The 60,948-nt window shown below is 42.6% G+C and overlaps 3 protein-coding genes across 3 annotated transcripts; all 3 read left to right on the forward strand.

Annotated features, from left to right (window-relative positions):
- The first annotated feature begins 34,136 nt into the window (after nt 1-34,136).
- LOC116408614 (olfactory receptor 51L1-like) lies at nt 34,137-44,727 on the forward strand. Its single transcript, XM_031896251.1, has 2 exons — nt 34,137-34,827; nt 44,624-44,727. The coding sequence occupies exons 1-2, from the start codon at nt 34,137-34,139 to the stop codon at nt 44,725-44,727; spliced, it is 795 nt and encodes a 264-aa protein (XP_031752111.1).
- Nucleotides 44,728-44,809: 82 nt separating this feature from the next.
- Nucleotides 44,810-50,408, forward strand: LOC101735195 (olfactory receptor 6N1). The gene is made up of 2 exons (XM_031896252.1): nt 44,810-45,500; nt 50,305-50,408. The coding sequence occupies exons 1-2, from the start codon at nt 44,810-44,812 to the stop codon at nt 50,406-50,408; spliced, it is 795 nt and encodes a 264-aa protein (XP_031752112.1).
- An 82-nt stretch (nt 50,409-50,490) lies between these two features.
- On the forward strand, nt 50,491-56,036 carry LOC116408615 (olfactory receptor 6N1-like). Its single transcript, XM_031896253.1, has 2 exons — nt 50,491-51,181; nt 55,933-56,036. Exons 1-2 carry the CDS (start codon nt 50,491-50,493, stop codon nt 56,034-56,036), a joined length of 795 nt encoding a protein of 264 aa, XP_031752113.1.
- The last annotated feature ends 4,912 nt before the right edge of the window (nt 56,037-60,948 follow it).

Raw genomic sequence — 60,948 nt, forward strand, 5'->3', positions numbered from 1 at the left:
CTTGCTGTTTAGCTGCACCATCATCTCTGTGGTGCTGTTGGATGAAAGCCTTCATGAGCCCATGTACACTCTCATAGCCAGCCTTCTGCTCAACGGGATATTTGGGAGCTCATGTTTCTTCCCAAAACTCATCACTGACTTGTTATTATCATCCAAAGAGATTTCACGTGTCGGTTGTTTGGCCCAGACTTTCAGCGTGACGCTATTTGCTCACTTTCAGATCTCCACCTTCACCATCATGGCGCATGATACCTACTTAGCAGTTGGCCACCCATTGAGATACCCAACTCTAATGACCAATTCAGTGGCTTTGAAATTAATCCTGGGGTCTCTGATCTTCAATTTCCTCTTAATTTTATCCTCTTTATTACTTTCTGCCAGACTCCCACTTTGTGGGTCTCGCATTAGCAACATATTCTGTGACAACATGTCTATCCTTGTTCTCTCCTGTGTAGATACTTCTTTCAACAAGTTGTATGGAACAATTACTTTTGTATGTTATTTCAGTTTCATGGCGCTGCTCATATCCCATTCCTACCTCCGGATATTGCTGATCTGCCTCAAGATTTCCAAAGACGCCTGTAGGAAAGCCATTCACACCCTGGTGACCCACCTACTCAATTTTTCCATTTTCATGATAGGAGTTCTGTTTGTATTTGTGCGCTACAGACTGGGGGCCACTAATCTCCTTCTTACCTACCATATAATTCTCTCTATCTTGGGCTTTGTGTTTCCTCCCCTTCTCACCCCTTTTATATATGGAATGAGGACGCAAACACTAAAAGTTAAAATCATTCATGACCTCCAGAACCTAAAGCAGAGAGTATGTACAAGCTAAATATCTTCTCATCCTATTTTACCCGGCAAATGTTTACTAAGCAACATTTTCATGCCCTACTGTTCTGTTTGTTTCCAACGTTTCCTTTTCCATAACCTTTCCTTTACTCATTCCTTACCCCCTCTTCCTACATATCTTTATTCCAATGTCTTAATATTATTTCCTCCTGCCATTGCTCCTCTGTCCCTCCACTGCATTTTAATTTCTCCAAGTCAACTTTATTACCTATGATTTCAGTTTAGTGAGGTATCAAAGTCCTTGGTCCTTTGCTTTTAAACTTGTTTATTAATGACCTAGAGGTGGGCATAGAAAGTTCTGTTTCTATTTTGCTTAACAAAGGGCATTGACTCAAGGGATGAGAACATAATTTTGCCTCTTTATAGGTCCCTGGTAAGGCCTCACCTTGAGTATGGGGGCAGTTTTGGGCTCCAGTACAAGAAGGAGCTGGAGAGAGTGCAGAGATTGCAACTAAACTGGTAAAGGGAATGAAAGATTTAAACTATGAGGTTTAAGGTTGGGGTTGTTTCCTCTGGAAAAAAAAAGTGCTTGTGAGGGGACAGATTAATGAACCAGAGGCCACCCCTTCAGAGGAATAGAACTTTCATTTGAAGCAGCGTAGGTGGTTCCTCACAGTGAGGGCAGTGAGGAGGTTGGGGAATGCCCTCCTGGGGGATGTTGGGTAGGGGGTTCCTCACGGTGAGGGCATTGGGGGGGTTGGGGAATGCCCTGCCGAGGGATGTTGGGTAGGGGGTTCCTCACGGTGAGGGCAGTGAGGGGGTTGGGGAATGCCCTGCCGGGGGATGTTGGGTAGGGGGTTCCTCACGGTGAGGGCAGTGAGGGGGTTGGGGAATGCCCTGCCGGGGGATGTTGGGTAGGGGGTTCCTCACGGTGAGGGCAGTGAGGGGGTTGGGGAATGCCCTGCCAGGGGATGTTGGGTAGGGGGTTCCTCATGGTGAGGGCAGTGAGGGGGTTGGGGAATGCCCTGCCGGGGGATGTTGGGTAGGGGGTTCCTCACGGTGAGGGCAGTGAGGGGTTGGGGAATGCCCTGCCGGGGGATGTTGGGTAGGGGGTTCCTCATGGTGAGGACAGTGAGGGGGTTGGGGAATGCCCTGCCGGGGGATGTTGGGTAGGGGGTTCCTCACGGTGAGGGCAGTGAGGGGGTTGGGGAATGCCCTGCCGGGGGATGTTGGGTAGGGGGTTCCTCACGGTGAGGGCAGTGAGGGGGTTGGGGAATGCCCTGCCGGGGGATGTTGGGTAGGGGGTTCCTCACGGTGAGGACAGTGAGGGGGTTGGGGAATGCCCTGCCGGGGGATGTTGGGTAGGGGGTTCCTCATGGTGAGGGCAGTGAGGAGGTTGGGGAATGCCCTGCCGGGGGATGTTGGGTAGGGGGTTCCTCACAGTGAGGGCAGTGAGGGGGTTGGGGAATGCCCTGCCAGGGGATGTTGGGTAGGGGGTTCCTTACGGTGAGGGCAGTGAGGAGGTTGGGGAATGCCCTGCCGGGGGATGTTGGGTAGGGGGTTCCTCACGGTGAGGGCAGTGAGGAGGTTGGGGAATGCCCTGCCGGGGGATGTTGGGTAGGGGGTTCCTCACGGTGAGGGCAGTGATGTTGGGGAATGCCCTGCCGGGGGATGTTGGGTAGGGGGTTCCTCAAGGTGAGGGTAGTGAGGTTGGGGAATGCCCTGTTGGGGGATGTTGGCTTCCACCTGAAGCCAAAGATGGCTGTTTTAGGCAGAAATGTGAGCTGTGACTGGGCCCTTGGTAATTGTTCTAGGTTTGGGGTTACTGATCGTGATACTTTGAAATTAATCATGGGATCTCTGATCTTCTATATTATCTTAATGTTGCCTTTGTTATTATTTTCTGCCAGACTCCCACTTTGTGAGTCTCACATTAGCAATGTATTCTGTAATAACATGTTCATCCTTATCCATTCTTGTGTAGATACTTCTGTCAACAAGTTGTATGGAAATGTTAGTTTTGTGAGTTTTTATGGCGCTGCTCATATCCCATTCCTACCTCCGGATATTGCTGATCTGCCTCAAGGTTTCCAAAGACGCCTGTAGGAAAGCCATTCACACCCTGGTGACCCACCTACTCAATTTCTCCATTTTCATGATAGGAGGTCTCTTTCCATTTGTTTGCTACAGACTGGGGGCACTACCATATAATACTGTCTATAATGGGCTTAGTGTTTATTCCTTTTTTACCCCATTTATATATCAGGATGCAAACACTAAATATTAGAATAATCTAACCCCTTTAGAACCTAAAGCAGAGAGTATGTACCAGCTAAATATCTCCCCACCGTATCCCACCCAGCACATATTCATTCCCTACTGTTCTGCTTGTTTCCAGCTTTTTCTTTTAGATCTCTCCCCTTCTGTGTATTTCTTCTACTCCCGTCTTTCTCTTTTTTGTATAATTTCCTTTTTCTCATTATCAACTCCTCTTTCTCTTACCCAACTCCCCTCCATTTGTTCATTAGCTTTTCCCTCTTCTATCTCGATTCTCTTACTTTCCCTCACCTTCTTCTTCACCTTCCTTTGGCTGATCGTTCCTCCCCACTCCCTTGTCTCTCCCTGTTACCCCTTACATCTCCTCCCCCTTACCCCCCATTCCCTTGTCTCTCCCTGTTACCCCTTACATCTCCTCCCCCTTACCCCCCACTCCCTTGTCTCTCCCTGTTACCCCTTACATCTACTCCCCCTTACCCCCCATTCCCTTGTCTCTCCCTGTTACCCCTTACATCTACTCCCCCTTACCCCCCACTCCCTTGTCTCTCCCTGTTACCCCTTACATCTACTCCCCCTTACCCCCCACTCCTTGTCTCTCCCTGTTACCCCTTACATCTCCTCCCCCTTACCCCCCATTCCCTTGTCTCTCCCTGTTACCCCTTACATCTCCTCCCCCTTACCCCCCACTCCCTTGTCTCTCCCTGTTACCCCTTACATCTACTCCCCCTTACCCCCCACTCCCTTGTCTCTCCCTGTTACCCCTTACATCTCCTCCCCCTTACCCCCCACTCCCTTGTCTTTCCCTGTTACCCCTTACATCTCCTCCCCTTACCCCCCACTCCCTTGTCTCTCCCTGTTACCCCTTACATCTCCTCCCCTTACTCCCCACTCCCTTGTCTCTCCCTGTTACCCCTTACATCTACTCCCCCTTACCCCCCATTCCATTGTCTCTCCCTGTTACCCCTTACATCTCCTCCCCCTTACCCCCCACTCCCTTGTCTCTCCCTGTTACCCCTTACATCTCCTCCCCCTTACCCCCCACTCCCTTGTCTCTCCCTGTTACCCCTTACATCTCCTCCCTGTTACCCCTTACATCTCCTCCCCCTTACCCCCCACTCCCTTGTCTCTCCCTGTTACCCCTTACATCTCCTCCCTGTTACCCCTTACATCTCCTCCCCCTTACCCCCCACTCCCTTTCTCTCCCAGCCATAATTGTTTCTTTACTCATTCTTCCAATTTCTCATTATTAACATTTTTGCCATTGCTCCCACCACTGCATTTTTGTTTCTCCTAAGCCAGGGGTCTCAAACTCGCGGCCCGCGGGCCATTTGCGGCCCTCGGTACAATATTTTGTGGCCCGCACCAACGCCTTCTCAAAAGCAATGAATGGATTGCGATTTTTATTGCGATTCAAGGGATAATGCAAGGCACGGCGGGCGGGAGCTGCTGATTGCGGAAATGACGTTATGCCATCATAACAGTTATTATGGGAAGATTAGCTGCTAAGGAGCTAATTGTGCACACAGAACGTCTTCCCATAATAACTGTTATGATGGTATAACGTCATTTCCGCAATCAGCAGCTCCCGCCCGCCGTGCCTTGCATTATCCCTTGAAAGCCAATTTTTTGTGAAATCCCTTATGCGGCCCAGCCTCATCCTGACTTTGCCTCCTACGGCCCCCAGGTAAATTGAGTTTGAGCCCCCTGTCCTAAGCCATTATTATTATTTGTGCTTTGTGTTTCCTCCCCTTCTCACCCCTTTTATATATGGAATCAGGATGCAAACACTAAATATTAAAATCATCCAACAAGTCCAAAACCTAAAGCAGAGAGTATGTACCAGCTAAATATCTCCTTACCGTATCCCACCCAGCACATGTTTAATAAACATCTTCATTCCCTACTGTTCTGTTTGTTTCCAGCTCTTCCTTTTAGATCTTTCTATTCTACCTGTGTTATTTCTCCTCCTGTCTTCCTCTCTTTTCTCTATAATTTTCTATTTCTCATTATCAACCCTTCTTTCTCTTATCCTTATCTCCTCTATTTGTTCATTAATTTATTTGTTCATTAACTTTTTCCCTCTTCTATTGTGATATTCTTACTTTCCCTCACCTTCTTCTTCGCCTTCCTTTGGCTGATTGTTCCTCCCCACTCTCTTGTCTCTCCCTGTTACCCCTTACATCTCCTCCCCCTTACCCCCCACTCTCTTGTCTCTCCCTGTTACCCCTTACATCTCCTCCCCCTTACCCCCCATTCCCTTGTCTCTCCCTGTTACCCCTTACATCTCCTCCTCCTTACCCCCCATTCCCTTGTCTCTCCCTGTTACCCCTTACATCTCCTCCCCCTTACCCCCCACTCCCTTGTCTCTCCCTGTTACCCCTTACATCTACTCCCCCTTACCCCCCACTCCCTTGTCTCTCCCTGTTACCCCTTACATCTCCTCCCCCTTACTCCCCACTCCCTTGTCTCTCCCTGTTACCCCTTACATCTCCTCCTCCTTACCCCCCATTCCCTTGTCTCTCCCTGTTACCCCTTACATCTCCTCCTCCTTACTCCCCACTCCCTTGTCTCTCCCTGTTACCCCTTACATCTCCTCCCCCTTACTCCCCACTCCCTTGTCTCTCCCTGTTACCCCTTACATCTCCTCCTCCTTACCCCCCATTCCCTTGTCTCTCCCTGTTACCCCTTACATCTCCTCCCCCTTACCCCCCACTCCCTTGTCTCTCCCTGTTACCCCTTACATCTCCTCCTCCTTACCCCCCATTCCCTTGTTTCTCCCTGTTACCCCTTACATCTCCTCCTCCTTACTCCCCACTCCCTTGTCTCTCCCTGTTACCCCTTACATCTCCTCCCCCTTACCCCCCACTCCCTTGTCTCTCCCTGTTACCCCTTACATCTACTCCTCCTTACCCCCCATTCCCTTGTTTCTCCCTGTTACCCCTTACATCTCCTCCTCCTTACTCCCCACTCCCTTGTCTCTCCCTGTTACCCCTTACATCTCCTCCCCCTTACCCCCACTCCCTTGTCTCTCCCTGTTACCCCTTACATCTACTCCCCCTTACCCCCCACTCCCTTGTCTCTCCCTGTTACCCCTTACATCTCCTCCCCCTTACCCCCCACTCCCTTGTCTCTCCCTGTTACCCCTTACATCTACTCCCCCTTACCCCCCACTCCCTTGTCTCTCCCTGTTACCCCTTACATCTCCTCCCCCTTACCCCCCACTCCCTTGTCTCTCCCTGTTACCCCTTACATCTCCTCCTCCTTACTCCCCACTTCACCCTTTCTCTCCCAACCATAACCTTTTCTTTACTTATTCCTTTACTTCTTCCAATTTCTTAATATTATTTCCTCCTGCCATTGCCCCTCTGTCCCACCACTACATTTTTGTTTCTCCTAAGCCATTATTATTCCCCAGCTTTGCAGCTTGTGCCCCCCTATCCTTCATTTTTATTTCACCCCCTTATCCTCTTTTCTCACACCAAATTCTCACCATTCTTATGCCAAACCTCCCCCTTGTCCTCCTCATTACGAGCACAAACACTCACATTATTTCAGGACATTTACTAGTGGGATTAGACAATTTGCTCCAACTACACACACATGATAAGGTGGACTAGAACTTGGCCCCCTGACTGTCATACAATACAATAGTATGAAGCAGAAGCAATAGAAAGACCTACTCTTAGGGCTACATTGGCACATTGCATGGAATGGGGCAGGGGGGAGCTGGACTGACCATTGTTATTGTCTACAACAGTAAAACTGCTATCAAATTATTTAATACATTCTATGCATTGTGAGATATTGCACTTTTAAGCTTTTTAGTTTTTTATTCCAACTGCTATATGACAATGGTAAGTTTCCCTTTATGAAAGGAAGTGGCAAAGCCAAGTTTCTTATTCCACTTTCTTAATGTTACACCAGAGCTCCCAGTTAATGTTATGTTGTGCCTCCAATCCCACCCATCTGTAGGGATGGAATTAACTTGGTTTTTGAAGACATCAGCATGGGAGTGTATAGTGACTAAAGAAAACAGCATCCATTTTTGTATTTGTTATTGTAGTTGTCTTGACCTTTGTCAGGGTCCAAGGCTTCAGAGGGACGTCTCATAGGGGTGATTTATTCCCTATTACCCCTGTCATGTTATGAACCACACATCACAACTCAAGTCCTGCCAACTGGAAGTTCCTCAGGTTCCTCCAACTAATCTGGGCCTACTTTCAGTTTCTGTATCTGACTAAACATTAACAGGGTCACTACCCCACTAACCTTCTTGTAACTTAACAGCTACGCATGGTAACTAGCATGGCCATCTCTCACCTTACACATCAAACCTTTCACTAACTATTCCTATCTACAACCAAACTGTACCTTGGCAGGGGAAACCTGCTTATGGTCTTCTGAGATGTCCACCTTTGATGTTGAAGGACAAGGTTTTTCTGCACCTCTTATATATGTAAAAACAAATATAGAGCACCAAGAGGGGGTGGAAGTGATCGCTTAAGAGTACATTGAATCCTTGGTATTATTTAAGGCGGGGCACCCTCAGACATCCCTTAACCCATTGGCCTTTCCCAAATTACTCTTCATACTTTCTGAAGAAAGCACAGTCATGATAAATAGCCCTATCCACAACAAAACTTTACCCAATCAGGTCTTGGCAGGGGAAACACCTGCTTATGGTCTTTTGAGATGTCCACCTTTGATGTTGAAGGACCAGGTTTTTCTACGCCTCTTACCCCAGGGCACACGTCCCACTGCTCTAGCGTTACCCCTTATAGCATGAGCAAAATATTTTATATATGTAAAAACAAACATAGGGCACCAAGAGGGGTTGGATGTGGTTGCTTAAGAGTACATTGAATCCTTGGTATTATTTAAGGTGGGGCACCTTCAGACATCCCCTAATCCATTGGCCTTTCCCAAATTACTCTTCATACTTTCTGAGAAAGCACAGTCATGATACCTAGCCCTATCCAGAACCAAACTGTACCCAATAAGGTCTTGGCAGGGGAAACATCTGCTTATGGTCTTCTGACAAGTCCACCTTTGATGTTGAACTAAAATAGGTTTTTCTACACCTCTTACCCCAGGGCACATGTCCCACTGCTGTTGCATTACCCCTTATAGCATGAGCAAAATACATTGAATCCTTGGTATTAATTAAGGTGGGGCACCTTCAGACATCTCCTAACCCATTGGCCTTTCCCAATTACTCTCCATACTTTCTGAAGCAAGCACAGTCATGATAGGGCAATGGATACTAATGGATACAGGGAAACGGCTGTTATTTCTGACGCTTCACAGTAAGATATAGTGTTGACATGGGCGTCCACAGAAGGGGGCAAGAGGGGGCACTTGCCCCCCCCTGGAAAAGTAGCAAAAAAAACAAAAACCTTACTCCATTTCTGCACTTTCCCCTCAAGCCCGTTTTTGCTGTGCTCCGATTGGATCTTTCTTCTTGTGGATTCACCAATCAGAGCACAGCTTCCTTGACAGACAGTAAAATTGACCAATCAGAGCACACATGCACACAGGGATCGGGAGATTTTGCAAACTGGAAACAGAAAAAAAGACTGAAAAGATGAATCTGCAGCTGTAACTTTATCTGAGAACCAACTCTCAACTTTTGCTGCAGTTTTCATCCCACAGGTACTATACACAGGCACTATACAGTTCTAAAGAATCACTAGCTGACATTAAATTGTTTAATTTATAATCTATCCCCTACCCTAACACATGGAGGGTAAGTTAACTCTTTCCCTCTGAAAAAGCTCATTGTGTGTTTATATATGTGTTGTTGTTTTTTGCACTTACTATTTTTTTTTTTTTTTGTCATTGTTTTGTTCATTTATAGTAAGTTACAGTGGGGCCAATGTTGTGTATCCGTGCCAGTGTTATAGTGCCAGGGCCTGAATATCTGCCCTCAGTACCCACTGCTCCTCACTGTATATAATGTGCTGGGTTTGTAAATACGGACTGCGTCTCACTGTATATAATGGGGAGTCAGTACCCACTGCCTTTCTTGCTATAAAACTAACATTAACACATCTAAAGGGGTGGTTCACTTTTAAGTTAACCTTTAGTATGTTATAAAATGGCCTATTCCTAGCAACTTTGCAATTGGTCTTCCTAATTAATTTTTTTGAATAATTTGCCTTTCTCTTCTGCCTCTATACAGATTTCAAATGGGGGCCAAAAAATATTGCTCTGCGAGGCTACAATTTTATTATTATTATAATTTTGTATTACTTATTTTTCCAAGTAGGCCCCTTAACTATTCATATTCCCATCTCTTGTTTAAATCACTACCTGGTTGCTAGGGTAAATAAGACCCTAGCAACCAGATAGCTGCTGAAATACCAAATGGAGAGCTGCTGAACAAAAAGCTAAATAACTGAAAAACCATTAAAAATAAAAGTGAATTCGAATGCGAACTACCCCTTTAAGCTAACTGATCCCAAACACAAATGTTTGCAGATCCCCTAACAGAAGTGCGCGTATGAATACTTTTACTACTAATACTAAACATTTTAGGGTAAAAAAAAAAAGCACCCCCACCCACACTTTTGTACAGTATCCCTGGGAGTCAGTGGGAACGGCAAGAGGTAGTTGGGAGGTTAACTTTTTACGTCAGCAGCGAATCCACTAAGTGTCACATTAGCTGTAGGTCAGTCTGTGTATGGGCCATATTTAGCCTCCCCTAGTATCATCCTGCAAAAAAAAAAAAAAAAAAATATATATTTATCTGTTGCAGGATGATGCTAGCTTACTTGCCCCCCCTTGGAAAATTTTCTGCGGACGCCCATGACTGTTGAGACAATGCATAACCTTAATCTAAATTCAATAAGGTGTGATCCTTGCCATTTATTCAGTCCATCTGGATTGGCTTGGTCAGTCTGGTTCTGAACTCCTTTTTAAATATGATCCTTGACCTGATGCCCCAGCGGGATTCATTATATTCTTTCCCAGATGATTGTAAGTCATTTAGTACCTTGTCATATGTCATTTGTTCTGCTCCAGCTCCCGTGTCCTGCAGGGAATACTGTGTATCTGCTTCTCCTTTGGGATATTAATTACTGGATGGATCAGACCTGGCAGTTGGTAACAAAGTAATATATATATACTGTATAGAGAGAGAGAGACGGCATCCCGTGCTGGAGGCCACTGACTAGGTGACATTATGGCTGACTGTATGGGGGTGTAACAATGTGTCTTCATCTTACTTTATATCCTAATGAAAGTTATTCTACTGAATCCATTCAACAATGGAAAATGAGTTAAATACCAGCAAGAACTTTGTGCTCCTCGGCATTGAGGAGATGGAAAGGTTTAAATATCTTTACTGCTCACTTTTACTCCTAATTTACTTCTTCATCTTGCTGTTTAGCTGCACCATCATCTCTGTGGTGCTGTTGGATGAAAGCCTTCATGAGCCCATGTACACGCTCATAGCCAGCCTTCTGCTGAGTGGGATATTTGGGAGCTCCTGTGTCTTCCCAAAACTCATCACTGACTTGTTATTATCATCCAAAGAGATTTCACGCGTTGCCTGTTTCACCCAGACTTTCAGTGTGACGCTATTTGGCTACTTTGAAGTCTCCACCTTCACCATCATGGCCCATGACACCTATATAGCAGTCGGCAACCCATTGAGATACCCAACTCTAATGACTAATTCAGTGGTTTTTAAGTTAATGATGGGATCTCTGATCTTCACTGTCATCTTAACCTTGCCTGTTCCACTGCTTTCTGCTAGACTCCCAATTTGTGGGTCTCACATTAGAAATGTATTTTGTGACAACCCATCCATCCTTATTCTCTCCTGTGTAGATACTTCTATGAATAAGTTGTATGGAAATGTTAGTTTTGTGAGTTACGTAATGGTGATGACTCTACTTATAGCCTATGCCTACCTACGAATATACCTGATCTGCCTCAAGATTTCCAAAGACGCCAGTAAGAAAGCCATTCACACCCTGGTGACCCACCTACTCAATTTTTCCATTTTCATGGCAGGAGGTCTCTTTCTATTTGTGCGCTACAGACTGGGGAACACTAATCTCCCACTTACCTACTTCACAATACTGTCTATAATGGGCTTTATATTTACCCCACTTTTCTCACCTTTAATATATGGAATAAGGATGCAAACACTAAAAGTTAGAATCATCCATCACCTCCGGCAGAGTGTATTTGCAAGATAAACTTCTCCTGTTCAGAGCTCACCTTTCTCATATATTTAGGAAGAGCATGTGATAACTAAGCAATGATTTTATTCTATGACTTCTTTTCTTATCCCCATATTCTCTATTATTTCCCAGCAAGCCCTTCTTTTATCCATCTGTCCTCTCCCACCTCTTTTCATACTCTCTCTCTTTCATTTGTATTTACTTTCTTTGCTCTACTGGTGTTTCTTATTTCTCATTGTTCTTGCCCTTACTATAACTGCCCCTTTTTACATCTCATCCTCTGTATTCAATACTTCTCCTTAATTCTACTCCAGCCTTTTATGTTCTGTATTATTTCCCTTTACTGCCTATTCCTACAGCCTATTATTCTTATTTCTTTCAATGTTTTCTTCCTGCCAATGTTTTGCTTGTGCCAACTTCTCTCTTGTCCACCTTACTTTGAGGATTAACACCTCTGTTATTTGCTAATTGGATTAGAAAACCTGGTCCAACTGCACAAACATGATAATAAAATACAATCAGAGTGATATTTTTACCAAGAATAAGCTGAAGACTGGAAAATGGGCCACCTCGCTTCAGAAGAAACTGTCCAATCTGGCCATGAACCTTCTAGCTCTACAGCAGCATGAACCAAAACAGGACTGGCTTTGGGGTGTAAGAGATGTCTTTATGGAAGGGGGTGAAGGACTAAGCATTGTTCTTCTGTACAGAACATTTGCAGGTAACTGTACATTATTACATACATTCTGGTCACTGTAATAAAGACATTTTATTTCACAATTGGTCTGTTCCTGCTTAATCGCCATTAGTACAGGAGAATAACTATGATGGCCTCATTCTGTGGTGAGACAAGCGATGTGCCCCTATATATCTATGGGAGGTTAACAATATATTAATGGCAATACTAGGCAAGTCATCTATCCCATCTGGTGCCTTAGGTGTAAAATGCAATATGTTGGCCAAACTCCACTTAGAGGATTCGTGAACATTTATCTGATATTAATACCTGTCTGGAACTCTGGGGTGAACCATGTGTATCGTTTATGCTTATATTTAATGTGAATAAACAATAGATTTATATAATACAGTTTTAGGTATACCCTCACTAATTGTTTGTACCCTTCCATGGGTTTTCTATAAAGGGTTGGTTTGCCTTTGTTTTTAATATTATTTTTGTATATATTGTATATTATGTAACAGGGACTGACACTGTTTCTTTAAGAGTTTGTCCTATGTGTTATTTCTGAGTGGTTGAATTTTCTATAAATCTATTTCCTGTGGCTCATATTTAGCCCATAATTAATTGCCCCTAGGGCATGAAATGCGTAAGGTCTATGGAGATGTTTTAATGTAACTTGGAATAAAGGCTTCATACTTGTAAACTTGGTGGAGACCCCATAGAGACCCCCATAGAGACCCCCGTGGAGACCCCCATGGAGACCTTAAGTCATGTGGTTGTCACTTTCTACACCCTATGCGGAGGGTCTGTGATTGGTGCACCTGGACCGCCACTTCTACTCGGTGAGTGTTTTGTTTACTCTTGGTCATTTTGTGTCTTTATTTTTGGTTTTGCCTTTTCCTAATTCTGTGGTATCTCTCAGAACAAGGTACGTATAAAAAAACAGAGAGTAGGAAGGGAAATAATGTAGGAAAATGGAGGTCTCTTTTAATAAAAAATCCCAAAAATGACTTGAGTGAAAGGGTTTACTCTTCATTTAAAACAACTTTACCTTGTGAAATGCCTGTATTAGAGGGGTTTTATGGGTTTTATGGGTTTATGGGTTTAATGGGTTTTATGGGTTTATGGGTTTTATGGGTTTTATGGGTTTAATGGGTTTTATGGGTTTATGGGTTTTATGGGTTTTATGAGTTTTATGAGTTTTATGGGTTTTATGGGTTTATGGGTTTTATGGGTTTTATGAGTTTTATGGGTTTTATGGGTTTATGGGTTTTATATGTTTATGGGTTTATGGGATTTATGGGTTTTATGGGTTTATGGGATTTATGGGTTTATGGGTTTTATGAGTTTTATGGGTTTTATGGGTTTATGGGTTTTATGGGTTTTATATGTTTATGGGTTTATGGGATTTATGGGTTTTATGGGTTTATGCAGGGGCGTTTAGGCCCCTCTTGCCGCCTGAGGCGGCTCCTGGATGCCGCTCCCCCCCCCTTACCTCTCCAGCACAGGAGCGGGTCTGGGGGCGGTCTGATCGCTAGTGCAGAGAGCGCAATTGCGCTCTCTGCACTAGAAGAGCCGAATTTCCGGTTTAAAAACCGGAAATTCGGCTCTTAAAGTTACCAGGAGCGGCTTTTTGCCGCCCCTTGTAACTGGGGCGCTTCTGCCGCCTGAGGCGAGTTTCTCAACTCGCCTCATGGCAGAAGCGCCCCTGGGTTTATGAGTTTTATGGGTTAAGGTGTTTTTTGAGTTAAGAGGGCTGATTCACTAAAGTGCGATAAATTTTATCGCATGTTTTGTTTGCTTTAAATTAGATGCGAAAATTAGCGCACGATTCACTACAGCATTACCACGTGCATTTAGTTGCGTATCGCATGCGTTATTTTTCGCACAACCACATGCGTTAGTTTTAACGCATGCGTTAAATAGCGCACTGAAAAGAATACAATCGCATGATTCACAATCACTTAGGCGCGCTAAATATCGCATTAATCTGTGCGAAAAATAACCCCTACTTGGGGCAGGCAGTAATTATAGAAAAGTACAGTTAATGAGCTTTTTGCAATAAAATAAGGACTTACAGTGTTATTTATTCAGTCTGTGTTTCCCCCAGAGTGACGCAGCCGCCAGTTTGCAGGGAAATGGGCATTTTGAATACAGTAATTTTCCGCAAGGATTGGCGTGTATGGCTAACATGGCTTGCGTTTATTCGCGCGACTATTTATATGCGACTACAATTGATAAAATGTTTCGCCAGGCATGGATTCGCTGCGAATTTTGGGACATGCGGCGAATTTTTCCACGGCAAATTTTTTCATGCATTTCGCAAAACAATCCGCCAATGGCAAAATGCATGGAAAAATTTGCCGCACGTCCAAAAATTTGACGCGAATCCATGCCTGGCGAAACACTTTAGCAATTGTAGCCGCATATAAATAGTCGCGGGCAACGTGACATTGCGCGACATTTTTATATATATTTATAAGCAGCTACTAATTATATGCTACTATTTATATGTGGCAACAATTCATATGCGGCTACTATCTATTTGCGGCGACTATACGCGGGCGTTAATTAGCGCATGTATCGTCAAATACCGCACGAAAATAGTCTTCGCGAGTTAAATAACGCATGCAATATCGCTCGTAAATGAGCGCAAGTATGCTTATAGTGAATTGTGCGATAAGTCACGAAAATTTAGACGCAATAAAATTTTTACCGCACGCTATAAATAGCACACGTTATATCGCACTTTAGTGAATCAGCCCTAAGGTGTTTTATGGGTTTCAACCCCTGTGAGAAGGGTCAGTTCTTTAAATGTAAAGCTATTTTGATAAGGACCGCTTGTAGAGCACCTTGATTGGCCCGCTAGACCACATGTTCTCCATAGTCCCCATTATTGCCTATAGTACAGTGTGCCTTTATAGTTTCTTGGCTCTCCCAGAATTGAGTTTGCAGATAAGAGGAGCATTGAAAGTGGCCCTGGAAGGTGATGATGAGGAGTCGGGGGGAGGTCTATTCTGGAATAAGTTTGGTGGACATCTGAGCAGAATTTGTAGTATTCTATGTAACGGTTACATATTCTCCATATTTTGAATACATTGTGACCATGCAAGACTTTCTTTATGGCTGTGAGATGACTACGAGGAATCCATGACTTCTGGGTAGAGCAGTCTATTAGAGGCTTCAATGTTACAAGGCTTGCAGTACCCAAAAGGAAAATTGATACGAAGATCTATTTGGTCTCATTGATTTGTCCCTTTATTGCCGTTAGGTGGCCATGAAAGTCAGTGGGTATTGGCCTAGGGAAGGGCCAACATGGCAGCAGTTCCCCTGACTTTAACAGGCGGTGGTTTTATTAAGAAAACATTGTTACAGATTTTTATTGTTATGGTGAGAGTGACCCCCAACTCAACATGAGTTTATTGCACCATAACTATATATGTATTTTGTGTTTAGCTCCCATTTTAGGTTGTTATGTTTAGTTTCTAAACTAATACCACCACAGGCCAGTGCCTTTACTGCCTCACCTTTCTATGGCAGGATATTTTCTGGTGTTTTGTAGATACAGGTATCGGATCCCTTATCCGGAAACCCATTATCCAGAAAGTTCCGAATTACAGAAAGGCCATCTCCAATACACTCCATTTTAATCAAATAATTCACATTTTTAAAAATGGTTTCCTTTTTCTCTGTAATAATAAAACAGTACCTGTACTTGATCCCAACTAAGATATAATTACCCCTTATTGGGGCAGAACAGCCCTATTGGGTTTATTTCATGGTTAAATGATTCCCTTTTCTCTGTAATAATAAAACAGTACCTGTACTTGATCCCAACTAAGATATAATTGCCCCTTATTGGGGCAGAACAGCCCTATTGGGTTTAATTAATGGTTAAATGATTCCCTTTTCTCTGTAATAATAAAACAGTACCTGTACTTGATCCCAACTAAGATATAATTACCCCTTATTGGGGCAGAACAGCCCTATTGGGTTTATTTAATGGTTAAATGATTCCCTTTTCTCTGTAATAATAAAACAGTACCTGTACTTGATCCCAACTAAGATATAATTACCCCTTATTGGGGGCAGAACAGCCCTATTGGGTTTATTTAATGGTTAAATGATTCCCTTTTCTCTGTAATAATAAAACAGTACCTGTACTTGATCCCAACTAAGATATAATTGCCCCTTATTGGGGGCAGAACAGCCCTATTGGGTTTATTTAATGGTTAAATGATTCCCTTTTCTCTGTAATAATAAAACAGTACCTGTACTTGATCCCAACTAAGATATAATTACCCCTTATTGGGGCAGAACAGCCCTATTGGGTTTATTTCATGGTTAAATGATTCCCTTTTCTCTGTAATAATAAAACAGTACCTGTACTTGATCCCAACTAAGATATAATTACCCCTTATTGGGGCAGAACAGCCCTATTGGGTTTATTTAATGGTTAAATGATTCCCTTTTCTCTGTAATAATAAAACAGTACCTGTACTTGATCCCAACTAAGATATAATTACCCCTTATTGGAGCCAAAACAATCATATTGGATTAAATTACTGTTTAAATAATTTTATTAGTAGACCTGTACGACAAGTGGCTGCTACTGAGTAGCTCTGTATTTCTTTGCCCTTAGTGTTACCAGGGCAGGGTGGCAGCACATTTAGCACTGGCCCTGTTGTAGTTAAAAGAATGAGTAGTTTTACCTGTTGTCCTTAATGTTTCTGTACAGTGGGAATAGAAAGGTGCCCATTAGTATTTTTAATCTTACACCCATTGTCACGGATACAGACCATGCAGACTGTCACCCAAGCAGCACCCAGTCCCAGACCCCCCAGGCACCTACAGCTGCTTCTGTTCCTTTCCTGTATCAATGTCGAAGGAAGAAAACGTCAGCTACAAATAATGTTGTAGGGAAGAAAATGATCGATAATGGCTGATCCCTCAAAAAGAAAATCAAGTCTGGTCATTATCATGGATGAAAATGAGAAAACAACCAATATGTTGCATGGAAAGACTATAAAATCCATAAGCTCTGACATTGACAGAACCATCCAATCATCTCCATGAAAGTGTTCCTGTTCCCTGTTCCTTCCAATCAGATCCATGTGGAACAAGCTTTTCCCAAGGAGAAATGTTACTGTTCCAGCCCAAGAAACGATGATAAGGTTGGAAATAATGCGCATCGGCAGAGCTATAAGTTCATTGGAAACTATTAACAGCAATGGGTTTTATGGTTCGGCCCAAGGATTGGTGCCCGTGGGGGGCCAATGTGAGATCGCCGCTGCCTGATCCAACTACTGGTTCCCACAATACAAACAAAGAAGGCTGGTCCTTAATATCACAACTGGAACAAAACATTGTCAACATGGTCGTTGAGTGTCATCAATGTTGCCAAGGTCTATTATTGTTGTGCCTGCACCCAGAGCCATTGCGTCGGCAAATGAGAATCTGCCACCAGTGTCGGACTGGGACCCAAGGGGCCCACCGGAATACCTTAGACCCTAGGCCAATGTTCCAAACTATTTTTCCTCCCTTCCTCACCAACCTCTTTATTCTCCTAGTCTCTTTTATTTACATGCTAGCATCTATTCTTCCATCTATTTCCCCTCTCTCTTCCCATTCAGAAATAGGGAATGACCACGAAACAGGCCAAATGGTCAGGAGCAGGAGGGCCCACCGGGAGTTTTCCTGGTATCCTGGTGGGCCAGTCCAAAACTGCCCATGTGGTAGGAGCCTTACTCTACCCTACCCTACTCCTTACCTTACAACCTCATGTCCAAAAGACAATGAAGGCATCTATTGATACAGGATCCTACCCTTTGCCTATCAATAGCAGTGAAAGACTGTGGGACAGGCAGGTAAGGCCGGCAAACCAAGGCCAAGCTAAGAAAGCCCAGCCAGAAATTTGCGAGAAGAACATTAGTTTCTTTTGAAGGGGTTGTTCACCTTTAGATTAACTTTTAGTATGATGTAAAGAGATATTCTGCAATTTTAGTTGGTCTTCATTTATTATTATAGGTTATTTTTGAAATCTGAATTTTTTGAGCCACTTTCCAGTGTTGAATTTCACCATCTATCTTGTTGCTAGGTTCCAAATAACCGTACCAACCAGGCAGAGGCTTGAATGAGAGACTGGAAGGTCAATGGGAAAGATAGAATAATTATAAAACACACTCTTTTTTGGTTATCGGGGGCAGTGACACCCCCCCCCCCCCCCCCCATTTGAAAGAGCCAATTGAAAAAGAATTGCCCATTCTATAACCTACTCAAAGTTACCTTCAAGGTGAACTACGTCTTTAAGAATTTATGACACTAATGAATAATAAGGAATAAAAAGGAAGAAAATTGTAACATAACGTTGTCTTGTTTTTGTGAGTCAAGGTGTGTCAGGTGAGGGACCCCCTTTCCCCCAGGACCCCCGACAACTGCGTGGTCTGCTTCCTCTATGGTTACACCCCTGCCTGGAGATTTCTTAATATGGAATCTTTCCATAATTTGGATTCAAAAATCATTTTAACATTAAAGGGGATATAAACCCAGCCATGATGCTGCCCCACGGCGCCCCCTAGTTTTGCTATAGAAGTTGCCAAAAACCATCATTATAGATGCAAGGAAATTCCCCAATGAGAATTCTACTGATAAATAAGTTCATTATTGATGTCTTTGTGTTACCCCTATAGCTTAAACAATTATTATTATTATAAATACAAAAAAAAAAAACAAATATAAAGGAGCAGAAGGGGTTGGCATTGATTGCTTAGCACAGGGATCCATCCAGTGGCTCGGGGGCACCATGTTGCTCACAATCCCCTTTGATGTTGCTCCCAGTGGGCCCAAAGTAGGCGCCATTTTTACATTTCTGGCTTGGGGCAAGTTTTGGAGACACAGTTTTACTCCAAGCAGAGCCTCCTGCAGGCCAGTAGTCCCCATGGGGCTACCAAATAGCCAATCACAGCCCTTATTTGGCACCCCGAAAGAGCGTTTTTCATGGTTTTGTGGCTTATCAACAGGTTTGACATCTGAGTGTGGCTCATGATTAAAAAAGGTTGGGGATTCCTGGCTCACGAGTACATTGTGCCCTTGCCGTTATTCAAGGTGGGGCACCTTCAGACCCACCTAAGCCCATGACCTTTCCCAAATTACTTTGTAACAGGCAAGGTCATAATAGGGCAATGGATACTGGGAATTCTGGGAAATACCTGTCCTTGACAATACTGTAAGGCAGTGCTGTCCAACTGGCGGCCCGCGGGCCGCATGTGGCCCTCGACCCCCTTCTGTGTGGCCCCCACCTGTCTGGCTGCTGTGACTGCTTACCTTTGTGTAAGCTTTAAATGGTATCAGTACTGAGATTAACTGCCCCCCTGCATGGTTCTCACCTCAGATTCAGGCTGTAATCCCCCTGTATTGTTTAAACATGTAATCCCCTGTGTTGTTCACACCTTTTAATCTCTGCATTGTTCAACCCCTGCAGTGTTCACACCTCAGGCTCAGGCTCTAATCACCCACATTGTTCACCTCTTCACATCTCAGACATTGTATGTACTGCCTGGCTTATGATGCCTGTGTATAGGCAGCATAGGGTAGGCAGAGTATGGCACACAGGCAGCATAGGGCAGGCAGAGTATGGCACACACAGGCAGCATAGGGCAGGGAGGGTATGGCACACACAGGTAGCATAAGGCAGGGAGGGTATGGCACATAGGCAGCATAGGGCAGGGAGGGTATGGCACACACAGGCAGCATAGGGCAGAGAGGGTATGGCATCCACAGGCAGCATAGGGAAGGCAGAGTATGGCACACACAGGCAGGGTAGGACAGGCAGAGTATGGCACACACAGGCAGGGTAGGACAGGCAGAGTATGGCACGCACAGGCAGCATAGGACAGGTAGAGTGCTGCCTGTGTGTGCCATACTCTGCCTACCCTATGCTGCCTGTGGGAGGTGAACCTGGCAGGGGTTTGTTGTGGGAGTTTGTTAGCAGTTGGAAATAGCCATTAAATGGTCCCTAAGGTGTGTAATTATATGCTGGGGGTTGCTGTGCTACCCACAGGAGAGGAGGAGGCATATGGATTTAAGGGTGTGTCTTAATATGACATAATATAATTCTTTAACATATGAATGATGGGTGATATCCCTGCAGCGACCATTGTGATAAAGTGGGTGTGGTTTGAAGTGGGTGTGGTTTGAAATGGGGGAGTCTTCCATTAGCGGCCCTCCACCATGTATGCGAGAGAAATTCCGGCCCTCGGCACCGTAGAAGTTGGACAGCACTGCTGTAAGGTTTACTCTTGAGGCAACAACATATTTCCCAAATGCATATTGAAGACACTAGATAAGGTGACCAGGGTGGTTGTTGCCATTACCAGGGTGGTCCTTGCCATTTACCCAGTCTGTTTAGGGTTGGTAAGTCTCAGCTATAAACTCCTTTTTTAAATATGATGAGCTGATGCCCCAGCAGGATCAATTATAATTGTGTATGTAATTCACTACTTGTTAATTGTTCTGCTTCGGCTCCCGTGTCCTACAGAGAATACCGCGTATCTGCTTCTCCTTTGGGATAGTAATTACTGGATGGAGAAGACATTGCAACTTGTAACTTAGTTATGTATATATATATATAGGTGCCACATCCCGTACAGGAGGCCACTGACTAGGTGACATTATGACTGACTGTAACAATGAGTCTTCATCTAACTCTGTATGTTCATCTATTTAAACAAACCAAACATGGAAATTGAGTTCAATACCAGCAAGAACTTTGTGCTCCTCGGCATTGAGGAGATGGAAAGGTTTAAATACCTTTACTGCTCACTTTTACTCCTAATTTACTTTTTCATCTTGCTGTTTAGCTGCACTATCATCTCTGTGGTGCTGTTGGATGAAAGCCTTCATGGTCCCATGTACACGCTCATAGCCAGCCTTCTGCTCAACGGGATATTTGGGAGCTCATGTGTCTTCCCAAAACTCATCACTGACTTGTTATTATCATCCAAAGAGATTTCACGCGTCGGCTGTTTCACCCAGGCATCCACCATGATACTTTCTGGTTACTTTGAAATCTCCACCTTTACCATCATGGCGCACGATACCTACTTAGCAGTCGGCAACCCATTGAGATACCCAACTCTAATGACTAATTCGGTGGCCTTGAAATTAATCCTGGGGTCTCTGATCTTCAACATCATCTTAACCTTGCCTGCTCCATTGCTTTCTGCCAGACTCCCAATTTGTGGGTCTCAAATTAGCAACGTATTTTGTGATAACGCATCCATCCTTATTCTCTCCTGTGTAGATACGTCTATAAACAAGTTGTACGGAAATGTGAGTTTTGTGAGTTATCTAACGGTTATGGCGTTGCTCATAGCCCATTCCTACCTCCGGATATTGCTGATCTGCCTCAAGATTTCCAAAGACGCCTGTAGGAAAGCCATTCACACCCTGGTGACCCACCTACTCAATTTTTCCATTTTCATGGGAGGAGGTCTCTTTCTATTTGTGCGCTACAGACTGGGGAACACTAACCTCCCCCTTACCTACTACATAATACTGTCTATAATGGGCTTTATATTTACCCCACTTTTCTCACCATTAATCTATGGAATAAGAATGCAAACACTAAAAGTTAGAGTCATCCATCACCTCCGGCAGAGGGTGTTTGCAAGATGAATATCTCCTGTTCAGAGCTCACCTTTCTCATATATTTCTTATCCCCATCTTCTCTACTATTTCCCAATAAGCCCTTCTTTCTCTTATCCATCTGTTCTTTAATACCTCATTTCATTCTCTCCCTTCTATTTGCCTTTAATGACTTTTCTTTTTTCTCATATTCTCTGCCCTTCATTTGACTGCTCCTTCTTACATCTCATTTTCCCTTTTCAATACTTCTCCCATTCTTTCCACTCCCAACCTTATATTTTCTGTATTCTTCCTTACTGCCGATTCCTACAACTTATTATTCCCATTTCGTTAAATGTTTTCCTTTGTTACCATGTTTCACTTGTGCCACAACTCTCAACTCTCTTGTCCACTTTACTCTGAGCATTAACACCTCTGTTATTTCAGGACATTTGCTAGTTGGTTTAGAGAACCTGGTCCAACAGCACAAACATGATATTAAAATGCAGTCAGGGTGATATTGTTGCAATAAGCCAAAAACTGGAATATGGGCCACCTCGCTTCAGAAAGTATGCAATCTGCCCATGAACCTTCTAGCTATACAGTAGCATGAACAAAAACAGGACTGGCTTTGGGGTGTTAAGCCTAATGTGTCCAGACAGATAACCATATGGAAGGGGGTGAAGGACTGATCATTGTTCTTCTGTACAGGACATTTGTTGGTAACTGTACATTATTACATACATTCTGGGCACTGTAATAAAGAAATATACTTCACAAACTTAGAGTGCTGTTCTTGGTTAATGGTGCTTAGTACAGGGGGATAACTATATTGGCCTAATTCTGTGGTATCTCTCAGAGTGTAGGAAGGCAAATCATGCATCTGACACTTATATGAAATGGAGGTCTCCTTTAATGAAATGTCCCAGAAAAATGACTTGCGAGAACCAACAATCAACACACTGAAAGCCAAAGGATATAATTGTTTTTAGGCTTGCCCTGCCTCACCGTGTCATTTTCATAGATAAAAAGGAGCAAATAACTGAATATGGTACATGAAAAGACTGTAAAATCCATGAGCTCTGATGGTGACAGAACTTCAACTGATTTGGAAAGCCTCATGTCCCCCGAATGTGCCAATACCTGATATGTATAGTGCATTTAAATTTGCTGGTCTGACGCTCTGGCTGGTGTCATTTTAGTACCCTTATGTGTATTATGTGCCATAAGACCCCCTAAAAGTATGGAGACCCTAGAAAACCATATATTTTCCAAAATACACACATTCTGACAAAACAAAAATGGGTAAATACATCTTTCTACTGCAAACTACCAAACTACAAAGCTATGCTAAAAAGAAATTTCTGAAAATCGTCACAAAGCTTGCATTTTACCCCATTATGTACCCCCACATTTTGTAATGCATCAACATAAAACATTCTAAATATGAACACCAGAGGCCTACTGAACAGTTTGATGCCGAATATGCATAGATTTACCAAACTATGTGGTGTATAGAGGCACCCAAATGGATATATTGCAGATATAATTTCCATGGCCAAACACAAGTAACAAAGAACAATGTGAAATGCAATAAAATTGCTAAAATATTTTTTTTTTACCATGAGGGGGTGGTTATGAGGGGGTATGAGGTGCGTATGAGATGGGTATGGAGTGTGAATGAGGTGGGTATGGGGTGGTTATGAGATGGGTATGGGGTGGATATGAGGTGGGTATGAGGTGGGTATGGGGTGGGTATGGGGTGTGTATGAGGTGGGTATGGGGTGGGTATGGGGTGTGTATGAGGTGGGTATGGGGTGGGTATGAAGTGCGTATGGGGTAGGTATGAGATGGGTATGGAGTGTGAATGAGGTGGGTATGGGGTGGTTATGAGATGGGTATGGGGTGGGTATGAGGTGGGTATGAGATGGGTATGGGGTGTGTATGAGGTGGGTATGGGGTGGGTATGAAGTGCGTATGGGGTAGGTATGAGGTGGGTATGGGGTGGGTATGAGATGGGTATGAGGTGGGTATGGGGTGGGTATGAGGTGAGTATGGGGTGTGTATGAGGAGAGTATGGGGTGGGTATGATATGGGTATGGGGTGGGTATGAGGTGAGTATGGGGTGTGTATGAGGTGAGTATGGGGTGGGTATGGAGTGGGTATGAGGTGAGTATGGGGTAGGTATGAGGTGGGTATGATATGGGTATGGGGTGGGTATGAGGTGAGTATGGGGTGGATATGAGGTGAGTATGGGGTGTGTATTAGGTGAGTATGGGGTGGGTATGAGGTGGGTATGGAGTGAGTATGGGGTGGGTATGGGGTGTGTATGAGATGGGTATGGGGTGGGTATGAGGTGGGTATGGGGTGGGTATGAGGTGGGTATGGGGTGTGTATGAGGTGGGTTTGGAGTGGGTATGGGTGAGCAAACTGAGTGAATACCCAAATAGTCTTCTAGAAGAAGATATGCCTTGTCTTTACTGAATCCACCACAAGTGAGCTATGAGTACATTCATTGGATGGCCTAGGACCCTGATCCCATGTAGATAAGTGATCTAAATCATGGAAACTGCATTTTGTATCCTGACAAAGCTTTTAGGGGTTTTTTTGGGGGATAAGCAAATGCTAAATAAAATGTGCCAACTCAGCAGTACACGACTACTAGATCGCTGCTTACTGGTTACTACAGAATACTAAACCTGGAGGAAATTTTGCACCTAATGATACATCACCCCCATAGCTTGAGTGAAGAATGTTACATACAGTATGCACAAACTAACATAGAGCACCAGGCGGGGGTGGGTAAGATTACTTAGGAGTACATTGCGCCCTTGCCACTATTTAAGGTGGGGCACCTTCAGACATCCTCTAAGCACCTAACCTTCAGACCACCTGACCATTGCCACATTAGTTTCCATGGTTTCTGAAGCAACCAATTGACAATGGATTGTCAGGACACAAAAAGGGATCTGGTCAAAGGAGACCCTCAAGGACCTCATACTAACACAAAGCACCCCAGAAGTTGAAAACAGGAGGCCATCAAGGTGAAGAGAGGCCAGTGAGACTTAGCCAGGGAGCAGATGAAGTTGTGGCCATACATACACATGACAGGGTATCAGAATGGTGAACAGGAAGAAGGTTGGGACAGGCAGCAGGCAATCGAGGGTCCAAAACAGGACGTAACAGAGAAGTCTGGATAAAGCCACAGAGAAGGGCTGGGAGTTGGCAGAATATCACACCAGCCGAGGGCTGCCATCAGCGCCAGATGTTCTTTTAAGGGAAAAAGGGCACCAAAGCCAAGGCTCTCCCTCGATGGGGAGAAGACTGTGAGACACCGTAGCCCTGCACAGTCCTTACCATGCCTTTTTGAGAGTTTAGCAGCATTCCCATGGTGGCTCCCCTTGTGGAGCTCTACAGTGAAGTTGAACTGCTGCTCTCTCCACTTCATCAGTTTCCCATTGTCCCCAGAAACATGTTGCAACCAGCTCAAAGGGTTATGATCAGTAACCACAGTGAAATTGTCACCAAACAGATAGTTCAACAATTTCCTAAATATTGGACCTAGGGTTGCCACCTTTTCTGGAGAAAAATAACGGTCTTGGTGTGTTGGTTTTTTAAGCATCATTTTTACAGGCCAGGCTGGTAACATACCCGCCAGGTGGCAACCCTTATTGAGCCTCAGCAAACCCAAAGTGGCACCTCACTGCCTTCTGGAGCTGCTGAAACAACTGCTCAAACTGCTCAAGCATTAACCCCAGACTAAGGGCAACATCCTCCAAAATTTGCACCCTCCGTGCCTCTTGTAAAAGGTCAGGGACAGCCCCCATGGTGCCCCTTATCTAGCAGCCACTGTGGCTTCTCTTTCTACAAACTGTTTCACCATATTGACATGGACTGCTTTATACTGTTCCTGGTTGTCAACTGGTGAGATGTGACAATTGAGCATCATAGCAAAAAAGGGAAAGTTGTGCTCAACCACTACATTTTAAACAATTTTGTGGTTGTGACCAGAAAATACATATAGACAACAAGAGATCCTCTGCACTCCCCCATTACCAATGTATATAGGATGTTAACATTCTGTGCATTAAGCTACCAAAAAATGTCACACTCACCCCCGGTCTGGCCTCTCCTACACTCACTCACCCCCGGTCTGGCCTGTCCTACACTCACTCACCCCCGGTCTGGCCAGTCCTACACTCACTCACCCCCGGCCTGGCCAGTCCTACACTCACTCACCCCCGGCCTGGCCAGTCCTACACTCACTCACCCCCGGCCTGGCCAGTCCTACACTCACTCACCCCCAGTCTGGCCTGTCCTACACTCACTCACCCCCGGTCTGGCCAGTCCTACACTCACTCACCCCCGGCCTGGCCAGTCCTACACTCACTCACCCCCGGTCTGGCCTGTCCTACACTCACTCACCCCCGGTCTGGCCTGTCCTACACTCACTCACCTGGCCTGTCCTACACTCACCCCCGGTCTGGCCAGGCCTTTCCTACACTCACTCACCCCCGGTCTGGCCAGTCCTACACTCACTCACCCCCGGTCTGGCCAGTCCTACACTCACTCACCTCCGGTCTGGCCAGTCCTACACTCACTCACCCCCGGTCTGGCCAGTCCTACACTCACTCACCCCCGGTCTGGCCTGTCCTACACTCACTCACCCCCGGTCTGGCCAGTCCTACACTCACTCACCCCCGGTCTGGCCTGTCCTACTCTCACTCACCCCCGGTCTGGCCAGTCCTACACTTACTTGTCTGATTCATTAGGAATTCTACTTCTTCAATATAGATTTAACAAAAGGACTGAGTTTTACCTGCAACTTCTATTGGCCCCACTATTGGCTTAGATCTCCAACAAGTGGCTCAGGGGCACCATGTTGCTCACCACCCCCTTTGATGTTGCTCCCAGTGGCCTCAAAGTAGGTGCCTATTTTTAAACTTCTGGATTGAAGGCAAATTTTGGAAGCCGAGAGACACAGTTTTACTCCAAGCAGAGCCTCCTGCAGGCCAGCAGCCACATGGGGCTTCCAAATAGCCAATCACAGTCCATATTTGGCACCCCCAAAGAACGTTTTTCATGCTGTGTGGCTCCCCAACACTTTTTACATCTGAGTGTGGCTCACGAGTAAAAAAGGTTGGAAATCCCTTGCTTAGGAGTATATTGTGTCAATGCATCATTCAAGGCGAGGCACCTTCAAACATCCCCTAAGCCCCTGAACCTTTCCCAAAATATTCTAAAACATTCATAATATGTCATAATAGTGCAATGGATCCTGGGAAATGCCTGTTATTTCCTACCCAAGACACACTCTCAAGGCAACAAATGCATATTGCAATACACTAGATACGGTGACCAGGTTGGTCCTTGACATTTACCAAGTCCATCTAGGGTTGGTCAGTCTTAGCTATAAACTCCATTTTGAATACGGTGAACCGATGTCCCAGTGGGATCAATTATAATTGTGTATGTAAGTTACTACTTGTCATTTATCATTTGTTCTGCTTCACGTCCCACGTCCTGTAGAGAATACTGTGTATCTGCTTCTCCTTTGGGACATTAATTAAAGGATGGATAAGACCTGGAAACTTGTAACTTGGAAACTAAGTTATGTATATATATAGGTGCCACATCCCATGCAAGAGGCCACTGACTAGATGGCACCATGACCACCATCATCTATGGCACCATCATCTATTTAGACAAACCTGAGATGGAAATTGAGTTCAATACCAGCAAGAACTTTGTGCTCCTCGGCATTGAGGAGATGGAAAGGTTTAAATACCTTTACTGCTCACTTTTTTTCCTACTTTACCTCTTCATCTTGCTGTTTAGCTGCACCATAATCTCTGTGGTGCTGTTTGATGAAAGCCTTCATGAGCCCATGTACACGCTCATAGCCAGCCTTCTGCTCAACGGGATATTTGGGAGCTCCTGTGTCTTCCCAAAACTCATCACTGACTTGTTATTATCATCCAAAGAGATTCCACGTGTCGGCTGTTTCACCCAGGCATCGAGCGTGATACTTTTTGCCTATTGTGAGATCTCCACCTTCACCATCATGGCGCACGATACCTACTTAGCAGTCGGCAACCCATTGAGATACCCAACTCTAATGACCAATTCGGTGGTTTTTAAATTAATCCTGGCATTTTTGATCATCAATATCATCGTAACTTTGCCTGTTCCATTGCTTTCTGCCAGACTCCCAATTTGCGGGTCTTACATTAACAGTGTATATTGTGATAACCCATCCATCTTCTTTCTCTCCTGTGTAGATAGTTCTATGAGCAAGGTGTACGGAAATGTGAGTTTTGTGAGTTATATAATGGTTATGGCGCTGCTCATAGCCCATTCCTACATCCGGATATTGCTGATCTGCCTCAAGATTTCCAAAGACGCCAGTAAGAAAGCCATTCACACCCTGGTGACCCACCTACTCAATTTTGCCATTTTCATGGCAGGAGGTCTCTTTCTATTCGTTCGCTACAGACTGGGGGGCACTAACCTCCCACTTGCATTCCATATAATACTGTCCATAATAAGCTTTGTATTTACCCCTCTTCTCTCACCTTTAATATATGGAATAAGGATGCAAACACTAAAAATTAGAGTCATCCATCACCTCCGGCAGAGTGTGTTTGCAAGATGAATATCTCCTGTTCATAGCTCTCTCATGTATATAGGGAGAACATCTGATTACTAACATTGTTATTGCCCATTTTCTCTCTCTTTTCTCTTGAATCCATTACTTGTTTTCCCATCCACATCTCCTCTACTATTTCCCTACTGTCCCCTATTGTATATAGGTAGATCACATGATTACTAAGTAATATTGTTATTTTACATTTTCTCACTCCTTTACCCCCTTTACCTTTAATATTTTACCTCTTTTCTCATCTACATGTTTCCCACTATTTCCCAGCAAGGCCTTCATTCTCTTATATATCTCTATCCTTTACCACCCCATGTTCATTCTCTCCCTCTTTTTATTCACTTTCTCTGCTCACTTATTCCCTATATTTCTCTTTTTTGTTGCCCCATTTCTTCACTTGGCCCTTTCCCCCCTACCCAGTCTCTTGCTGTTATCCCTTAACTCTCACCTTCCCTATTCAATGCTTCTCTCCTTCAGTTTTATTCTTAACATTTCATGTTTATCTATTCCCTACTCACAACCTGTTCTTACAACTTGTTATTTCCATCCCATTAAGCTCTCTCTTCCATTATTTGTTCCCAGCCTTAATTGCATTTATCTTCTTTATTCTTCTTCCAGGACTATCCTTATTACCTATCCTCATAGTCTGTTCCATCCTATCCTTCAGTTTTATTCTACCCTTATTCTCCTTTCTAGTGCAATTCTTTTTTCTCTGTTCACCAAGCTTATGCCCCAATCTCCCAGGTATCCACCTTACTGTGAGCATTAACACCTCTGTTATTTTAGGACATTTGGTAGTTGGATTAGAGAACCCGGTCCAACTGCACAAACATGATAATAAAATGCAATTAGGATGATATTTTACCAAGAATAAGCCAAAGACTGGAATATGGCCCACCTCACTTCAGAAGAAACTGTCCAATCTGGCCATGAACTTTCTAGCTATACAGTAGCATGAGCCAAAACAGGACTGGATTTTGGGGTGTTAAGTCTAACATGTCCTAACAGGTAACAACATGGAATGGGGGTGCTGGACCGACCATCGTTCTTCTGTACCTTGTCTTGTAAAACAGAACACGTGCACATAACTGTACATTATTACACACATTATGGGCACTGTAATAGAGAAATTATACTTCACAAACTTGGGGAGATGTTCCTGATGGTGCTCAGTACAGGGGAATAAATATGTTGGACTAATTCTGTGGTATCTCTCATACAAGGGATGTATAAAGACCAGATGAAGACAAATAATTCATGAAATTGTCCCAAAAAATGACTTGTATGAAAGGGTATACTTCTTATCCAAAATCAGCAGTTGGATATCAGCAGGCTATTGGCTAGTAGGCTAGTAGGGTTGTGTATTACAGGGCCACTTGTTTATTGCATTCTTTCTTTATATGTGAAGCTATTTTCATAAGTTCCCCCCAGGTACATCTATGGTCGTCCTAGACCACATGGGCTCCACATTCTCCATCACGGTTTGTAGTACAGTATGCCTTTATCATTTCCACAATCTGCCATTTTATTTGAGGTTCTTCCAGCAGTGAATCATTGATTCTTCACTTCTAGAACTTACTGCAAGTGCTGCCTTTACTTTGCAGATAAGAGGAGCCTGATCCAACCAGGTGGTCAAGTCTGTTTGTTCCGTATGCATCAGTGGAAGGGTATAAGGAGGAGTCAGGAAGTGGTCTATAATGGAATAAGTTTGGTGGACATTTGAGTAGAACATGTAGTATTTTATGTAAGGATTACGTATTCCCTTGCATCATCTGTAGCCATGCAAGAATTTGGGGGAATACTTGCACAGCAAGAAGGTAAATTGATACAATGATGTATATGGTCCTTTTATTGCTCTTAGGTGTCCATCAAACTTCAATCAAACCTAAGCTTTGCTGAGGAAAACATTATTATAGCCTTTTTTGAGAGTGGCTTCCAACTCAAAGTGGGTTTATTGAATCATAATTGTGTGTATTCTGTGTTATGTTCCAATTTTATGTTCAGTATATGAGCCATTAAGGTGCACAAGTCTAGTTTTAATTAGAATTTTGGTAGAAAGGATCATAGAGCGGAGCTGACTGGTCAATGGGCTGCAATGGGTGAGTTTGTGGGCATCTATATCAGGCTTGTACAGTCCATGTAGAACAGCTTCTCTTGTTCTTCATTCCCTGGTGGTTCTGCGATGGAGGAAGAACCTCATTGTCTCAAAAAGAAGTTGATTTTGCCATGATATATTTTATATATATTAAATACAAAAAATGTAGTTCTTAATAATCAAGAACTGGATTGTTATCAGCATAGTAACATTGGTGTAGTTGACATCTTTGAAAACCTTGAATTCAAATTATGTTTCAAAGCCTCAAATGTCTGGTATTTATGAAGTGCAAAAAACTCAAAAACTTGTAAAAATTTGCCTTCTAAAAGCTTGAGAGTGTCTATAGAAGTCAATAGGGTTGTCCTGGGCAAAGCCAAGCCATATTTTCATATTTTTTTGAGCTTTTCGAGCTTCTAAACTTGAAAAATACGAGGTGTTCAAGATTTTTATTCCAACAAATTTTCCTTGTTAATAAATAAGCATTCGATATACGAGTTTATTCGATTTAGAAAAACAAACTCAAATTCACAAATTGCTAAATTAGCCCATTACTGTATATACAGTCCAACTATTAGGGGTCAGGGTCCTCTGATTGTATCTTCCAGGTCGGGCACATTTGCTTATTTTTGTTTTCTGTTTTCTATAAATTCTATGGCTAATGTCCATTGAAGAGTAGAATCTCCACCCATGTTTAGCTCATAATGAGGTCAGGTTTAAGCAAATACACAGTATTATGGTGATGTCCTGCTGAATATTATGCTTTGTGTATAGAGACATGGGATGTTATGGTCCTGCAAGCAGCAAAATACAGTATCTGCTCTTAATGGGACAATGTGCCTCTGTGTTCAATGGGTGATCAATAAAGCTTGAGTTGGACATTTCTTTTGTGAATGATCTCTTCCCTGTTGATTGTTGGAGATACAAGGGGTCATTTATCCTCTGCTGCAAGGGCTAGAGCCGTAGGAGACACACGTTCCTGCTACCCATCCAGGCCTTGGCCAATGTACCCCATTTGACGTTGCACCTCTTCTTTAAAAATGACTTGCCCACTTACTTCCAAGATGTTCAGCTTTGATGTTAAGTCAGGTCTCTCTCTTAATCTCTATTGAATGACAGGTGATGGATAGGCAGGTTCATGGTGAATCAATAGTGGAGGAAAAAATTGTTTAAGATCTTAGCACAAGAGATTGGCCATCGGTTTGTCCCACAGGCCAAATACTGCATTGTGGCACCAGTTTAGACCACTTTTAAACAGAATAGGGTCTCATCAGACTTCACCAGGTCCTGATGCATCAAAATGTCAAAACCCCAAAAGGGTAGGTGTTGAAACCAAACACTAGAGAACCATGGGCCGTATCCCTTGGTAACATGGCAGCATCCCTAACGAAGTCCCCGGCACTTGTTGGTGCTAACTATTGTGCAAAATACCTGGCCCCTGGACTGTTCCAGATACAAGATCTTAACCCCTTTACCAGTTTAGTTGCAGTCTCTGCACTCTCTCCAGCTCATTAATATCCTTCTTAAAGGAGAATGCAAGTCACAATTTAAAAAGCATACTGCTCAGCTAATCAAATATTTACTCAGTCACACTTACTTCACAATTTCTATCTGTTTTCTTGAACAGGCAGCCATCTTTAAAAAGGTATTCTCCCTTCCTTTCCCTCCTTGCTTCATACTGCACTTGTGTTTCATTCCCTCCCCCCCCCTCCCCTCTGCCAGATCCGCTTCTGATTGGCTGGTGGGAATGTGTAGCTCAGAACAGGAGACAGGATCAAGTTACACACATGCTCAGAAAATAGGAAGGCTGCCGCTGGCACCTAAAGGAAGGGGAGAGAGATTTCAGTGATGTCACTGTAGGCTTCACACTGCTGTAGGCTGCCAGCACCATATCTCAGAGAAGCAAGCAGGGATCTGGAAATTTAGATATGCAGTAAGTACTTAATAAAGATGCCTTTAGACTTACTTTTATATTATATTAACCTTTCATTGTCCTTTAAGGACTGGAGCCCAAAACTGCCCCCCATACTCACTGTAACTGCCCCCCATACTCAAGGTGAGGCCTTACCAGGGGCCTATAAAGGGGCAAAATTATGTTTCATCCCTTGAGTCAATGCCCTTTTTATACAAGACAGCACTTTATTTGCTTTAGTAGCCACAGAATGACACTGCCTGGAATTAGACAACTTGTTATCTACAAAACCCCCAGATCCTTCTCAACAAGGAATCCCCCCAACTCACTCCCATTTAGTGTATAACTCCTACATTTATATTATTTCTACCCAAGTGCAAGTATGGGCAGAAAAATGATAATAAGGAATGACCAGGCAAACAGCAACAGGAAGACCCTCTATGTGTCCCCCCCCAGCCTCACAAAGAGAGCTAAGGAACTGGGAACTGTATAATATACACACAAGGCAGAAGACTCATTGCTCAAGGAGGATTAAATGGTGAAGGGAATATTGGCTTTGGCAATACCAGGTATCATTTGTGACTCTATAAGGCCGAACCAATGGAGTGTACAGGTCAGACACCAGATTGCAAAATAGATTAGTAATGTGGGAAGACACAATAGGGGTCATTTCCAGTTCCCCGGGGCACAAGTGCTAGACGGCTGAGGGCCCGAGATCAAGCCCCATAGTGTTCTTCTAACAATCACTTGTCAGCAAAGTCCTGAGGAGAGTGTAGGGACAACCTCATTGGGGTGATTAATTCCCTATAACCCCTCTGTCACGTTCTGGACCTCACAGCACAATTTAAGTTCTGCCCAATGGCAGCTCCTCAGGTTCCTCAGGCTAATCTGAGCCTATTTTCAGTTTCTATATCTCATATCTCACCACTTGTCTTCTTGTTGGAAGACAGCTACCTATGCTAACTAGCATGGCCATCATCTGTCATTATCCACAGCCAACCTCTGCCCAACCATATATCCCTCATTCCAAGAAGATAAGTGATCTTAATTATGGAGATTGCCTTTTTTCTGGATACCTTTTAGGGTTGTTAAGCCTGTTATGCATCTAAAGTGGTGAATGAGATGTGGAGTGGAAAGGAGAAAATTTGCTCAATGAAATCTGCAGTTACGTGATTGGTTGGTACGGGCTACTAAACCCCAATTGTGGACCTCCCTTTGCATTACCCCCATAGCTTGAAAAACTATTTTCAAACATGCAAAAAAGCAAATATAAAGCACCAGTTGGGGGTGGCAGTGATTGCTTAAGAGTACATTGTGTTCTTGGCATTAGTCAAGGTGGGGCACCTTCAGACATCCCCTAAACCCATGACCACAATTTTATTATCCCATATTATTCTCCATGATTTCTGAAGCAGCAATATCATAATAGGGCAATGGATACTGGGAAATCCCTGTTATTTCCAACTCAATACAGTAAGACATGCTCTTAAGTCAACAACATATACCCCACGGGCATTCAATACACTAGACAAGGTGACCAGGGTGGTCTTCTCCATTTAACCAGCACATTAGTCTCCACTGTCAACACTTTCAATATGATCCTTGAACTGATGCCCCAGTGGGATTCATTATAATCTTTCCCAGATGATCGTATGTCATTTGTTCTGCTCCAGCTCCCGTGTCCTACAGGGAATATTGTGTATCTGCTTCTCCTTTGGTATATTAATTACTGGATGGATACCAAGTGGCAGCTAATGTAGATATATATATAGAAATACAGTATATATATAGGTGCCACATCCCATGCAGGAGGCCACTGACTACGTGACATTATGACTGACTGTATGGGGGTGTAACAATGTGTCTTCATCTTACTCTGTATGTTCATCTATTTAAACAAACCAAACATGGGAATTGAGTTCAATATTAGCAAGAACTTTGTGCTCCTCGGCATTGAGGAGATGGAAAGGTTTAAATATCTTTACTGCTTACTTTTTTTCCTAATTTACTTCTTCATCTTGCTGTTTAGCTGCACCATCATCTCTGTGGTGCTGTTGGATGAAAGCCTTCATGGTCCCATGTACACGCTCATAGCCATTCTTCTGCTGAACGGGATCTTTGGGAGCTCAAGTATCTTCCCAAAACTCATCACTGACTTGTTATTATCATCCAAAGAGATTTCTCATGTCGGCTGCGTGGCCCAGGCATACACCATAATACTTTTTGCCTTCTGTGAGATCTCCACCTTCACCATCATGGCGCACGATACCTACATAGCAGTCGGCCACCCATTGAGATACCCAACTCTAATGACAAATTCAGTGGCTTTGAAACTAATCATGGGGTCTCTGATCTTCAATATCATCTTAATGTTGCCTATTCCAATACTTTCTGCCAGACTCCCAATTTGTGGGTCTCGCATTAGCGGCATATTTTGTGACAACCCATCCATCCTTGTTCTCTCCTGTGTAGATGTTTCGCTCAACAAGTTGTATGGGAATGTTACTCTGGTGGGTTATATATCGGTTATGGCACTGCTCATAGCCCATTCCTACCTCCGGATCTGCCTGATCTGCCTCAAGATTTCCAAAGACGCCTGTAGGAAAGCCATTCACACCCTGGTGACCCACCTACTCAATTTCTCCATTTTCATGATAGGCATGCTATTTATATTTGTTCGCTACAGACTTGAGAACACTAACCTCCCTCTTACCTACCATATAGTGCTGTCTTTTATTTGCTTCATATGTACCCCTCTTCTCACCCCTTTAATATATGGAATAAGGATGCAAACACTAAAAATTAGAATCATCCATCACCTCCGGCAGAGGGTATTTGCTAGATGAATATCTCCTGTTCATAGCTCATCTCTCTCATGTATATAGGGAGAACATCTGATTACTAACATTGTTATTGCCCATTTTCTTTCTCCTTTCTCTTGAATCCATTACTTATTTTCTCATCCACATCTTCTCTATTATTTCCCTATTTCTCTTATCCGTCTGGTCTTTTCCTCCCCCTCCATTCATTCTTTTCCTCTTTTATTTGCTTTCTTTCTCTGATCTACTGAGTTGGTTGGCCCTTCTTACCCCCTATCCTGTTAGTCTCTGTTAGTCTCCCTTACATCTCACCTTCCCTATTCAACACTTCTGCCCTTTTTTCCTACTCCCAACTTTGTTTTTCTGTATTCCTTCCTCACTGCCTGTTCCTATGACCTGTTATTCCCATTCCTCCAAACTCTTTCTTTCCGCCATTATTTCCTCTGTGCCATTATTGCTTTTGTTACCTTTTATCCTTTTCTTTCTTCCAGAATTATCATTTGTACCAGTTTCCACAGTTTGTGTATCCCATGCTTCATTTTTATTCCACCCTCTTATATTTCTTCTTTATGCCATTCTTTATATTTTGTTCACCATGGTTATGCCACAATCTCCCGACTGTCTACCTAACTGAGCATTGTGAGTTTCAGGACATTTGCTAATTGGATTAGAGAACTTGGTCCAAATGTGATAACATGATAAAATGCAACCAGGGTGATATTTTACCAAGAATAAGCCAAATACTGCAACGTGGGCCACCTCACTTCAGAAGAAACTGTCCAATCTGACCATGAACCTTCTAGCTATACAGTAGCATGAACCGAAACAGGACTCACTTTTGGAACGTTAATCCTAATGTACATGTAACCACATGGAAGGGGGGTTCCGGACTGAACTTTGTTCTTCTGTACAGTTTCTTCTTCTACTAGAACACTCGCAGGTAACTGTACATTATTAAAAACACTCTGAGCACTGCTGTTTGTAGTAAAGTATTAAAGTTTGTAGTAAAGTCCTCAATCTCTGATTTAATTTGGGGGGTCTTCCAGCAGTGAGGCTTTGGTTCTTCATTGCCAGGACCTATAGCAAGGAAGTGTTTAAGGTATGTCTCAGACTCCCAGATAAGGGGATCAAGTCTGTTTGTGCCCTATATATCATGGGAAGGTGATGAGGAGGTGTCTGGAATAAGTTTGGTGGACTTTTGAGTAGAACATGTAGTATTTTATGTGAGGTTTTTAAGTTCTCCATATGTTGAATAAGTTGTGGTATTTAAGAACTTCTTCATGGCTGCAGGATAGTGATAGGAATTACAAAGCTTCTGGGCAGGGCAGTATATTAGTGGTTCAAAAGCCACACCAAAAATGCCTCCTAGGAGTAAGATAACTTAATGTAAAATGTTCTAGTATTTGTTATAATTGTTTAAAGGCTTTCAGTTAGCCGGTATTCAGAAGGTCTCACTGATTAGTCCTGAGCCATGAGAGTCTGATTTGTGTCCAGAGAAGGTCATTAGATATGATAACAGCATTTCCCCTCACTGTGCCGGGTGTTGGTTTGGAAAAAAACATTCTTATAGCCATTTATGTTCATATTAAGAGTGACCCCCATCTTAAATTGAGTTATTTGGATCATAGCTATTAGTATTTTTTGTTTTTTAAGTTCAGTAACATTTAGTATATGGACTGAGACCTTGTATGGAACATGAGTCCCTCGACATTTAGACTTGGGGAAGAGATGTTTGATGTACTGATCCATGACTTGGATTTTCTTCTGACAGCACAGCCTACGTATAAAAATCACCAATATCAAGATCAGTTAATTCAACATGAATTCCAAAAATGTAAGAGGAGTATAGACATGAGCTGCCTTTGACAATGGGCTGCCCAGAACAAGGTTGTGTTCAATAAAGGGTTCATTAAGTGTGTTGTAGTCCATGTAGTACAGGTACAGTGGTGTGAAAAACTATTTGCCCCCTTCCTGATTTCTTATTCTTTTGCATGTTTGTCACACAAAATGTTTCTGATCATCAAACACATTTAACTATTAGTCAAAGATAACACAAGTAAACACAAAATGCAGTTTTTAAATGAGGGTTTTTATTATTTAGGGAGAAAAAAAATCCAAACCTACATGGCCCTGTGTGAAAAAGTAATTGCCCCCTGAACCTAATAACTGGTTGGGCCACCCTTAGCAGCAATAACTGCAATCAAGCGTTTGCGATAACTTGCAAGAAGTCTTTTACAGCGCTCTGGAGGAATTTTGGCCCACTCATCTTTGCAGAATTGTTGTAATTCAGCTTTATTTGAGGGTTTTCTAGCATGAACCGCCTTTTTAAGGTCATGCCACAACATCTCAATAGGATTCAGGTCAGGACTTTGACTAGGCCACTCCAAAGTCTTCATTTTGTTTTTCTTCAGCCATTCAGAGGTGGATTTGCTGGTGTGTTTTGGGTCATTGTCCTGCTGCAGCACCCAAGATCGCTTCAGCTTGAGTTGACGAACAGATGGCCGGACATTCTCCTTCAGGATTTTTTGGTAGACAGTAGAATTCATGGTTCCATCTATCACAGCAAGCCTTCCAGGTCCTGAAGCAGCAAAACAACCCCAGACCATCACACTACCACCACCATATTTTACTCTTGGTAGGATGTTCTTTTTCTGAAATGCTGTGTTACTTTTACGCCAGATGTAACGGGACACGCACCTTCCAAAAAGTTCAACTTTTGTCTCGTCGGTCCACAAGATATTTTCCCAAAAGTCTTGGCAATCATTGAGATGTTTTTTAGCAAAATTGAGACGAGCCATAATGTTCTTTTTGCTTAAAAGTGGTTTGCGCCTTGGAAATCTGCCATGCAGGCGTTTTTGCCCAGTCTCTTTCTTACGGTGGAGTCGTGAACACTGACCTTAATTGAGGCAAGTGAGGCCTGCAGTTCTTTAGATGTTGTCCTGGGGTCTTTTGTGGCCTCTCCTTGCACTCTTGGGGTAATTTTGGTCGGCCGGCCACTCCTGGGAAGGTTCACCACTGTTCCATGTTTTTGCCATTTGTGGATAATGGCTCTCACTGTGGTTCGCTGGAGTCCCAAAGCTTTAGAAATGGCTTTATAACCTTTACCAGACTGATAGATCTCAATTACTTTTGTTCTCATTTGTTCCTGAATTTCTTTGGATCTTGGCATGATGTGTAGCTTTTGAGGTGCTTTTGGGCTACTTCTCTGTGTCAGGTAGCTCCTATTTAAGTGATTTCTTGATTGAAACAGGTGTGGCAGTAATCAGGCCTGGGGGTGACTACACAAATTGAACTGGGGGTATGATAAACCACAGTTAAGTTATTTTTTAACAAGGGGGGCAATCACTTTTTCACACAGGGCCATGGCGATTTGGAGTTTTTTTCTCCCTTAATAACGTAAACCTTCATTTAAAAACTGCATTTTGTGTTCAATTATGTTATCTTTGACTAATAGTTAACGGTTTTTGATGAGCAGAAACATTTAAGTGTGACAAACATGCAAAAGAATAAGAAATCAGGAAGGGGGCAAATAGTTTTTCACACCACTGTATATGGAATGTTTGAGACCCGGGGCTGGGCCGGAAATAGGGGTTGGCAGAGGAGGCACCTGCCCAGGGTGCAACAGTGGTACCTCTCCTGCCTACCCCTAATCTTGGACATCTTCCCCCCGCCCGTCACTGCACTGTCCTTCTCCCCCCACTGTGTCACTTTGCATGTTTGCAGATGATGTGATTAACTTCCCCTTGAAAATGTATGAAATAGCAAAAAAATGATGGGATTATTTTACCCTTGAAACTGGGTGAAATAGAAAACAATGATGGGATTCACTTCCCCTTGAAACTGGGTGAAATAGAAAACAATGATGTGATTAACTTCCCCTTGAAACTGGGTGAAATAGAAAACAATGAGGGGATTAACTTCACCTTGAAACTGGGTGAAATAGAAAACAATGATGGGATTAATTCCCCTGGAAACTGGGTGAAATAGGAAACAATGATGGGATTAACTTCACCTTGAAACTGGGTGAAATAGAAAACAATGATGGGATTAACTTCCCCTTGAAACTGGGTGAAATAGGAAACAATGATGGGATTAACTTCCCCTTGAAACTGGGTGAAATAGAAAACAATGATGTGATTAACTTCCCCTTGAAACTGGGTGAAATAGAAAACAATGATGGGATTAATTTCCCCTTGAAACTGGGTGAAATAGAAAACAATGATGGGTTAATTTCCCCTTGAAACTGGGTGAAATAGGAAACAATAATGAGATTAACTTCCCCTTGAAACTGGATGAAATAGGAAACAATGATGGGATTAACTTCCCCTTGAAACTGGGTGAAATAGGAAACAATAATGAGATTAACTTCCCCTTGAAACTGGATGAAATAGGAAACAATGATGGGATTAACTTCCCCTTGAAACTGGGTGAAATAAAAACAATGATGGGATTAACTTCCCCTTGAAACTGGGTGAAATAGGAAACAATGATGAGATTAACTTCCCCTTGAAACTGGATGAAATAGGAAACAATGATGGGATTAACTTCCCCTTGAAACTGGGTGAAATAGGAAACAAGGATGGTATTAACTTCCCCTTGAAACTGGGTGAAATAAAAACAATGATGTGATTAGCTTCCCCTTGAAACTGGATGAAATAGGAAACAATGATGGGATTAACTTCCCCTTGAAACTGGGTGAAATAGGAAACAAGGATGGTATTAACTTCCCCTTGAAACTGGGTGAAATAAAAACAATGATGTGATTAGCTTCCCCTTGAAACTGGGTGAAATAGGAAACAATGATGGGATTAACTTCCCCTTGAAACTGGGTGAAATAGGAAACAAGGATGGTATTAACTTCCCCTTGAAACTGGGTGAAATAAAAACAATGATGTGATTAACTTCCCCTTGAAACTGGGTGAAATAGGAAACAATGATGGGATTAATTTCCCCTTGAAACTGGGTTAAATAAAAAACAATGATGGGATTAACTTCCCCTTGAAACTGGGTGAAATAGGAAACGATGAGATTAACTTCCCCTTGAAACTGGGTGAAATAGGAAACAATGATGAGATTAACTTCCCCTTGAAACTGGGTGAAATAGGAAACGATGAGATTAACTTCCCCTTGAAACTGGGTGAAATAGGAAACAATGATGGGATTAACTTCCCCTTGAAACTGGGTGAAATAGGAAACAATGATGGGATTAACTTCCCCTTGAAACTGGGTGAAATAGGAAACGATGAGATTAACTTCCCCTTGAAACTGGGTGAAACAGGAAACAATGATGAGATTAACTTCCCCTTGAAACTGGGTGAAATAGGAAACAATGATGAGATTAACTTCCCCTTGAAACTGAGTGAAATAAAAACAATTGCTGAGTAAATGTGCCCCTAAGTTCCCATCAAGTACGCGGGACTGTTTTATTATTACAGATTACAAAAAGAAAATCTTTAAAAATTCATATACGGCGCAGGGACTGTTAAATAATGTCAGGGCCGCAGTGAATAACTCACTATTGTTAGTCAATGGAATGCTTTATGGGCGGGACTAACGTCAGTCAAGGCTTTATGACTGATTGGTCTGGCCCCCGGCGCCCCATAATAACGGCCAATCTGTGGCATCGAGCTACGTGGCCTTCAAACAGAGGATACAACCTCATTAAACTGCGTCTTAAAGATACAGTACATCACAAATTAAATACAATTATTGCTCAACTCATCCCCCTCTGGGGGTGGTAAATGATGAACTCATGGAGGGGCCCCTCCTTCTTACGCCTTGGTTTTTTAGGGTTCGGGGAGCACTTTGTAAATAATATGAACCAAGGATAAATGTTGCAATATAAATGATATCAAGTGATTTAGATGCAAAATAAACACAAGTTCATGGTTTCCTATCAATAAAGGGCAAATATTTCCTACCAGTGGGAAGATTGTCTTTTCTTTCTCTTTATTTATTTATGTGTTTGCTCTCATGGTGAGAGACATTTCCCATTTACATTGCCTCTTATGTCTGCCATCATGGAATAGGACTGTTCTGCCCCAATAAGGGGTAATTATATCTTAGTTGGGATCAAGTACAGGTACTGTTTTATTATTACAGAGAAAAGGGAATCATTTAACCATTAAATAAACCCAATAGGGCTGTTCTGCCCCAATAAGGGGTAATTATATCTTAGTTGGGATCAAGTACAGGTACTGTTTTATTATTACAGAGAAAAGGGAATCATTTAACCATGAAATAAACCCAATAGGGCTGTTCTGCCCCAATAAGGGGTAATTATATCTTAGTGGGATCAAGTACAGGTACTGTTTTATTATTACAGAGAAAAGGGAATCATTTAACCATTAAATAAACCCAATAGGGCTGTTCTGCCCCAATAAGGGGTAATTATATCTTAGTTGGGATCAAGTACAGGTACTGTTTTATTATTACAGAGAAAAGGGAATCATTTAACCATGAAATAAACCCAATAGGGCTGCTCTGCCCCAATAAGGGGTAATTATATCTTAGTTGGGATCAAGTACAGGTACTGTTTTATTATTACAGAGAAAAGGGAATCATTTAACCATGAAATAAACCCAATAGGGCTGTTCTGCCCCAATAAGGGGTAATTATATCTTAGTTGGGATCAAGTACAGGTACTGTTTTATTATTACAGAGAAAAGGGAATCATTTAACCATTAAATAAACCCAATAGGGCTGTTCTGCCCCAATAAGGGGTAATTATATCTTAGTTGGGATCAAGTACAGGTACTGTTTTATTATTACAGAGAAAAGGGAATCATTTAACCATGAAATAAACCCAATAGGGCTGTTCTGCCCCAATAAGGGGTAATTATATCTTAGTTGGGATCAAGTACAGGTACTGTTTTATTATTACAGAGAAAAGGGAATCATTTAACCATTAAATAAACCCAATAGGGCTGTTCTGCCCCCAATAAGGGGTAATTATATCTTAGTTGGGATCAAGTACAGGTACTGTTTTATTATTACAGAGAAAAGGGAATCATTTAACCATTAAATAAACCCAATAGGGCTGTTCTGCCCCAATAAGGGGTAATTATATCTTAGTTGGGATCAAGTACAGGTACTGTTTTATTATTACAGAGAAAAGGGAATCATTTAACCATTAAATAAACCCAATAGGGCTGTTCTGCCCCAATAAGGGGTAATTATATCTTAGTTGGGATCAAGTACAGGTACTGTTTTATTATTACAGACAAAAGGGAATCATTTAACCATTAAATAAACCCAATAGGGCTGTTCTGCCCCCAATAAGGGGTAATTATATCTTAGTTGGGATCAATTACAAGGTACTATTTTATTTCTACAGAGAAAAGGGAAATCAGTTTTAAAATTCTAAATGATTTGATTAAAATGGAGTCTATGGGAGACGGGCATTCCGTAATTCGGAGCTTTCTGGATAACGGGTTTCCGAATAAGGGATCCTATACCTGTACTAGGAAAACCGTGAACAGAAATCTGAAAGTTGCCGACCTACTTTGTGCCTTATACGTAACGAAACTTCTAAAGGAAAAGCACGTTAGGTGAGAATATTGATGCCACAAAATAATAATAAGGTAATTATAAAGGTTCTGGGTTCTTTTTCTTTTCATGATCTTTAATTTTTTTTTTTTTCACATTAAAGTCCGATATTGGCGCGGGAAAAACCCCTTTTTTTGCCATTTATCAAAACTGCAACAAATCAGAAAGTATAAATATTCCATCTACAAGCTGTCGAGATCATGTCCAAGTCAATGGCCGGTGTCAAAATGTTAAATATAGAGGGAAAGTGCCTATAAAGTTATGTTTGTCTGGTATTATACCCCAGAGACACTTCACAGAATATGCCCAACTGTTTTTAACCAATGCTGGAGGGCATATGGGGTGTCTGGCAGCCTCCAAATATATTTTGAATTTGCACCTTGCTGTTCCATTCAGTTGTGCTTGGTGCTGCTCAGTCCTTCCTGAATGGATTAGGAACGGAATCCATTCAGGATTCCATTACTATAGAGTCACTATAGTAAGACTTTCTTTTGAAGCAACATACATACCCCAAGTGCATATTCAATACACTAGATAAGGTAACTGGGGGGTGCTTGCCATTAGTCAAGCCCATTGGGTAACAATACATACCCCAAGTGCATATTCAATACACTAGATAAGGTAACTGGGGTGTGCTTGCCATTAGTCAAGCCCATTGGGTAACAATACATACCCCAAGTGCATATTCAATACACTAGATAAGGTAACTGGGGTGTGCTTGCCATTAGTCAAGCCCATTGGGTAACAATACATACCCCAAGTGCATATTCAATACACTAGATAAGGTAACTGGGGGGTGCTTAGCATTAGTCAAGCCTATTGGGTAACAATACATACCCCAAGTGCATATTCAATACACTAGATAAGGTAACTGGGGGGTGCTTGCCATTAGTCAAGCCCATTGGGTAACAATAGATACCCCAAGTGCATATTCAATACACTAGATAAGGTAACTGGGGGGTGCTTGCCATTAGTCAAGCCCATTGGGTAACAATAGATACCCCAAGTGCATATTCAATACACTAGATAAGGTAACTGGGGTGGTGCTTTCCATTAGTCAAGCCCATTGGGTAACAATACATACCCCAAGTGCATATTCAATACACTAGATAAGGTAACTGGGGTGGTGCTTGCCATTAGTCAAGCCCATTGGGTAACAATACATACCCCAAGTGCATATTCAATACACTAGATAAGGTAACTGGGGGGTGCTTGCCATTAGTCAAGCCCATTGGGTAACAATACATACCCCAAGTGCATATTCAATACACTAGATAAGGTAACTGGGGTGGTGCTTGCCATTAGTCAAGCCCATTGGGTAACAATACATACCCCAAGTGCATATTCAATACACTAGATAAGGTAACTGGGGGGTGCTTGCCATTAGTCAAGCCCATTGGGTAACAATACATACCCCAAGTGCATATTCAATACACTAGATAAGGTAACCGGGGGGTGCTTGCCATTAGTCAAGCCCATTGGTTAACAATACATACCCCAAGTGCATATTCAATACACTAGATAAGGTAACTGGGGAGTGCTTGCCATTAGTCAAGCCCATTGGGTAACAATACATACCCCAAGTGCATATTCAATACACCAGGTAAGGTAACCAGGGAGGTCCTTGCCATTAGTCAAGCCCATCTGGTTGGGGGTGCTCAATCTGCTTCTAAACCAGGATGGGCCTTGCCATTTACCCAGACCACCTGTTAAGGGTTGGTCAGGCTTTAAACTGCTTTCTAGGGATGCACCGAATCCCGAACCGAATCCAAATTAGCATATGCTAATTAGGATCATCAACGGTTAAAATGTGCTTTCCGAATGCTAATTAGTATATGCTAATTTATGCTAATTAGGATTCAGATTCGGTTCGGCCGAAATCGGTCAAAAAAAGGCAGGATTCGGCCCGGCCTCGGTACATCCCTACTGCTTTTTAACTACGGCCCTTGGACTGATGCCCCAAAAGGATTCATTATTATCTTTATACGTAATTTAGTATTTGTCATATCTCGTTTGTTCTGCTCCAGCTCCCGCGTCCTGCAGAGAATTCTGTGTATCTGCTTCTCCTTTGGGATATTTGGGAAATGTCTTTATAAAGAGCCCACATCCCACGCAGGAGGCCGCGCTCTAGATGATATTATGTCTGACTGGATCTGGGTGTCTTCACCTTATTTTATATCTTTATCTACGCATTTTATTTCAACAAATTGGAAATGGAAATTGAGTTCAATACCAGCGAGAGCTTTGTGCTCCTCGGCATTGAGGAGATGGAAAGGTTTAAATATCTTTACTGCTCACTTTTACTCCTACTTTACTTCTTCATCTTGCTGTGTAGCTGCACCATCATCTCTGTGGTGCTGTTGGATGAAAGCCTTCATGAGCCCATGTACACGCTCATAGCCAGCCTTCTGCTCAACGGGATATTTGGGAGCTCCTGTGTCTTCCCAAAACTCATCGCTGACTTGTTATTATCATCCAAAGAGATTTCACGTGTCGCCTGTTTCATCCAGAGACTCTGTGTGACGCTATTTGCCTACAATGAGATCTCCACCTTCACCATCATGGCGCACGATACCTACTTAGCCGTCGGCCACCCATTGAGATACCCAACTCTAATGACGAACCCAGTGGCCTTGAAATTAATCCTGGGGTCTCTGATCTTCAATTTCATCTTAATGTTGCCTTCTTTATTACTTTCTGACAGACTCCCACTTTGTGGGTCTCACATTAGCAACGTATTTTGTGACAACCCATCCATCCTTTTTCTCTCCTGTGTAAATGATTCTGTCAGCAAGTTGTATGGAACAATTATTTTTGTAGGTTATTTAGTTTTCATGGTGCTGCTCATATCCCATTCCTACCTCCGGATATTGCTGACCTGCCTCAAGATTTCCAAAGACGCCTGTAGGAAAGCCATTCACACCCTGGTGACCCACCTACTCAATTTCTCCATTTTCATGATAGCAGCTCTCTTTCTATTTGTGCGCTACAGACTGGGGGGCAATAAACTCCCTCTTACCTACCATATATTACTGGCAATAACAGGCTTTGTGTTTCCCCCTCTTTTGACCCCTATTTTATATGGAATAAGAATGCAAACACTGCAGAGTAAAATAATCCAATATCTGTGGAATGTAAAGCAGAGCGTATTGGCAAGCTGAATACTGTATCTTCTCTTCATCGCTTACTCATGTATCTAAGGCGAGGACATGATTAATGTAGGGCAAGTCTGGACAATTTTTTGCCATTTCATCCTTCATTTTGTATTGATTGCACCCTCTTATTGTCCTGACATTCATTTTTCTCTCTTCCCCATGCTTATGCCACAACCTACCAACTGTCCACCTCATTGTGAACATAAAACCTTCAATTATTTCAAGACATTTTCTAGTTGGATTAGAGATCTTGGTCCAACTGTGGAAACATAATATTCTGTGCCAAGAATAAGGCAATGACTGAAACTTGGCCCTCCTTGCTTCAGAAAACATAACCATCCAATCTGCCCATGAACCATAACTAGCTTTTTGGGCTGTTTGGCCTAACCTATCCATGCAGGTAACCACGTGGAAGGGGGTGCTGGACTGACCATTCTTTGAGGTGCGGATCTGTTCTCAGTTTGGAAACTACAGGCCTGTTTATTTGACAAGAGTGGTAGGAAAGCTTTCAAAGTGGATAACAAGGTTGTTCCAGCATAGTTTTAGGTACAATAGATCTTGCCAGACTGATCTACTTACCTTCTATGACAGGGTGAGCGGAAGCCTAAACGTTGGGGTAGCAGTGGATGTGATCTACTTTGATTTTGCTGAAGCATTTGATACCGTACCACACAGAAGGCTCCTACATTGGGGGTCAGTGGGGGATGTTGCTAAAACATGTGATACAGAAACCCACTAGGGACAGATTATCAAAATAGAAATAGTTGTAGGAGGGATGTTCTTGGTTGGCCAGGGTTTGGAGAATGAATAATTTGGGGATGAGACCAGGGAGAGGGGGTAACCAATTTACCTGCCAATCAGTCTCTAATATCAATAACCCTATGTATGACCTGGATGGCTTTAAACTGAGGGGAGAGGCCCAGCTGAAGAGCAGAGGAGCTAAGGAAGATGTCAGACATGATGATGATGATGATGATGATGATGATGATGATGATGATGATGATGATGATGATGATGATGATGATGATGATGATGATGATGATGATGATGATGATGATGATGATGATGATAATGTTTGCTTCTTCTCTAGACATCTAGGGTAAGTTTAATAGGGCCTGATGTATAGTCTGGGGTTTGTATATTCAATCACTTCTAATATGCAATTGCTTATTAGAAAATAGCTAGAGCGTCTTAGAACCTCAATGTCCCATTTGGACCTGTGCGCCAAAGTGTTCCATCCCAAGATTTGATGTAGGTGTGAGGCTTCAGAGTATTGCTGAGTATTAATAGTTGTTTAAAATGATCCATTTGGTTTAACATTAAGTCTCAACTGAGGTGGTCAAATGCCTTTTGCATCTAACTTTTCCTTTTCCCAAAAGTTTGCCAGAAAAAAATGATTTATTTTCCATTGTTGACTGCTTCCACCCTACCAACCTGCAGTCTCTGGGCTCCATAATGTTCTCTCCTGTTTTTATAGTTGTAGTGATATATTTTTGAAAATTTTTCACCAGGCATGGATTCACGGTGGATTTCTGTGTTTTTTTTGTGTGAAACAGGTGTAAAAATTTGCAGCGTGGCAAAAAATTCAGGCCTGTGTCACGTCAAAAAAAAGACGCGTCCAAAAAAAAAATGTTCTTGCCACGTGAGACAATATTTTTTGACGTGCAACATTTTCACCGTTTCTAGAATTTTTTCTCCATGAAAATGTAGTAAAAGAAGGCAGATTCACTCATCAATAGACAGAGCGTATTTTCATATACTGTACTAACCAAGGCCAGCCCTGCTTAGCTTTGCAGATCAATCAAGATCAGGTTCATTTGGGCTGCAAGTGACTTTTGAAATACTTTGGCAAAGTGTAAAAGTCCGGAGAAAGAATTAGAGTTGAGAAAGGCGGCAAGCTAAAGCCAAAAGGGCCATGACCAAATTCAGAGTTAAGAGACCTACAATACTCAGGCACACTCCCTTCAATGGACTGATTTGGGGTGGTGTGGCCTCAGGTAATTTGGTTGAAAAGAAATTGAAATACTTTGGCAAAAGTAAAAGTCCGGAGAAAGAATCAAAGTTGAGAAAGGCGGCAAGCTAAAGCCAAAAGGGCCATGACAAAATTCAAAGAGTTAAGAGACCTGCTGTAGGCAGCAGCCTCCCTTTCAAGGCCAGTTTAGCTTTCCAGATCAATCAAGATCAGGTTCATTTGGGCCGCAGGAGACTTGCTTAAAAAATTGAGAAATACTTTGGCAAAGTGTAAAAGTCTGGAGAAAGAATCAAAGTTGAGAAAGGCGGCAAGCTAAAGCCAAAAGGGCCATGACCAAATTCATAGAGTTAAGAGACCTGCTGTATGCCGGGGTCTCCCTCCCAAGTACAGTACTAGGAAAACCGTGAACAGAAATCTGAAAGTTGCCGACCTACTTTGTGCCTTATACGTAACGATACTTCTAAAGGAAAAGCACGTTAGGCAAGGAGAATATTGATGCCACAAAATAATTATTTGGTAATTATAAAGGTTCTGGGTTTTGTTTCTTTTCATGATTCTTATTTTTTTTACATCAAAATCTGATTTTGGCGCGGGGAAAAAAACACCTTTTTTGCCATTTATCACGTGTCAAAACTGCAACAAATCAGAAGGTAAAAATACTCCATCTAAAAGCTGTCGAGATCATGTAGAAGTCAATGGCCGGTGTCCTTTCTACAACTGGAAGATCTTTCTCTGCTTTATGGTTTTAGAGGTTTTCTGGGGGGAGGTTTATGCTTGCATTTGTGCAACAATACAAAAAAGTTGTGTTTTCCATTCTTTTTCAATTGAGATCATTTAATAAATGACTAGACATTCATGGATTTTGTGGATATGAGTTGTGGTTTAAAAAAAACTCTAAAATCACAAAAATCCAAATGTTGTTAGATCTTCCCCTTGGGGAAACACTACAATGGCAGCTACAATGTGTTTAATATAGAGGGAAAGTGCCTATAAAGTTATGTTTGTCTGGTATTATACCCCAGAGACACTTCATAGAATATGCCCAACTGTCTTTAACCAATGCTGGAGGGCATATGGGGTGTCTGGCAGCCTCCAAATATATTTTGGATTTGCACCTTGCTCTTGCTCTTTGGCGCCGCTCAGTCCTCCCTGAATGGATTCAGAATGGAAGGCAGGAAGGACAAAGAGCCACTATAGTAAGACTTTCTTTTGAGGCAACAATACATACCCCAAGTGCATATTCAATACACTAGATAAGGTAACTGGGGTGGTGCTTGCCATTAGTCAAGCCCATTTGGTAACAATACATACCCCAAGTGCATATTCAATACACTAGATAAGGTAACTGGGGGGTCCTTGCCATAAGTCAAGCCCATTGGGTAACAATACATACCCCAAGTGCATATTCAATACACTAGGTAAGATAACCGGGTGGTCCTTGCCATTAGACAAGCCAATTTGGTAACAATACATACCCCAAGTGCATATTCAATACACTAGGTAAGATAACCGGGTGGTCCTTGCCATTAGTCAAGCCCATTGGGTAACAATACATACCCCAAGTGCATATTCAATACACTAGATAAGGTAACTGGGGGGTGCTTGCCATTAGTCAAGCCCATTGGGTAACAATACATACCCCAAGTGCATATTCAATACACTAGATAAGGTAACTGAGGGGTCCTTGCCATTAGTCAAGCCCATCTGGTAACAATACATACCCCAAGTGCATATTCAATACACTAGGTAAGATAACCGGGTGGTCCTTGCCATTAGTCAAGCCCATTGGGTAACAATACATACCCCAAGTGCATATTCAATACACTAGATAAGGTAACTGGGGGGTGCTTGCCATTAGTCAAGCCCATTGGGTAACAATACATACCCCAAGTGCATATTCAATACACTAGATAAGGTAACTGGGGGGGTGCTTGCCATTAGTCAAGCCCATTGGGTAACAATACATACCCCAAGTGCATATTCAATACACTAGATAAGGTAACCGGGGGGTGCTTGCCATTAGTCAAGCCCATTGGGTAACAATACATACCCCAAGTGCATATTCAATACACTAGATAAGGTAACCGGGGTGGTCCTTGCCATTAGTCAAGCCCATTGGGTAACAATACATACCCCAAGTGCATATTCAATACACTAGATAAGATAACCGGGTGGTCCTTGCCATTAGTCAAGCCCATCTGGTTGGGGGTGCTCAATCTGCTTCTAAACCAGGATGGGCCTTGCCATTTACCCAGACCACCTGTTAAGGGTTGGTCAGGCTTTAAACTGCTTTCTAGGGATGCACCGAATCCCGAACCGAATCCAAATTAGCATATGCTAATTAGGATCATCAACGGTTAAAATGTGCTTTCCGAATGCTAATTAGTATATGCTAATTTATGCTAATTAGGATTCAGATTCGGTTCGGCCGAAATCGGTCAAAAAAAGGCAGGATTCGGCCCGGCCTCGGTACATCCCTACTGCTTTTTAACTACGGCCCTTGGACTGATGCCCCAAAAGGATTCATTATTATCTTTATACGTAATTTAGTATTTGTCATATCTCGTTTGTTCTGCTCCAGCTCCCGCGTCCTGCAGAGAATTCTGTGTATCTGCTTCTCCTTTGGGATATTTGGGAAATGTCTTTATAAAGAGCCCACATCCCACGCAGGAGGCCGCGCTCTAGATGATATTATGTCTGACTGGATCTGGGTGTCTTCACCTTATTTTATATCTTTATCTACGCATTTTATTTCAACAAATTGGAAATGGAAATTGAGTTCAATACCAGCGAGAGCTTTGTGCTCCTCGGCATTGAGGAGATGGAAAGGTTTAAATACCTTTACTGCTCACTTTTACTCCTACTTTACTTCTTCATCTTGCTGTGTAGCTGCACCATCATCTCTGTGGTGCTGTTGGATGAAAGCCTTCATGAGCCCATGTACACGCTCATAGCCAGCCTTCTGCTCAACGGGATATTTGGGAGCTCCTGTGTCTTCCCAAAACTCATCGCTGACTTGTTATTATCATCCAAAGAGATTTCACGTGTCGCCTGTTTCATCCAGAGACTCTGTGTGACGCTATTTGCCTACAATGAGATCTCCACCTTCACCATCATGGCGCACGATACCTACTTAGCCGTCGGCCACCCATTGAGATACCCAACTCTAATGACGAACCCAGTGGCCTTGAAATTAATCCTGGGGTCTCTGATCTTCAATTTCATCTTAATGTTGCCTTCTTTATTACTTTCTGACAGACTCCCACTTTGTGGGTCTCACATTAGCAACGTATTTTGTGACAACCCATCCATCCTTTTTCTCTCCTGTGTAAATGATTCTGTCAGCAAGTTGTATGGAACAATTATTTTTGTAGGTTATTTAGTTTTCATGGTGCTGCTCATATCCCATTCCTACCTCCGGATATTGCTGACCTGCCTCAAGATTTCCAAAGACGCCTGTAGGAAAGCCATTCACACCCTGGTGACCCACCTACTCAATTTCTCCATTTTCATGATAGCAGCTCTCTTTCTATTTGTGCGCTACAGACTGGGGGGCAATAAACTCCCTCTTACCTACCATATATTACTGGCAATAACAGGCTTTGTGTTTCCCCCTCTTTTGACCCCTATTTTATATGGAATAAGAATGCAAACACTGCAGAGTAAAATAATCCAATATCTGTGGAATGTAAAGCAGAGCGTATTGGCAAGCTGAATACTGTATCTTCTCTTCATCGCTTACTCATGTATCTAAGGCGAGGACATGATTAATGTAGGGCAAGTCTGGACAATTTTTTGCCATTTCATCCTTCATTTTGTATTGATTGCACCCTCTTATTGTCCTGACATTCATTTTTCTCTCTTCCCCATGCTTATGCCACAACCTACCAACTGTCCACCTCATTGTGAACATAAAACCTTCAATTATTTCAAGACATTTTCTAGTTGGATTAGAGATCTTGGTCCAACTGTGGAAACATAATATTCTGTGCCAAGAATAAGGCAATGACTGAAACTTGGCCCTCCTTGCTTCAGAAAACATAACCATCCAATCTGCCCATGAACCATAACTAGCTTTTTGGGCTGTTTGGCCTAACCTATCCATGCAGGTAACCACGTGGAAGGGGGTGCTGGACTGACCATTCTTTGAGGTGCGGATCTGTTCTCAGTTTGGAAACTACAGGCCTGTTTATTTGACAAGAGTGGTAGGAAAGCTTTCAAAGTGGATAACAAGGTTGTTCCAGCATAGTTTTAGGTACAATAGATCTTGCCAGACTGATCTACTTACCTTCTATGACAGGGTGAGCGGAAGCCTAAACGTTGGGGTAGCAGTGGATGTGATCTACTTTGATTTTGCTGAAGCATTTGATACCGTACCACACAGAAGGCTCCTACATTGGGGGTCAGTGGGGGATGTTGCTAAAACATGTGATACAGAAACCCACTAGGGACAGATTATCAAAATAGAAATAGTTGTAGGAGGGATGTTCTTGGTTGGCCAGGGTTTGGAGAATGAATAATTTGGGGATGAGACCAGGGAGAGGGGGTAACCAATTTACCTGCCAATCAGTCTCTAATATCAATAACCCTATGTATGACCTGGATGGCTTTAAACTGAGGGGAGAGGCCCAGCTGAAGAGCAGAGGAGCTAAGGAAGATGTCAGACATGATGATGATGATGATGATGATGATGATGATGATGATGATGATGATGATGATGATGATGATAATGTTTGCTTCTTCTCTAGACATCTAGGGTAAGTTTAATAGGGCCTGATGTATAGTCTGGGGTTTGTATATTCAATCACTTCTAATATGCAATTGCTTATTAGATAATAGCTAGAGTGTCTTAGAACCTCAATGTCCCATTTGGACCTGTGCGCCAAAGTGTTCCATCCCAAGATTTGATGTAGGTGTGAGGCTTCAGAGTATTGCTGAGTATTAATAGTTGTTTAAAATGATCCATTTGGTTTAACATTAAGTCTCAACTGAGGTGGTCAAATGCCTTTTGCATCTAACTTTTCCTTTTCCCAAAAGTTTGCCAGAAAAAAATGATTTATTTTCCATTGTTGACTGCTTCCACCCTACCAACCTGCAGTCTCTGGGCTCCATAATGTTCTCTCCTGTTTTTATAGTTGTAGTGATATATTTTTGAAAATTTTTCACCAGGCATGGATTCACGGTGGATTTCTGTGTTTTTTTTGTGTGAAACAGGTGTAAAAATTTGCAGCGTGGCAAAAAATTCAGGCCTGTGTCACGTCAAAAAAAAGACGCGTCCAAAAAAAAAATGTTCTTGCCACGTGAGACAATATTTTTTGACGTGCAACATTTTCACCGTTTCTAGAATTTTTTCTCCATGAAAATGTAGTAAAAGAAGGCAGATTCACTCATCAATAGACAGAGCGTATTTTCATATACTGTACTAACCAAGGCCAGCCCTGCTTAGCTTTGCAGATCAATCAAGATCAGGTTCATTTGGGCTGCAAGTGACTTTTGAAATACTTTGGCAAAGTGTAAAAGTCCGGAGAAAGAATTAGAGTTGAGAAAGGCGGCAAGCTAAAGCCAAAAGGGCCATGACCAAATTCAGAGTTAAGAGACCTACAATACTCAGGCACACTCCCTTCAATGGACTGATTTGGGGTGGTGTGGCCTCAGGTAATTTGGTTGAAAAGAAATTGAAATACTTTGGCAAAAGTAAAAGTCCGGAGAAAGAATCAAAGTTGAGAAAGGCGGCAAGCTAAAGCCAAAAGGGCCATGACAAAATTCAAAGAGTTAAGAGACCTGCTGTAGGCAGCAGCCTCCCTTTCAAGGCCAGTTTAGCTTTCCAGATCAATCAAGATCAGGTTCATTTGGGCCGCAGGAGACTTGCTTAAAAAATTGAGAAATACTTTGGCAAAGTGTAAAAGTCTGGAGAAAGAATCAAAGTTGAGAAAGGCGGCAAGCTAAAGCCAAAAGGGCCATGACCAAATTCATAGAGTTAAGAGACCTGCTGTATGCCGGGGTCTCCCTCCCAAGTACAGTACTAGGAAAACCGTGAACAGAAATCTGAAAGTTGCCGACCTACTTTGTGCCTTATACGTAACGATACTTCTAAAGGAAAAGCACGTTAGGCAAGGAGAATATTGATGCCACAAAATAATTATTTGGTAATTATAAAGGTTCTGGGTTTTGTTTCTTTTCATGATTCTTATTTTTTTTACATCAAAATCTGATTTTGGCGCGGGGAAAAAAACACCTTTTTTGCCATTTATCACGTGTCAAAACTGCAACAAATCAGAAGGTAAAAATACTCCATCTAAAAGCTGTCGAGATCATGTAGAAGTCAATGGCCGGTGTCCTTTCTACAACTGGAAGATCTTTCTCTGCTTTATGGTTTTAGAGGTTTTCTGGGGGGAGGTTTATGCTTGCATTTGTGCAACAATACAAAAAAGTTGTGTTTTCCATTCTTTTTCAATTGAGATCATTTAATAAATGACTAGACATTCATGGATTTTGTGGATATGAGTTGTGGTTTAAAAAAACTCTAAAATCACAAAAATCCAAATGTTGTTAGATCTTCCCCTTGGGGAAACACTACAATGGCAGCTACAATGTGTTTAATATAGAGGGAAAGTGCCTATAAAGTTATGTTTGTCTGGTATTATACCCCAGAGACACTTCATAGAATATGCCCAACTGTCTTTAACCAATGCTGGAGGGCATATGGGGTGTCTGGCAGCCTCCAAATATATTTTGGATTTGCACCTTGCTCTTGCTCTTTGGCGCCGCTCAGTCCTCCCTGAATGGATTCAGAATGGAAGGCAGGAAGGACAAAGAGCCACTATAGTAAGACTTTCTTTTGAGGCAACAATACATACCCCAAGTGCATATTCAATACACTAGATAAGGTAACTGGGGTGGTCCTTGCCATTAGTCAAGCCCATTTGGTAACAATACATACCCCAAGTGCATATTCAATACACTAGATAAGGTAACTGGGGGGTCCTTGCCATAAGTCAAGCCCATTGGGTAACAATACATACCCCAAGTGCATATTCAATACACTAGGTAAGATAACCGGGTGGTCCTTGCCATTAGACAAGCCAATTTGGTAACAATACATACCCCAAGTGCATATTCAATACACTAGGTAAGATAACCGGGTGGTCCTTGCCATTAGTCAAGCCCATTGGGTAACAATACATACCCCAAGTGCATATTCAATACACTAGATAAGGTAACTGGGGGGTGCTTGCCATTAGTCAAGCCCATTGGGTAACAATACATACCCCAAGTGCATATTCAATACACTAGATAAGGTAACTGAGGGGTCCTTGCCATTAGTCAAGCCCATCTGGTAACAATACATACCCCAAGTGCATATTCAATACACTAGGTAAGATAACCGGGTGGTCCTTGCCATTAGTCAAGCCCATTGGGTAACAATACATACCCCAAGTGCATATTCAATACACTAGATAAGGTAACTGGGGGGTGCTTGCCATTAGTCAAGCCCATTGGGTAACAATACATACCCCAAGTGCATATTCAATACACTAGATAAGGTAACTGGGGGGTGCTTGCCATTAGTCAAGCCCATTGGGTAACAATACATACCCCAAGTGCATATTCAATACACTAGATAAGGTAACTGGGGGGTGCTTGCCATTAGTCAAGCCCATTGGGTAACAATACATACCCCAAGTGCATATTCAATACACTAGATAAGGTAACCGGGGTGGTCCTTGCCATTAGTCAAGCCCATTGGGTAACAATACATACCCCAAGTGCATATTCAATACACTAGATAAGATAACCGGGTGGTCCTTGCCATTAGTCAAGCCCATCTGGTTGGGGGTGCTCAATCTGCTTCTAAACCAGGATGGGCCTTGCCATTTACCCAGACCACCTGTTAAGGGTTGGTCAGGCTTTAAACTGCTTTCTAGGGATGCACCGAATCCCGAACCGAATCCAAATTAGCATATGCTAATTAGGATCATCAACGGTTAAAATGTGCTTTCCGAATGCTAATTAGTATATGCTAATTTATGCTAATTAGGATTCAGATTCGGTTCGGCCGAAATCGGTCAAAAAAAGGCAGGATTCGGCCCGGCCTCGGTACATCCCTACTGCTTTTTAACTACGGCCCTTGGACTGATGCCCCAAAAGGATTCATTATTATCTTTATACGTAATTTAGTATTTGTCATATCTCGTTTGTTCTGCTCCAGCTCCCGCGTCCTGCAGAGAATTCTGTGTATCTGCTTCTCCTTTGGGATATTTGGGAAATGTCTTTATAAAGAGCCCACATCCCACGCAGGAGGCCGCGCTCTAGATGATATTATGTCTGACTGGATCTGGGTGTCTTCACCTTATTTTATATCTTTATCTACGCATTTTATTTCAACAAATTGGAAATGGAAATTGAGTTCAATACCAGCGAGACCTTTGTGCTCCTCGGCATTGAGGAGATGGAAAGGTTTAAATACCTTTACTGCTCACTTTTACTCCTACTTTACTTCTTCATCTTGCTGTGTAGCTGCACCATCATCTCTGTGGTGCTGTTGGATGAAAGCCTTCATGAGCCCATGTACACGCTCATAGCCAGCCTTCTGCTCAACGGGATATTTGGGAGCTCCTGTGTCTTCCCAAAACTCATCGCTGACTTGTTATTATCATCCAAAGAGATTTCACGTGTCGCCTGTTTCATCCAGAGACTCTGTGTGACGCTATTTGCCTACAATGAGATCTCCACCTTCACCATCATGGCGCACGATACCTACTTAGCCGTCGGCCACCCATTGAGATACCCAACTCTAATGACGAACCCAGTGGCCTTGAAATTAATCCTGGGGTCTCTGATCTTCAATTTCATCTTAATGTTGCCTTCTTTATTACTTTCTGACAGACTCCCACTTTGTGGGTCTCACATTAGCAACGTATTTTGTGACAACCCATCCATCCTTTTTCTCTCCTGTGTAAATGATTCTGTCAGCAAGTTGTATGGAACAATTATTTTTGTAGGTTATTTAGTTTTCATGGTGCTGCTCATATCCCATTCCTACCTCCGGATATTGCTGACCTGCCTCAAGATTTCCAAAGACGCCTGTAGGAAAGCCATTCACACCCTGGTGACCCACCTACTCAATTTCTCCATTTTCATGATAGCAGCTCTCTTTCTATTTGTGCGCTACAGACTGGGGGGCAATAAACTCCCTCTTACCTACCATATATTACTGGCAATAACAGGTTTTGTGTTTCCCCCTCTTTTGACCCCTATTTTATATGGAATAAGAATGCAAACACTGCAGAGTAAAATAATCCAATATCTGTGGAATGTAAAGCAGAGCGTATTTGCAAGCTGAATACTGTATCTTCTCTTCATCGCTTACTCATGTATCTAAGGCGAGGACATGATTAATGTAGGGCAAGTCTGGACAATTTTTTGCCATTTCATCCTTCATTTTGTATTGCACCCCCTTATTGTCCTGACATTCATTTTTCTCTCTTCCCCATGCTTATGCCACAACCTACCAACTGTCCACCTCATTGTGAACATAAAACCTTCAATTATTTCAAGACATTTTCTAGTTGGATTAGAGATCTTGGTCCAACTGTGGAAACATAATATTCTGTGCCAAGAATAAGGCAATGACTGAAACTTGGCCCTCCTTGCTTCAGAAAACATAACCATCCAATCTGCCCATGAACCATAACTAGCTTTTTGGGCTGTTTGGCCTAACCTATCCATGCAGGTAACCACGTGGAAGGGGGTGCTGGACTGACCATTCTTTGAGGTGCGGATCTGTTCTCAGTTTGGAAACTACAGGCCTGTTTATTTGACAAGAGTGGTAGGAAAGCTTTCAAAGTGGATAACAAGGTTGTTCCAGCATAGTTTTAGGTACAATAGATCTTGCCAGACTGATCTACTTACCTTCTATGACAGGGTGAGCGGAAGCCTAAACGTTGGGGTAGCAGTGGATGTGATCTACTTTGATTTTGCTGAAGCATTTGATACCGTACCACACAGAAGGCTCCTACATTGGGGGTCAGTGGGGGATGTTGCTAAAACATGTGATACAGAAACCCACTAGGGACAGATTATCAAAATAGAAATAGTTGTAGGAGGGATGTTCTTGGTTGGCCAGGGTTTGGAGAATGAATAATTTGGGGATGAGACCAGGGAGAGGGGGTAACCAATTTACCTGCCAATCAGTCTCTAATATCAATAACCCTATGTATGACCTGGATGGCTTTAAACTGAGGGGAGAGGCCCAGCTGAAGAGCAGAGGAGCTAAGGAAGATGTCAGACATGATGATGATGATGATGATGATAATGTTTGCTTCTTCTCTAGACATCTAGGGTAAGTTTAATAGGGCCTGATGTATAGTCTGGGGTTTGTATATTCAATCACTTCTAATATGCAATTGCTTATTAGAAAATAGCTAGAGCGTCTTAGAACCTCAATGTCCCATTTGGACCTGTGCGCCAAAGTGTTCCATCCCAAGATTTGATGTAGGTGTGAGGCTTCAGAGTATTGCTGAGTATTAATAGTTGTTTAAAATGATCCATTTGGTTTAACATTAAGTCTCAACTGAGGTGGTCAAATGCCTTTTGCATCTAACTTTTCCTTTTCCCAAAAGTTTGCCAGAAAAAAATGATTTATTTTCCATTGTTGACTGCTTCCACCCTACCAACCTGCAGTCTCTGGGCTCCATAATGTTCTCTCCTGTTTTTATAGTTGTAGTGATATATTTTTGAAAATTTTTCACCAGGCATGGATTCACGGTGGATTTCTGTGGTTTTTTGTGTGAAACAGGTGTAAAAATTTGCAGCGTGGCAAAAAATTCAGGCCTGCGTCACGTCAAAAAAAAGATGCGTCCAAAAAAAAAATGTTCTTGCCACGTGAGACAATATTTTTTGACGTGCAACATTTTCACCGTTTCTAGAATTTTTTCTCCATGAAAATGTAGTAAAAGAAGGCAGATTCACTCATCAATAGACAGAGCGTATTTTCATATACTGTACTAACCAAGGCCAGCCCTGCTTAGCTTTGCAGATCAATCAAGATCAGGTTCATTTGGGCTGCAAGTGACTTTTGAAATACTTTGGCAAAGTGTAAAAGTCCGGAGAAAGAATTAGAGTTGAGAAAGGCGGCAAGCTAAAGCCAAAAGGGCCATGACCAAATTCAAAGAGTTAAGAGAACTACAATACTCAGGCACACTCCCTTCAATGGACTGATTTGGGGTGGTGTGGCCTCAGGTAATTTGGTTGAAAAGAAATTGAAATACTTTGGCAAAAGTAAAAGTCCGGAGAAAGAATCAAAGTTGAGAAAGGCGGCAAGCTAAAGCCAAAAGGGCCATGACAAAATTCAAAGAGTTAAGAGACCTGCTGTAGGCAGCAGCCTCCCTTTCAAGGCCAGCTTAGCTTTCCAGATCAATCAAGATCAGGTTCATTTGGGCCGCAGGAGACTTGCTTAAAAAATTGAGAAATACTTTGGCAAAGTGTAAAAGTCTGGAGAAAGAATCAAAGTTGAGAAAGGCGGCAAGCTAAAGCCAAAAGGGCCATGACAAAATTCATAGAGTTAAGAGACCTACTGTATGCCGGGGTCTCCCTCCCAAGTACAGTACTAGGAAAACCGTGAACAGAAATCTGAAAGTTGCCGACCTACTTTGTGCCTTATACGTAACGATACTTCTAAAGGAAAAGCACGTTAGGCAAGGAGAATATTGATGCCACAAAATAATTATTTGGTAATTATAAAGGTTCTGGGTTTTGTTTCTTTTCATGATTCTTATTTTTTTTACATCAAAATCTGATTTTGGCGCGGGGAAAAAAACACCTTTTTTGCCATTTATCACGTGTCAAAACTGCAACAAATCAGAAGGTAAAAATACTCCATCTAAAAGCTGTCGAGATCATGTAGAAGTCAATGGCCGGTGTCCTTTCTACAACTGGAAGATCTTTCTCTGCTTTATGGTTTTAGAGGTTTTCTGGGGGGAGGTTTATGCTTGCATTTGTGCAACAATACAAAAAAGTTGTGTTTTCCATTCTTTTTCAATTGAGATCATTTAATAAATGACTAGACATTCATGGATTTTGTGGATATGAGTTGTGGTTTAAAAAAAACCACAAAAATCCAAATGTTGTTAGATCTTCCCCTTGGGGAAACACTACAATGGCAGCTACAATGTGTTTAATATAGAGGGAAAGTGCCTATAAAGTTATGTTTGTCTGGTATTATACCCCAGAGACACTTCATAGAATATGCCCAACTGTCTTTAACCAATGCTGGAGGGCATATGGGGTGTCTGGCAGCCTCCAAATATATTTTGGATTTGCACTTTGCTCTTCCATTTAGTTGCACTTGGCGCCGCTCAGTCCTCCCTGAATGGATTCAGAATGGAAGGCAGGAAGGACAAAGAGCCACTATAGTAAGACTTTCTTTTGAGGCAACAATACATACCCCAAGTGCATATTCAATACACTAGATAAGGTAACTGGGGTGGTGCTTGCCATTAGTCAAGCCCATCTGGTAACAATACATACCCCAAGTGCATATTCAATACACTAGATAAGGTAACTGGGGTGGTGCTTGCCATTAGTCAAGCCCATCTGGTAACAATACATACCCCAAGTGCATATTCAATACACTAGATAAGGTAACTGGGGTGGTCCTTGCCATTAGTCAAGCCCATTTGGTAACAATACATACCCCTAGTGCATATTCAATACACTAGATAAGGTAACTGGGGGGTCCTTGCCATTAGTCAAGCCCATCTGGTAACAATACATACCCCAAGTGCATATTCAATACACTAGATAAGGTAACTGGGGTGTCCTTGCCATTAGTCAAGCCCATCTGGTAACAATACATACCCAAAGTGCATATTCAATACACTAGATAAGGTAACCGGGGTGGTCCTTGCCATTAGACAAACCCATTGGGTAACAATACATACCCCAAGTGCATATTCAATACACTAGATAAGGTAACCGGGGTGGTCCTTGCCATTAGTCAAGCCCATTGGGTAACAATACATACCCCAAGTTCATATTCAATACACTAGATAAGGTAACTGGGTGGTCCTTGCCATTAGACAAACCCATTTGGTAACAATACATACCCCAAGTGCATATTCAATACACTAGATAAGGTAACTGGGGGGTCCTTGCCATTAGTCAAGCCCATCTGGTTACAATGCATACCCCAAGTGCATATTCAATACACTAGATAAGGTAACCG

The sequence above is a fragment of the Xenopus tropicalis genome, chromosome 2 (genome assembly GCF_000004195.4).
Source record: "Xenopus tropicalis strain Nigerian chromosome 2, UCB_Xtro_10.0, whole genome shotgun sequence".
Lineage (NCBI taxonomy): Eukaryota > Metazoa > Chordata > Amphibia > Anura > Pipidae > Xenopus > Xenopus tropicalis.

What these genes read in the sequence shown, in the direction of transcription:
- LOC116408614 (XM_031896251.1), top strand. Translation starts at nt 34,137, where the DNA reads ATGGGAATTGAGTTCAATATTAGCAAGAACTTTGTGCTCCTCGGCATT. An exon ending in CAAGATTTCCAAAGACGCCT is followed by an intron (nt 34,828 to 44,623) that starts GTAGGAAAGCCA and finishes GTTCTGCTCCAG; the next exon opens with CTCCCGCGTCCTGCAGAGAA.
- LOC101735195 (XM_031896252.1), top strand. Translation starts at nt 44,810, where the DNA reads ATGGAAATTGAGTTCAATACCAGCGAGAGCTTTGTGCTCCTCGGCATT. An exon ending in CAAGATTTCCAAAGACGCCT is followed by an intron (nt 45,501 to 50,304) that starts GTAGGAAAGCCA and finishes GTTCTGCTCCAG; the next exon opens with CTCCCGCGTCCTGCAGAGAA.
- LOC116408615 (XM_031896253.1), top strand. Translation starts at nt 50,491, where the DNA reads ATGGAAATTGAGTTCAATACCAGCGAGAGCTTTGTGCTCCTCGGCATT. An exon ending in CAAGATTTCCAAAGACGCCT is followed by an intron (nt 51,182 to 55,932) that starts GTAGGAAAGCCA and finishes GTTCTGCTCCAG; the next exon opens with CTCCCGCGTCCTGCAGAGAA.